This window comes from Caretta caretta, chromosome 2, assembly GCF_965140235.1.
Source record: "Caretta caretta isolate rCarCar2 chromosome 2, rCarCar1.hap1, whole genome shotgun sequence".
Lineage (NCBI taxonomy): Eukaryota > Metazoa > Chordata > Testudines > Cheloniidae > Caretta > Caretta caretta.
The window spans coordinates 230,097,031-230,153,483 of NC_134207.1; the positions used below are offsets into that span (position 1 = coordinate 230,097,031).

Below are 56,453 nucleotides of genomic sequence, written 5' to 3' on the forward strand. Positions count from 1 at the left end.
AGAATTGCTCTTTAGCCTCTTCAGTTCTAGTGTGGGGTTTATACACCCATCCCAGTCACTATTGTGCATGTGAAGATGGACCCAGCACTACAACTTTCATTTCAATTTTAAGGCACTTCAGTGGTTGTCTTCCAAGATAAATCTGGTCATCGCTCATGCTATTCTATTTAGAATAGATCTATTTAGACAGATGGGTCTTGCACTGTGCCCTAAAAGTGGCAAGATTCATGCTCATCCTGGTCTATGGTGATGTAATGCACTCCACAACTGAGCTCCCGCTATTGAAAATGCTTTGTCTTGACCTGCAAGAGCTTCAGCTTGGATCCCCCTGGATCAGTTGCAATTTCCCAGTCAAATACAGGTAACATGGCAGAGGGAGGAGGAAGAAAAAGTTGAACAGATAGTTTGGACCTCAACCATTACAGATAAGGACTAGAAGTTTAAAAATACCAAGGCATAGGGAAGCAGCCAGAATAGAGTGCACTGCTGTGATGTGTTCTCATTAGTCGCCCTTTTCTAGCAGGCAGGCCACCGCAGTGGGTTAAACAAGATGTAGCTTAATAGTCAGACCTGGTAGAATTCATTACCATCATTCAGCCTCCAGGCTGGATAACTGTAGCTAGTTCTACATCAGCGGAAGGGCTGCAGTGTCCTAGCTCGCCACTGTAGCATATACATATACTGTTACTTTATTGTGCAGGCCTTAAGCACTGATGCACCTTGGTCCCTCCTTCACTTTGCCTGTCTAGGCTCCTGTGGGTTGCAATGCTTTGGTCTAATTTCAGTTGTTGAGCTTAGTGTGTGGGTGCCGGGTGGTGCTGGTGACTCATGATATACAGGAAGTCAGACTAGATAATCAAGTGGTCCCTTCTGGCCTTAAACTCTATGTTGCTATCCAGGTGTAGCAATAAACCCAGCAAGACCCCTGAGACTGTATGCTACTTTGACAAGTAGGAGACTACAGCCCTCAATAGAAGAGGATATTCCTAGTTCTTCAAAATGTCCTTCTCCTACTAGCATAATCTCAGTTCTACCCAGATTTAGTATGTGCTAGCTCTTTTTCAGCCATAGTCTGATTTCCCACAGGCACCGGGACAGCTGGGAAATATTTTCTGCATTTGCTGAGAAAGAGATGTAAAGCAGAATGTCATCAGCATACTGACGGTACTGCAGCCTGTATGGCATTTCACAATCACTCCAACTGGTCCAACATATGTTGACGTAAAGAACTGCTGAGACTGAGCAGCAAAGGAACTCCACAGGTTAAAGCTCTCCAGGAAGTGAAGCAGCTGGGATCTGTTCAGAAGAAATGGGTAGAGCAATTTTTTGGGTTGGTGGCTGAACCAAAAAATATTGTTAAAAGATCACTTTGGAGTGGAATGAAATGTTTTGTTTGGATGAGGGTGTGACATGATCCAAGGTACAATCTGGACTGTTAAACAGCTGTTTCCCCTTAATTCTCTAGCCTGGGGTGTCTTTTACACTTCTGTGCTGTCAGAACATCCACTCCTGGCCTGTTCACACAGCCTTCAGCGTGCAAATTTGCTCCTAGCTAAATACATGAGAACTCTGATCAGTCATTCATGAATTACGTACAAGATGACACCTGAAAATTCTTAGTCCCAGCCTTGTCTCCACAGAAATGTGCATCTTGTAGTGACAGTGCTGTTCTGAGCAGTACAAGCCCGTGGAAAGTCCATCATTTCATCAAAGGAAAATGATAACGCACCAGCCTTGTTATCCCAAATGGAGTTTCCCACACACTCTAATCCAAACACATTGGTTAAGATAAGATAAAATAGTTCTGTAGTTAATAAACTCAAGTGATTACAAGTGATGAGGAAGAAAAGAAAAGCTAATGCCTAACTTAACAAGCTAAGTAAATTTAAAAGCAAAAGGTTTTAATCTCACCATATGCTGCAGTAAATTTCACAGGCTGGGTCTCCTTTCAGGCTGGGACCCCTCCTCCTTAATTCAGTTTTTTGAGAGTTGATGTCATAAGCAGAGATGAAGGAGGAGAGAGATGAAAGAGGTGAATTGGAGGCCACTGTACCTCATTCTTATACCACCATCCCCTCTTTGAGGATTACTCTTCCCCCTCCTCCCCCGAGGTGCAGGCAACAAGTAGTCTCTTGTGGATGTGAGGGTTGAACCATCCCTGTGATGAAGTGTAAAATTCTCATTCACACCTTCCTGTTGCTGAAGAATGGCTGATTAAATGATAGCCCACTTGAATTTCTTGATACCTGTCTGGAGGTGCCAGTATGTCTTTGTCGCTGAAAAAAACTGTTTTGGGCCTGCCTTTCTAAGGCTCTATCTACACTGTACTTTCGTCATTAAAATTTTTGTCCCTCCGGGGTGTGAAAAAACACCCCATTTAACAACAAATATTTTAACAACAAAAAGCACCAGTGTGGACAGCGCTTCGGAGGCAGGAGATGCTCTCCCAGCAATGAAGCTACTGCCTCTCATTGGGGGTGGTTTTATTTTGTCATCAGTAGAGCTCTCTCCTGGTGACAAAGAGCATCCACACTGCTTACCTTACAATGGTGCGGCTCTTGCAGCACAGCTGCACCACTGTGGGTGCGCAGTGTAGACATAGCCTAACTCTGGAACATGTTACAGCAATGATATACAGTAGAATTCTATAACTTTACATATAAGTTGATACACATATTTTACAAGGACAATAATGTTCAGCAGATTATGACATTTCAAATGATACCTCACAAGGCATACTTTGTACAAAACGTATCATAGTCTTGTAAAGGTGGTGAACATAATAGTATAGACTATCAGAGATTTGTTTAAAACATTTTTTAAGAAAACAAGAAATGGAAATAAAATTCAAAACAGAAAGTTATTTCAAGTCAAAACACCAAATTATCTCATTTTAAAAGTGTTCAAGCAAAACATTTTGACTTTCTGAAATTCTTTTGGAGGTGGGAGAAAAAATTGGTGAATTCAATGTGACTTTGTGAAAAGTTTCAGTCAACCCAAATCTGCATTTTTCAATGAAAAATGTTTCATCTGAAAAATTTCACCCATATCTAAAAATGAGCAAAGCCAGATGAATATGACTGCTCATTCCAGCAAGACCACATAGGCAGCCTCCATAACACCTGAAGACTGACATGTCAAGTCAATAATAAATCCAGTTGATCCATGTGCATTAGTGTCGACTTCTAACCACTGCCTCTGTGAATAAGTTATCCAACAAGTGCAGCTCTTGCTGTTTCCATTCCATATCCTGATCTGAAGCCTGGCTGGATGATGTCAGATTCTTTGGAAAATGGTGAGCCACTCTCGCTATTAAAAAAGAAAAAAAAATCACTTTGCCCAAAAAGGGGAAAATTGATGATGGGGCATAATTTAAAAAGAAGAAGCATCTTTGATAGGCAGCATTGCCTACTGGATAGACATTGGAATGGGACTCAGGAGACCTGGTTTCTAGTCTTGGCTCTGCTGGTGACCTGCTGGATGATTCTGGGCCAGTCACTTCAGGCCAGATTTTCAAAGGTAATTAGCCACCTAAAGGAGCAAATAGATGCTATGGTGGGGCAAGTGCCCCATCTCCCTGTGAGGGTGGGCAAAGGCAGGCCAGAGAGGCTGCGCAAAGTGGCAGCCAATCAGGGAGGGCCTGTTAGAGAACCAATTAGGGATGCGCAAGAGGTGGCCAATCAGGTCCGGGCTCAGCCCTGTATAAAGGCTGCCCATGAGAGGAGCAGTCAGTCTCTCCCAGACTTCCAGCAGGGAAGGGCAGTCTCCTGACCAGGACAGGACAGGACAGGACAGACTCAGGGGAGCATAGGAGAACTCCAGCCTGTTACCTGCCAGGCTGCAGGCCCTGACCAGAAGGGCCTAGAGAGTGTAAAGGGGTCAGAGGGGAAATGACCTAGGGAGAGCAGACAGACGAGGGGAGAGAAGGAGGGCAGGGAGGCTGTTGCTGGAGGGTTCTTGGGTCGGGACCCAGAGTAGTGCATGGGCCTGGGTCCCCCCCCCTTATCTTGCACCTGGCCGTGGGAAGTGGCCATAACGGACTGCACCAGAGCCCTGAGGGAAGGGGTTAGACTTTGGGGTGTGGTTGGCCCTGCGGCAGGGGCAAACCAGGAGACTGCTGTTAAATCTGCCCCTCCCGCCCCCGGAAGGGGATGAGCATGGACTAAGGGGCACTGCTGGAGGGCAGTGTCCTGAAGAGGATGCCGTTGAGCAGGGAGCAACGCGGGTTCAGACACCAACAGAGGGTGAGAGACGGATGGGACACCACTGGCGGAGGGCACTCCACATGGACTGAGCTAATACCCGGAGTCACCAGCGGGAGGTGCCTCGGTGGTGAGTCCCAACACTACCACAGATGCCCAGAGGGATTTTCCAAAGCATTTATGCAGAATATCTGCCTATCTGCATCATTAGGCACCCAAATATCTCAGAAAATCTGGGCCTTAACCTCTCTGTGCCTGTTTTCCCTGCCACTTTTTTTGTCTCATCTATTTAAACTGTAAGCTCTGCAGGGCAGGGATTGTCTCCCATCTTTGTACATCACTCAAAGTCTTGCTTGTGATTGGGTGTTTCTAGGCGCTACTATAACAACAACCATGTGTATTTACATAGTACCTTTTGAATAAAGGATCTCATCACCCAATTGCTCAGACATCAATTAGTTGTTGTTGTTTTTTCCAGAACACACCAGTGCGGCCAGAATCATCTTTATTTTACACCTGATAAAAATGAGCCGCCCCCTTCTCCCCCTGTTAATGGCCTGATGGCCAAAAGTGACGAGCTCCCATGACATTTCACTATTCAAAACAATTCTGGTTGTGGAAATCGTGCAGAAGCTATGGTGGAGAAGGTGCCAGTGGTGTTAGACAAAGATAGTTGTAGGGTTCTATAGGTCTTTCATCATGGTGGTCCCACATCTGGTCAGTTATTGCCACCAAGGGGCTCTCAAAACCCATTGGATCCAAAAGTCTCCAAATCCCATTCACCCCATTACAAGAAAGCACTAATAAGTAAACGTTTGTGTTATCTAATTGATGGGGTTTGCACTGTTTCCCCTTGTACCTTTGCAGTAAGGCGCTTTCTAGTTACTGATCACTTCTTAAACCCCTTTATGAAAGCAGATTGATCGGGTGTTGTATTTGTAGCATACACAGGCAGAACAAATGATTTCTCTCCTACCATCTGAACAGCTGGGGAGTGGCAGCTGGGGTTCAATTTCCTTTAAACTGCAAGCCACGCACTTGAGAGGACTAAGGAGCAGGAATCAGGAAGGGTGGGGATTGCAGAGAAAGATGCTGCAGGTAAGGTCAGTCAATCGATTTTATTGAAACTAGACCCAGGTGCCTGTTTCGTTATAGTGTACATTTTTTCAGTCCCCTTTGGATAGCTATTACATCATTGGTAGCTGATGATAAACTAAGTTTAAGTGTCACCTAAATCAACTAAAAATGCAGCTTCTCAAGCCTCCTGGTTTAAGTTTCAGAGATGTAAGCTTAATGTTTTGCAATTTGGGGATGTTAGGAATGGGGTCAGAAATATTGGATCTTCCCCTATGAATTATGGAAGCTACTTTGTTCAAACTTTTGAATTCTAACTTAATTCATCAATGCCTGTAGCAAGCAAATGTAAAGGAGCAGAATCAGGCCAACAAATAAGTCTCAGTACAATACAATTAAAATATACGCACATCCTGAGGTGCTTAGTCAAAAGACCAGTTTTGAAGTGATTATCTTCCTACTACTCAGAGAGGTGAATCAAGCTTATAGAAAGGTAATCTTGAAGACAGTACTATTATATTACTTAGTTTGTATTATGGGCCAAATCCTGCTCACTCAATAGTCGGTAGCTTCAGGTATTTTACTGCAAGGTTCCATTAGTCTCAAAAACATGTCAGTGCAATTACACATGAAGCACCATGGCAAAACACATTTTCAAAGCATAAGCCTGCTGTAAATGTAAAAGAGCTCTGAATAAACCTTTTCCTCTGTGGTGAAACAGCTGTCAGCTTGACGGGGTGCTATGATTCAGTTTCCTGATTGCTTAAGTTCCAGTAAAGTAAAAGAACTGCACTTCATTAAAATCTATTTCTTAGTACGGACCACTGCCAGCACTACAAGCTGTCTCTGCAATTAAGAAAATGTAAAATGATCCCCTGCAGAAAGGAGTACAGTAGCAGTGAGGGGAATGCAGTCAAGTCAAATCCTAGGCCAGCACATAATTTTCTTCTTACAGTTTCCCAGAAAGGTCTTGGCAGGAGACACAAGCAGACATGTTTCAAAGTAGCAGCCGTGTTAGTCTGTATTTGCAAAAAGAAAAGGAGGACTTGTGGCACCTTAGAGACTAACAAATTTATTTGAGCATAAGCTTTCGTGAGCTACAGCTCACTTCATTGGATGCATTCAGTGGAAAATACAGCAGAGAGATTTATATACAAGCAGACATGAAGCACAATAAATTGGTGAAGGTTTGTATCTTGGATCTAAATCTATAGTATGCTGAAATGCACTTTACCAAAGTGTACTTGACAAAAATAGATTCCACATAAATATCAATCTATTATCTTCCAAAAAGGAATACCTCATAATTAGGATTGATTCTTCTAGGCTTTGAACCCATTCACTGCACAGAGACTGACCTGTTCCCATTTCATTCTATGGTTTTTTTTACTAAATATTCATTGACCCCACTTATGCTGCCAGACTCTGAAATTCAATTCCACGCTATGTTTCCCTATTAGATATTTCTTATTATACATTCAGATCTGCCTAAGGCAGCCATTAAACCACTCTTCAATTCACTGCTTATATCTTGACTGTGGATCATATCTTCCTTCAACTTAAATTAATTCTCTGTTCTAGTATTATGACATGGAAAGATAATGTACAATTAATGCACTTTTTAAAAATGATAATTGCTATTTATGCCAACAACTATAATTTACTCTGTGCGTTCTCTCTTTGAGGCAAAAAAGAATGTTTGCTTTAGCTATATAGTACAGTATATTACTGTGTTCTACCACCACTTAATTTTAGGGTCTATATTCTGTACATGGTATTAAGTTTCTTGAGTACAGAGTGTAACATTCTGCATGCCCTGTAGGAAGGGGTTGCCAAATATCAAATGGAGGAAAAATAAAAGCTTCAGCAAAACCTTAATCCTGTTTATCCTGAAATATTAATACAACAACATGTAAAAGTAAAAATCTACAAACCTCTTCTAGTGTTCAAGATCCAAAGACCTTTTTAAATTTATTACTTTGCAACTATTATGGAAAGACATTCACATGGCATACATTTTATATACACATAAAGGGCCAGCTCTTCACCTGGTTTAAATTGGCTGCTTCACATATAGGAGATAATGACCCAGCTCTAGTGTATCACTTTAAAAGTGTCCAAAAATGTAGGAGCCATAGGATTCCACCCTCTTGGATTCATTCAAAGATAAGAAATAAACATTTATACTTAGGAAATATTTTTTGTTGCAGTCTGGGAGACTCAGGGTGACCCAAAGGGAGGTGACAGAGTGTGGTGGTTAGGGATTTCCTTCTCAGGGGGAGGGAGGCATCCATCTGCCATCCTGACATGATGTCCTGGGAGCTGTGCTGCCTGCCTGGATGGAGCCTGCATCTCAGAACTCATGGAAACGTTGCCAAAGCTGTCCCGTCCCTCTGGGTACTACCCTGTGCTGCTTATCCACATGGGCACTAATTAGGGTGAACAAGTGTCCAGTTTGGGACCAGAATACCCGGTCAAAAAGGGATCCTGGCAGCTCCAGTCAGCACTGCTGACTAGGCCATTGACTGTCCGGTTGGCAGCACCAGCCACTGTGCCACGCGGCTCCCAGGTCAGGAAGCAGCTGGCATGTCCGGCTCCTCGCCTTAGGGGTGGCCAGGGCAGGGGGGTCTGCGTGCTGCCCCACCCGCCGCCTGCAGGCGCAGCTCCCTTTGGCTGGGTCAGGGCAGGGGAGGAACTAATGCAACTCGTGTTCAGCAAGTGGTCACGTGTGGTACGCCTCTCCCGCTGCTGCTGGCCCTCTTCCCCTCGCGCTTTTCATGTGGCTGGGCTCCAGCTGCGGTGCATGCCACGCAGTGAACCGCGGTCTGGCTCTCCATTGCTGGCATCCAGGAGTTTGGGATATGTGTATCCCTGTCTCTGAGTGCTGGGAATGGGGCTGCACCATTCCCCATCCCCCTCACTGCATCCCCCCGCACCTTCATCCCAACCCCCCGCACCTTCATCCCCCCGTCACTGCATCCCTCCCTGTCCCAGCCCTCCAGCACTCCCATCCCCATCACTGCATCTCTCCTCATCCCAACCCCCGACACCTTCATCCCAACCTCCCGAACCTTCATCCCCCCGTCACTGCATCCCTCCCTGCCCCAACACCCCTGCAGTCCTACCTCCCTCACTGCATCCCAACCCTGTACCCCTTACAGAGCTCTTCCACCCATCCTCTCCACCTTTCAGAGCCACCACCCCATGTGCCTCACCCCTCACAGCTCTGCACCCCATTCACCTCCATACCCTGCTGCACTCCCATTATGTCCCTATCCGCCCTGTGCCCCCCACATCCTCATGCACCTGTAGCCTTCTGCCTCTCCCTGCATCTCCACATAGCTCCCACACCCCCTCATCCTTAACTTCCCCCTCTCAGCCCCACCCTGCTCTCATCCTTGGCCTCTTTCCCTCCCCATCCTCTCTCCTCCAGCCCCCGCCCCACCTTTTCCCTTCCAGCCCACCTTCCTCCCTTCCCGTGTGTCTTTGTGTGGGGAGGTGCGTGTATTGTTGCATGTGTATGTATACCTGTATGAATAAAATTTGCAGCCTAACTCTTTGACTTTTATTCCTTTTGCTGGCTTGTGCACAAAAAGTTGATGACATAAAATATGTGTGTATTCATTTCATAATAAGATTTTAAAAGAGAAGGGAACTCTAAAAGAAATGTAATAGTTCTTTAAAAGTGAATGTTGTTGACCAGTAATTGCAGAAGAGCCAATGTATCATACATTTCTCCCCACCTTTGTCTAGCTACATTAAAAACTCTTTGTTACTGACTCTCTCTTTTTATGTGTATGTCCAGCACCTACTACCCTGGAGCCCTGATCTTAGTTAGGGTCTTTAGGCACTAAACAACAATTAAAATAATAAATAATGTGGAAGTATATATGTTAGTGCATGCTAGATGTGTACTCATGAATACACATGTGTATCTGCATGTAGGTGTGGGAGTCAGTTTCTACAGATGTATTTATATAGGTATCCGGACAGGTGTGCATTTCTGTGGATTTCTATTTGGGCTTCAGGAGTGGGCCTTTAATGGACCCATGGCAGCTGTGATAATGTGTGGTCCTAATTCCACACATAAAATTACAATATAAGCATTTATGAAATAAAAATATATTTATTAGTCTATCATTTCCACAATTTACCACCACTGACAAATGTGAACTGTAGTCCACTTTCTCATAGATGGAACAGAATTGTTGCACCGATGTTGCATTATACAAAACATTTCTATGGATGATGTGATATGAACAAATCAGGTTTTGTACTTGTCAAGAGCAATATCTGACAAGTTATTAAGAAAGTAGAGCTAAGGGTGGAGCAGATTCTTAGTTTCCCTTTTGGATTACCTATTATCCCCCGAGAAAATAAAATAGATCCCCAATTTCTGTTTTACAAGTTATATTCTTACTAGCTGTCTTCCTCACCTGCATTTTAAGCTGAAATTCACTTTGACTTATCCACCCTTTTATCATTCATCCATTTTGGAGAGCAACACCAGCGTGTAGGAGTACCTGGCATTGGTGAAACAAATACTGGAATACTGTATCTGTTTCTGGTGTCTACATTTTAAATGGGATGTTGAAAAATTGGAGAGGGTGTAGAAGAGAGTCACTGAGATAATTAGAAGACTAGAGAAAATGCTTTACCATGAGAGGCTGAAAGAGCTTAATATGTTTAGTTATCAAAAAGAAGACTGAGAGGTGACTTGATTACAGTGTAGAAGTGGCTTTATGGGGAAATAATATCAGCTACTATAAGGCTCCTTAATTTGGCAGAGAAAGGCATAAAAAAAGTCTGGAAGTTGAAGTCAGAAAAAATTCAAATTAGAAATAAGGCACACATTTTTATCAGTGAGAGTGATTAACAATTGGAACAAATTACCATGGGAAGTGGTGGGTTCTCCATCTCATAAGGTCTTTAAATCAAGACTAGATGCACTTCTGGAAGATATGCTTTAGTCAAACATAAGCTATTTAACAAGCTATTGGACTCAATACATGCATGATGGGGCGAAATTTAATGGCCTACGATATACAGGAGGTTAGACTAGAATTAGTGCCTTTTGGTCTTAGTCTATAAATTAATGTTATTGCTGGGATTGAAATGGAGCAGAGAGAGGACTATTGCTCTGATCCCGCATGTGAATAACTTTACACATGTGAGTAGTCCCATTCAACTCAGTGGAACTACATACATGTGTAAAGATACTCATGTTAATTTGTTAGCAGGATTGGGGATGGAGGGAGGGGGGATGGAGTAAATGGGGCGGGGCCTTGGGAAGGGGTGGGGCCAAGCAAAGTGACAGAGCAAGGGTGATCGGTTTTCTGGAATTAGAAAGTTGACAACCCTAGCACTAGTGGTAGTGCGAGGTATGTTCCTGAGCAGATCAGCAGTGACAACAGGGCTCTGGGAGCCAGGGTGAAGGAGTCAGGGGTAAGGTTGATGTTCTCATCCATCCTCCCGGCTGAGAGTAAAGGCCCAGGCAGGGATACAGATATCCTGGAGATGAATGCATGGCTGCATAGACGGGTTTGGGGAGAGGGCTTTGGCTTCCTTGACCATGGGGTGTTGTTCCAGGAAGGACTGCTGGGAAGAGACTGGGTTCACTTGACGTAGAAGGGAAAAAGCAACACTGGATACTGACTTGCCAACCTAGCGAGGAGGGCTTTAAACTAGGTAAAAAGGGGGCAGGTGACAAAGGCCCACAGGTAGCTTAAAAAAAAGGCAACCTTAAGAGAGGACTAGATGTTGTGGGGTGGACAGAATGGAAAATTACACTAAGATCACAGAAACCATGTTAGGGAATTGTAGTGGGGTGGATTGGCCGCCCACAGACCTGGAGGGGGAGGAGCCCTTCATTGAACCCTGGTGGGCAGAGCCACGCCATGCTCAACCCTCCCACCTGAAGTTAGTGGGCGGGACCGGAAGTATAAAAGGCAGGCCAGAGAACTCAGTTGGGAGGCAGCTGCTGGAGGAGCAAGGAGCCCCCTGTGAGCTCCCAAGCTGGGAGGCTGCTGTAGACCCTGAGGGAGTCAAGGACTGGCCAGGACCATTTACAGACCTGAGCACAGAGCAGCTGCAAGCATGACAGAGGCCTTCTTTCCCGACCACCCTCTACAGAGCCAGGTACACCCTGAGGGGGGAGTTGGGAAGTGGCCCAGGGGTAGCCGACCCTGGTCTGGCTGCAACGCTGACAGCGAGTGAGTCAGCGTGTTGCGGTCAGGATCCCCGCTGACCCAGTGGTAGACCGCTCTGTGGGTGGCAGTCTCCCCCTCTCTTAGGCACGAAGCCTGCGCTTGTCGCCCTCTGCCAGAGCTAGGAGGCCCGACTGTTTGCTGCTCAGCCTGAGTGCAGGCCTGAGCCAGAGACTCTTTGCTGCCCTGCCCCAATGAGGGGCTGGGGCTCCGTAACTGTGTTTGTTGTTTGGCCCTGATCATGTCTCCCATTGCCCTGCTGATTCCCCACATTTTTTAATACTCTGAAGTTCAACAACAAACCTACTTGTAAGGATGGCAAATAAATACCCTCAGCCTGACTGACGTCCCTGTTCCCAGGATTTCTGAACTAGGCAAGTCTGGAAGGGGATAGCCATAGAGTGTAGTAGTAGTGTGTCAGTTACCACACTAGATGTAGCCAAGAGGCTTGTGACAGGGCCACAGTTATTTTCCCACTGGTTACCTTTCTCCAGTATGTACCTCTAAATTACCCTGGGACCTCAAGTACTCAAAGCTATCAGGAGCCTAAGTAGTAATGATGGAAGGCACCCACAGCATTTTATGGTATCTTGGTTATTGATTCCATTGCAGGCCAAGGAATGTTTAGGGTCAAATCTGTGGCACCTACAGCAAATCCTAGAGACCCCGGACTGGAAGAACGGGTTAAATAGAGTTTCTAATAAATATAGAAAACTGTAAGATCTGTAACAGGTGTACACTGAGAGAGACAATTAGGAGCGCTTCATACTCAGCTCCTATCAAGATGCTGTCTACAGTATTTTCACTCTCAAACCACAGGAAATGAAATACTGGTCTCATTGTGATGGTAACTGCCGCCACAGCAATGCACACACCAAACATCATCTTCCACTGCAAATCTTCCTTTTTCAGGAGAGCCTTAAGAAATAATTACAATGTGGTGCATGGGACAACTGAGAGAAGTTTTGTTTAGGTCTATTTTTATTTTTGGGGGGGTGGGGGCGGGCAATCCCATTTATAAACAATCCATTCTGAGACTGTGCGCAATGAGTTGGGAGTAATAAAAACATTCAGGACTTTTAAAGTAAACTGGATATTAATTGCTAGTGGGTTTGGTGCTGCAAATAATGGAGTCAAATCCTTCTTCTGTGTAAATCAGTGGAACTATATTTATTTACATAAGTTGAAGAGCTGGCCTGTAGAATTAGTTAGTTCTTAAGCATTAATAGAATGTCCAGCACTGTGCAAGAAATAAAGGAAGATACTGTCTGTCTCAAGAAGCTTGTAGACTAAATAGGTAACAATTCCAAATAAAGGACACTGAGCTACTCTGGTAATTTTGGACCAGACAGTGACACCCTTACTTTCCCTATGTAACAACTTATTTCAATAGTCCCATTGACTATTTGGTGTAAAGTAGTTAATGTGAGAGAGAGCTTCAGAATCTTATCTTTGGTGTTTTGTTTTGTTTTTTTCTGTCATGGTTACAGAGGCTAGCTGCCTCTCTGTCCCCCACCTGGTCTCTCTAAGTGCATCCCCCCAGGTGTCAGGCCTCATGCCTTTACCTCTTCTGGGGTGAAATTCTATAATTCAGCCACTTTTGGACCAGGCCCTGGACTACAGTACCCAATATATCAAGCACAGTTACCAAGCTGGTCTGAGTTCAGATACCTGAGGTTCTACATTCTTGCCTATCTTACCTAAAGTCGTACTATCTCCAAAGTTCCTTTGTTCTTCTGCATTCCTGGGTTTTGGCTCTTCTAGACAAAACTAATTTTGTAGGTTAGCTGGGAGGAGGTAAAGCCTTCAAAGTTAACGATTTGGGCATTACCCCTTAACCATCAAAGACTTGCTGAGAAGTGGCTTACCTCAAGTCATTTTTTCCTTACAACCTATTAAACTAAACCAATATAGTAATACTGCAAACATCCCAATAACATACAGTATTCATAAGTTATTACACAACAGCTCCATACCAATCACAGGAGTGTTCTATGGACACCAGATAGCACTTGTGAATTATCCATCCTGACAGTTCCCCTTTAACTGGTCACTTCTAAGCACAGCTAATCAAAAAATGGAATTTCCATCCCACAAGAAATTCTTATATTTAAACTCTTATTTTCATTCATTAGACAAAACATTAAAATATCAGATTTCTCATGGAATAAAACAAAATTTCAATACTTTTACACCCAGGAGCAGTGAACCATTTCCTTTTGAGTCAGTTCAACATTAAACAGCATCTCCTAACTGTGGCCTCTGAACTACAGTTCCCGTGAGGCAATGCAGCACAACAGAGTTACAAATTTAATGTTGAACTGACTCAAAACAAAATATCTGGGATCAGTTCAATACACCAAAATATTTCAATTCAGGAGGAACCACATATTTCATTATAGTTTTCCTGACAGAAACTGTCACTGAAACTGAACAGGATCCTTTTGTGAGTTCTCAAAATCATAAGACTGGCATTTCTTTCACAATTCCTGTACGAGACTTCACCAGAAATAGATTCACTGTGTTTTTTTTAAGCTTGCTCATTAGTCTTTGTACCCGTTTTTTCACTTTTCCTTTTACATAGGATTTTGTTCCACTGCAGGAGAGAGAGTTAGAACACGCAGACTATGATTTAAATACTGAAATCATAAGGGAAGAAGAGAGGAGCAAATTAGCTGCCAAAACTATTTGCAGAGTGCACCAAAAATCCTGAACAGATGGATTCATACTACTTTAAGTGTTCATACTCCCCAAAATGCACACCCAGCAATCTAAGGAATAGAGACTTATTAAGCTGCTACTGAAGACTCAGAACCAAACTATACAGAAGATCATGTTCACTGGTAACTTGTACAAAAATAGGGCACAGACACACTATGCAGTTACAAGCATGTGGGGCTGCCAATGGTGAAAAACCGTAGAAACATAAAATGACAGCATATCTTCAATATAACATGTCTCCTGAATAGCAAGGGCTGAACTATGGCTTTCGCACAAGTCCTGAGAAAGGGACTCCATATAACACATCAGCAGCAGATCCTTTCCCACTGCTCTAGGGGAGGTTAGGAATTTGAGAGCTTGGCTACACTTGCGAGATAGAGCACATTAAAGGAGCCCCAGGCGCCCTAGCTCACTACCCATCCACGCTGGCCAGGTACGTAGAGCACTCTGACTCTGCGGCTAGAACGCTCCTGGTACTCCATCTCAGCAAGTGGAATAACATTTGGTGCGTCCCCGCTGGAGTGCCACGGCACCAGTGTGGACGCCTTGGTCTGTTAATGTGCTCTGATCGGCCTCCAGAATGTGTCCCACGATGCCTGTTCTAGCCACTCTGGTCATCACTTTGAACTCTACTGCCCTGCCCTCAGGTGACCAACCATCAGACTCGCCCTTTATATTCTCTGCGAATTTTGAAAATCCCCTTCCCTCAGCCAGGCGTGGAGTCCTCTCAGCAAATCTTTCCAGGTTACCATGCCTCCACGCGCCAGGCGATTCCCAGTATGGAGCAATGGCGAGGTGCTGGACCTCATGAGTGTTTGTAAGGAGGAAGCTGTCCAGTCCCAGCTGCGCTCCAGCCATAGGAATTACATAGGAATTTGGGCAGATATCAAGGGACATGATGGAAAGGGGCCATGACTGGGACGCACTGCAGTGCAGAATTAAAGTGAGATAGCTGCGGAATGCCTACTGCAAAGCCCGCAAGGCAAACAGCTGTTCCGGTGCTGCCCCTGCGATCTGCCATTTCTAAAAAGAGCTGGACGTGATACTTGGGGGCAACCCCACCTCCATTCCGAGGACCACCATGGACACTTCAGAGCCCAGTGCAACAAGGCGGGAGGAAGAGGAGGAGCAGCAAAGCAGGAGCAAGGGTGCTGAGGTGGAGGAAGACACCACAGAATCCCTAGATGCATACAGCCAGGAGCTGTTCTCAAGCCAGGAGGAAGGTAGCCAGTCACGGCGGCCGATGCTTCGGGAAGGACAAACACTAGAGGAGGTTCCCGGTAAGCGGCTTTTATTTTGGGAAGGAAGTTATTCGGTGCGGGCTCTTGGGGTGAGGAGGGTAAGGGCTGCATGCATGCCTAGATGCGGAGTAGGGCGTTGATGTGCTCTCTCACATCGTGGTAATCAGCCTCCGTGATCTCTTCAAAGGTCTCATCCAGAACTTGGGCAATGCGCTTGAGCAGGTTTCTTAGGAGAGCCACTCTGGTCCTTGTCTCAGTAAGGCTAACTTGTCTGTGCCACTGTGCGTTGAGGGGAGGGGGGACCATTGCTGCACACAGGCAAGCTGCATATAGAAGACCCTCCCTTGCTTCCCAGGTCACCCTCAGCAGCGAGATATCTTCCAGGACGAACTCCTGTGGAAAATGTGGGGACAGTGTTCAGTATAGGGGCCCCCTGCAGCTGTTGGTTCTCCCCAAGGCACAGAAACCCAGAGGACAGTACACCTGTGAAACAATCAGTCATGGTTGACCCTGTGCTTACTCACCATTTTGGGGCTCCCGTGGGTTATGTGCGCTCGCTTTGGAACAGGCAAATTATGCTATTGTGTAGACTGTGCTTCCCTTAAGTACGGCAGAATCATTTCTCTGTCTGGTGTGAACAATGCTGCCTCTGTTAAGTGTTGCATTTTGCTTTTACAGATGCAATCTTGAGATCTCAGCCTTCCGTGTTATCACCTGCCGAAAGACTCGGAAGAATCAGAAAGAGGCCACGTAGAAGCAAGGAAGACATTGCATGAAGTAATACAGCATTCAAGTAATGAAAATCAAAAAGTGCAGGAATGGCAGGACAGTGAAAGGAGAATCAGCCAGCAGAATGAGAGTGCCGGCACAAAAGTGCGGTGCTCCGGCAGCAAAGCACGGATTGGCTGGTAAGCATAATAGAGCACCAAGCGCACTCTATCCAGGTGCTTGTAGCCATGCAGGTGGAGTACTACCGTGCCTGCCCCCCCCCCGCCCCGCAGCCCGTGTCCCAAAACTCTTTCCCTTGTGCCCCCATGTCACCTCCAAACCACTTTCTCCAACATCCGGGTTCTTACCGCCACTGGCTGCCTCCAACACCTGCAGCTTCACCATCCAGCCCTGAAAACTGTGACCATTACCCACTGCATTCAACCCCCATCACCATGCAGGATAGCCATCCTGAAGTGCAGCACTCATTGCACAGCACTCCAGACAGGAAGGCTCAGTATGATAACAGAACATACGTAAATCTGTGATTGTACCGTTCCCCACCCCACCCCACCCCACCCCCTTGTCCTTTCTGTTTCCCAAGGAGTTGTGTTTCTTTTCAATAAATGGATTTTTTGGCTTTGAAAACATGCTTTATTATTGCATAAAGTAAGAGATACCTTAGCCCAGGAAAGAAACGGGCACTGCAAGTCAGCATAGCAAACACAGATTCCTACTAACATTGGAATCACTGCACTTCACTCCCGTGCAAGGCACCAGACATTACTGGTGGCTTTCAGCCTCAAATTGCTCCCTCAAGGCATCCCTAATCCTTGAAGCCCTGCACTAGGCCCCTCTAATAGCCCTGCTCTCTGGCTGTTCAAATTCAGCCTCCAGGTGTTGAACCGCCGAGTTCCATGCCTGAGTGAATCGTTCACCGTTCTCTCCACAAGTGTTATGGAGGGTACAGCACACGGATATAACCGCAGGGATACTGTCATCAGCCAGGTCCAGCTTCCCATACAGAGAGCGCCAGCGGCCCTTTAAATGGCTAAAAGCACACTCCACAGTCATTCTGCACTGGCTCAGCCTGTTGTTGAACCGCTCCTTGCTGCTGTTAAGGCTCCCTGTGTAGGGTTTCATGCGCCACAGCATTAAAGGATAAGCGGAGTCTCCAAGGATCACAATGGGCATTTCGACTTCCCCTACAGTGATCTTCTGGTCTGGGGAAAAAAGTCCCGGCTTGAGGCTTCCTGAACAGGCCAGTGTTCCAAAAGATGTGTGCGTCATGCACCTTAACGCAGGCTGGCCCGGAAATGTCAGTGAAACGCTCACAGTTATCCACAAGCGCCTGGAGAAACATAGAGAAATACCCCTTCTGATTAACATACTTGGAGGCTAGGCTACTCCTTTTTGCCAGAATTGGAATATGCATGCCATCTGTCGCCCCCTCTGCAGTTAGGGAAACTCATTTGTGCAAAGCTATCCACAATATGATGCACGTTACCCAGAGTCCTGGTTCTTCTGAGCAGGATGCGATTAATGGTCCTGCAAACTTGCATCAACATGATTCCAACGGTCGACTTTCCCACTCCAAACTGGTTAGGGACCAATCGGTAGCTGTCTGGAATTGCCAGCATCCAGATTGCAATAGCCACCTGCTTCTCTACTGTCAGGGCAGCTCTCAATTTCGTATCCTTGTGCCACAGGGTGGGGGCGAGCTCATCACACAGTTCCATGAAAGTGGCTTTTCTCATCCAAAAGTGTTGCAGCCACTGCTTGTCATCCCACACTTGCATGACGATGTGATCCCACCACTCAGTGCTTGTTTCCTAAGCCCAAAAGCGGCATTCCACGGTGGTGAGCATGTCAGGGAATGCCACAAGCAAACTCGTGTCATATGCATTACTCGAGTCGATATCATCGGAGCCCTCACTGTCACTTTGGATCATAAGGAATAACTCGACTGCCAAATGTGATGTGCTGGCGAGACTTGTCAGCATACTCCTCAGCAGTTTGGGCTCCATTCCCGCAGACCGAAAGGGAAGACAGAGCGCGCAGTACAAAAAATGTTGAAAGATGGCGCCAAATGTGGACGGAAGCACAGGGATTGCTGGGATGCGAACTGATACATCACGGGGCCCAGAATGCCCCGCACCCTGCGCCCCCTTCCCACAAGCCACAGCACCAGAATGGGAAGAGGTGCTCTGTGGGATAGCTGCCCATAATGCACCGCTCCCAATGCTGCTGCAAGTGCCACAAATGTGGCCACACCAGTGCGTTTGCAGCTGTCAGTGTGGACAGACTGCCGCGCTTTCCCTACTGCGCTCTCTGAAGGCAGGTTTAACTCAAAGCGCTTTACATCTGCAAGTGTAGCCATGCCCTGAGTCAGTTCTACTCACCCTGCACAGTGATACAGCTGTGTGCACTGGTAAGTTAGAGGTGGGGGATGGGGTCCATAGAGCTAAAGCTTCAGCCACTCCCACCCACCTGCACAGGAAGAAAAGTAGAAGCCTGATGGAGGATGAGCTCCACCTCTTGAGACTACCTATAAAGAGAGTGGTTGGTGAGAGGAGTAAGGGGGTGTGCAGTAACTCCCACGCTTATGAGAGTTAGGCCACAATCTGGCCCTATAATGGAAAGAATACTGCACAAACAATAGGAAAGTGGTTGAGTCACCTCAGACTTAGATTATATTGACCAGCTCAGGCATTGTAAGAGGACATCAGTAGTGTAAAGAAAAAAAGTAATCATTTATAAGTATCTTGTTGCTTGTTCAACATTCCATTAAAAGGCTGCAGAGATCAGAAAGAAGCAAGATAAAAAGAGAAACATGCTGAAATATGGAATACATGTCTGAAGAGTAATCTCTCCTCAGCTCAGATGAAAGCTATAGTCACCACATCATCCTAGCAAACATCTGCAGCTAAGAATCATAGCTAACGACCAAGAAAATGGAATAAAAACATGACACCAACTCAGGCAATTGCTAGCATCACAAGTGCCAAAAGCAACCATTCAGGAATTATAGACTCTGAAGATAACATACTAATTATCCTATAAGTAACTGCGTATAAGCAAAAATCTTCACCAAAAAAGAGAGAAGATGTATTATCCAACATTAACCAGTGAAGGAAATCAAAATCATTAGAAGGTAATTTTTTTAATAATGCCCTCATAATTAAAAAAATAAGTTATTTATTTTCCACTTCCTACTCCTAGGAAAATGCAGGTTTTTGATTCTAAAAATTTCTCAGCTGTATCAGCTTAAAAAGATGATCACCTAGTAAATCAGTTTTATTTTTTTCTGCACTGAGTTGCCCATGTCGGAACAATACATTTCTCATGATAGGTAACTATTTTCCATTATTTGTTTTGATCAAAACTTGAGCCATCAGCCTCAGAATCAATAAATCCCAAAACACAGGAGCAGTCAGAGGCAACCCTTCCACATCTCCACTACTTATCACTCCACAAAGCTTGCAGGTAGTGAGGATTCATGGATCTTGAACACAGGTGTATAGGCAGCCACCCATCCAAGGGGCTTTTAGTAGCTCATGGGCTGACTGGCTACTGGAATCCTTGCTCAGGAGCACCTAGCCAATTGATGCAACTGCATGATTTAAACCAGAAGGAGGCACAGAAAGTTGTCTATGCAACTGGATGAATTCCTGTCTGGCTTCCTCACTAGACTCTGCCTTTTTGTCTGACTTGTGAACCCTGCTTTCTTGACCTGGTCCTGTCTTGTTCCTGATCCCTGCCCTTGATCTCTGGCTCCAACCCTTGGCTCAACTTTTGACTTTGGCTCCAGTTCCAACCCTTGGCTCAACTTCTGATTCTGGCTCCGATTCTTGGCTCAGATTACTGTCTCCTGACATCAACACCTGCTCTGACCACTATATCTGAAATAGGCAGGCCGGGGCTCTGAACCACTCTTTCTTGCCACCTGTAAAAGAGTTAAAGATTATTCCTTTTTTTTTTTTCTTGAAGTTCTGGGACTCTAGCAAGTGTGAGAGCTATTTAAGTGTGTGCCTTTCTGAAGATCGAGTACCAGGACATTTCTTACTCTACAACTGTTCCTTATTGTTTCCAGTACTGTATGTTATTTAAGTGCATCATAACACACTTACATTTGTCACATCTGATTTACTTTATTCCTGTGGCTTAGTCTTGCTTAAAGATTATGAAAACATTAATGAGAATCTTTGCATCATTTTGAGCAAATGTTACCTACTCAATCTTCATATTCTGCATGCATTTTATATGCAGCATTGTGAATGGGCTCCCCCTTCAACTCCTGTAAACCCTGATTGGTAACCCCTCTTTATGAATTAAGCGGCATGCACAGCCCAACAGGATACCTCCACCCAGGGGTGAAAGTAAGGCAGTACGGGCTGGTATGGTGTACTGGTAAAAAGTGGCCACCTGTACCAGCCCATATCACTGACTTTAAAGGACCTTGCTTAAAGCTGTGCCATGGCAGTGCTTTAACATCGCTGCTCCTTTTGCGCCCCCCTGTCAGCATCCTTGCTGGGTCCCTCCTGGCAGGGCCACCGACGGGGCGACGGGGGGGGGGGGGCAAAAGGAGTAGCTACCCCGGGGCCTGCGATTTTAAAGGGCCCAGGCTGGAGCCCTGGCCGGCGCGAGCTGGCTGGCTGGGGGACACTGACCCCCCCCCCCAGCTCCGCCCCTTCTGCCCAAGGTCCCGCCCCTTCTGGGGGCAGGGGAAGCTCCCCAGTACCAGTAAGAGACACATTTTACTTTCACCCCTGCCTCCACGCAGTGTATCTATTGCTGTTTATGCTCCAGGGTCAACACAACATAGCAGCAGTTATGTGGCTCCCCCTTCTTACACCCAGGCTCAGCCTGTTCTTCTGCTTGCTTTCTTCTTAGCACTATCCAGCCGGTGACCTAGTTACCGCATCAAACTTTCTACAGGTATACGGGATCCCTTCCAACGCCAAACCACCTAAGTCCTTCCTACTTTAACTACATGCTGTGCCCTGGGTGTTCTAAGTGACCAGGGTGCTGGCTTCCACAAGTACTTCAGGACATTTCACCTGCGTCATCTTGTTAGAGACAGAACCCTCTGGAAAGTTTGCCTGGCATGAAGCAGAGTATTGAGCAGTGACAGGTGAAACACATTCTGAGATGCGATTATCATTAAAGATCTCCTTCTGGCAAGACTTCTAGATCAGCAGTTCTCAAACTGTGGGTCGGGACCCCAAAGTGGGTCGAGAGCCCATTTTAATGGGGTCACCAAGTTTGTCTTAGACATGCTGGGGCCCCGGGCCAAAGCCTGAGCCCCACCACCTGGGGATGAAGCTCACGCTCAAGGGCTTACATGCGCATGTTCAGGTTACAGGCCCCCTGCCTGGGGCTGAAGCCCTTGGGCCTGGGCTTTGGTCCCCCTCACCCAGGGCAGCAGAGCTCAGGCTTCGGTCTCCTCTCCTGGGGTCATGTAGTAATTTTTGTTGTCAGAAGGGGGGGGGGGGAGGGATCACCTCTCAATGGCATCACCTCTCAGTGAATGGAAATTGAAGCAATGTGTGTAAACCAGGGATGGGCAAACTTTTTGGCCCAAGGGCCACAACTGGGTGGGGAAATTGCTTGCAGGGCCTAAATGTAGGGCTGGGGCAGGGGGTTGGGGTGCGGGGTGTGGGAGGGGGTGCAGTGTGCAGGAAGGGGCTCAGGGCAAGGGGTTGGAGTGGAGGAGGGGGTGCACAGTGTGGGAGGGGGCTCAGGGCAGTGGTGCAGGGAGGGGTGTGGAGTGCGGGAGGGGGCTCAGAGCAGGGGGTTGGGGTACAGGAGGGGTGCAGAGTGTGGGAGGGGGTTGGGGTTCAGGCAGGGGGCTAAGGGCAAGGAGTTGGGGTGCAGGGTGTGGCAGAGGGTTGGGGTGCGGGCAGGGGGCTCAGGGCAAGGAGTTGAGGTGTGGGGTGCAGGAGGGGTTTGGACTACGGCACGGCGCTGCTTACCTGGAGTGGATCCGGGGTGGCAGCAGCACACACCAGGGCCAGGGCAGGCTCCCTGCCTGCCTGCCTGCACTGGCCCCAGCCCCACGCCACTCCAGGAAGCGACCGGCACCACGTCCCTGCGGCCCCTGGGGAAGAGGGGGCAGAGAGCGCCGTGCGCTGCACTTGCCTGTGGGTACCTTCCCCGAAGGTCCCATTGGCTGCGGTTCCGTTCCCAGCCAATGGGAGCTTTGGGGGAGGTACCTACAGGCAAGGGCAGTGCGCGGAGCCCGAAGATTTGCAGAATTATGGTAATTATGGTAGAAATGTATCACGTCACATATACATTTGCATGGTGATTTTTTGTTATTCAGTCATGTCCCCAAGTACATTCTATTTGGGAAGAATAGCTGTTGAGAAACAAGTCCAAAGTGTTGATCTGCTCGACGGAAGGCCACAGACACGTACGTTTGTCTACACTGGTAAAAAAGGTTTCAGAGTAACAGCCGTGTTAGTCTGTATTCGCAAAAAGAAAAGGAGTACTTGTGGCACCTTAGAGACTAACCAATTTATTTGAGGATAAGCTTTCGTGAGCTACCGTGCATCCGATGACGTGAGCTCTAGCTCACGAAAGCTTAGGCTCAAATAAATTGGTTAGTCTCTAAGGTGCCACAAGTACTCTTTTTTTCTTTTTACTGGTAAAAAAAGGGGTATTTTTTTCTGAGCAAAACTGACATGCACAAATGTTTTACGCTAATTCACAATTTTATAAAATGTTTTGATTACATTGGAACCCACGTATGTTCTGAGAGTCAGGTCAGACCATTTTGAATTATATCACACTTAATAATTACTGTCTGCAATGTTATGGATTAATGTTGCTTAAGCAAGCATTGACAGGAGAGAATGGAAGGTCGTTCAAAAGCCTGGAAGAGCTCAAATAATAGGAAGTTCTAGGATCTGGAGTATGATGGTTCCAACTTGCTTTAGCAATCTATTTGTTTCTATCTTTACCCTGAATCTGGCCATGTCTATGTGTACAGCGCACCGATATAGCTGCGTTCCTGAAGCGCATCTGGTGAAGATGCTCTATACTAATGGGAGACCTCTCTCCCGTCGGCATAAAAAACCCCACCTCCACAAGTAGCATAAGCGATGGCAGCAGAAGCTTTCCCGCCAACATAGTGCTGTGCACATGAGCGCTTATGTCACTGTAATTTCTGTCGCTTAGGAGGGTGGAATATTCACACTCCTGTGTGACATATGTTCTGCCGACCCAGGCTGTAGTGTAGACGTAGCCTAGGTTTAAGATGATTTATTTTCTGTGTCCTACACCAGGGGTGGGCAAACCTTTTGGCCCAAGGACCACATCGGGGTGCAAAACTGTATGGAGGGCAGGGTAAGGAAGGCTGTGGCTCCCCAAACAGCCCGGCCTCCAGCCCCCTATCCCCCCCTCCCACTTCCTGCCCCCCCTCAGAACTTCTGACCCATCCAGCTCCCCCTGCTCCTTGTTCCCTGACCACCCCCTTCTGGGACCCCTCTTCCCTAACCGCCCCCCCCCAGGACCCCACCCCCTATCTAACCCCCCCACTCCCTGTCCCCTGACTGCCCCCCCAACACCTATCCACACTCCCACCCCCTGACAGGCCCCCCCAGGACTCCCCCGCCTATCCAACCCCCCCTGCTCCCTGTCCCCTGACTTCCCCAACCCCTATCCACACCCCTGTCCCCTGGCAGGCCCCCCAGGACTCCCACACCTATCCAACCACTCCCTGCTCCCTGACCGCCCTGCCCTCAGAACCTTCGCCCCATCCAACCGCACCCTGCTCCCTGTCCCCTAACTGCCCCCCCGGGACACCCTGCCCCTTATCCAACTCCCCCACCCCCTTACCATGCAGCTTAGTGCAGCAGGAGCTCGCAGCCCCGCCACCCAAACCGAGCCAGCTATGCTGCCCACGCAGCAGCGTGGCTGTGGGGGAGGGGAGACAGCAGGGGCGGGGCCAGGGACTAGCCTCTCTGGCCAGGAGCTCAAGGGCCGGGCAAGATGGTCCCGCAGGCCGGGCAAGATGGTCCCGCAGGCCAGATGTGGCCGATGGGCCGTAGTTTGCCCACCTGTGTCCTACACAGTAAGAGGAAATACTGCCATTAAAAAAAAACCTCATGTTAATCCAACTGCAAAGAAATATTTGTGCTTTTTAAATTCCAAATAGAGGCCAAATGATGTTACTGTATTTGCTTTCAGCGGGCTGCATGTCTCTCACTGCAGATGAATAGTGTGTGTTCTGAGCTCCACTGTCATGGCTCCTTTTTTGTGAATGAGTTTGATGCAAATTCTAATGGGCTTCCAAGGAATACCTTATGATATAATTTGTATTTTGCAGCCGTAAATGCTCAGACTCTTTCTTTCTTTCTTCCACCATTTGAAGGGCTACTCTACTATAGAATGCCATCACATGTAATAAATGAAGAGGCACAGACATTGGATTACACACCATGGATTCTCTTAAAATATAGAAGACAAGGTATTAGGAGTGTTAAATAGTATGCCCATCTGAATCTGTTCTTGCTTGTCATCTGCACTTTGTTCTATTGAATCTGGAATAACCCCTTAAAGGAAGGTAAAATGCCATTCATGGCATGAGCGTAGTTCACCAAGAGCCGACATGTGAAAATCAAAGATGTTCCCTGCCAGCAGCATTCCAAGTTGGGAACGTCAAAAGCAGCTGTGAGGTTTGATCTACCCTGCCTATTTTTAATGGGATGTGTCATTGTTAAAAATAAAAAATACATCTGCAGACATGTAAAGTGAGTTTCTGACACTGGTGATTCAGATTCACATTGGGTGAGAGTGGTATTATACTCAAGAGTGTACCTTTTTTGGCCCACTGTGTAATGAACACACAAAACAGGATGCTTGAATTTCTATGTCCCAGCTAACTGCCATTAAAATCAGTGGATGCTCTTCAATTAACTTTTATAGGAATTGGATTGTTCCTGCCCTCCTTTCAGCTCAAAAGTAAAATAATCCTGTCCTGTATCTTTCAGTAGAAAGAAAGGCCACCTGATCATCTTGCTGAATTAATCCCATTATATACTGGATTATCTGGGTATCAAAATTTTGTATCAAACCGAGACTCTTGGTTTACAACTTCTAGACCTGGGAATCAAAACAAATTATCATCTGATTCAAGTGAAATCTTCACTTACATGTTGTTCCATCCACAGAGCTGCAAGGTCAGTGGTATCCGTTCAGCTAAGGTATCAGCTCTTGTACGTATCTAGTATCAGTACATTTAAAATGTCCACTAATTAAAATTTGCAGCTGTCAATTTTAAATGAAAGAGAATAAGATTTTCATGACAATGTAATGTTGGTTCCATTAAATGTTTATGGCTGGAAAGGTTGGTGTTTGGGAGGCAGAGGAGGGATAAGGGCCCATTCCTTCAAGGTGCGGAATACCCTCAACTCTCATTTGAAGTCACTGGATGCTGAGGATGCTCAGCCCCTTACAAACAGTGCTTAACACCTCACAAGACTGGGCCCTATTTCAAGATCATTATCATAATATTTTGCCTACATACTGGTGATGGAGGAAAATATTGTATAATTCCATCAGTTCTGAGAAGTTTTACCTACTCCTCAAGAGAAAATAAATCAATATTGAGTAGCTGGATGTTTCTCTTTATATCTCAATCATTTAGGACCAAAATCTACTTTAAACAAAATATATTTTGGGGAGTGAAATGTGAAGAGTGGGTGGTGCCAAATTCTGTGCTGTAATATATTTTAGTTAAGATCTCAAGGTGAACTTGTGCAGTAATCCTGGTTATGGAAACATAATATTTGTATTTGCATACCAACCTCCTGTAACCCTCTGAAATGTACAGTTGCATGAACTGACCTCTTGTTAGGTCATCTATATGCTGCAAAATCAAAAATAGACATCCAAGTGTTACTATAGACAACACTTTATAATACAGGGCTCATAATTGTTTGTATAGTTTCTGTTCAATAGCTACAATATTAGCATGTTAGATAAAATCTAAAAGAAACACCTGCAGCTTTAGCTCCACAAATCTTTGCATATAAATACTATGAACTATTTTATTTTATTAAAAGGTCAATATTTTATGATTCACTTCATAAGTCCATCTGTATACATTATGAATATGATACACCAGTTGAGAATATGTAGGTAGGTAAATTTTAATAAATAAATGAGCAACTGCATTACATTTACATTTTGATGACTCTTTAAATACATTTTCTACATGAAAAGATTAGACAAATTAGACTGTGCTTACATTTGTACAAAGCAAGCAACTGGAAAGAAATAAAATATGAACAAGAATGAATTAAGAAGCAAGATGACTGTGAATAAGCCAGACCACATCATATTTTAGTTGATGTAACATGACAAATGGACTATGGTACATTTTGAGTGTTCCCAAAAGCTACCAGTCTAGGGTCTAATCCTGACAGGTGGTGAGTGCCCAAAATTCCCACTGCCTTTGTGGATGTCATGTGGAGTTACATGTGCTAAGCACTTCTTAGAATTATACCCAGTGCCATCTGGAATTGAGGGCTCTCAGCACCTTATAAGAGGTAATTAGTACCATCCAGGATCAAGCTTTTAAGGAGCCAGTGGGGCTATCTGTGAGGTCCCAGAGTTCACAGGATCAGGCTTTTAGAATCTGATAATACAAAGTGTTGATCACCCTCCGAGGTGCTAGACATCTTCCACTCCCATTGAAATCAATCGAAGCTTAAGGCCCTCAAGATCTCTCAGGAGGTATCAGCACCTTACAATGTCAGGCCCTTACACCCCTGCACCTGCATGCAGTTTACTACTAAGGCCCCCCCGATCTTGCAAGTATGTTTGAGAGAGCTCTCCTTGCCAAATTTTAACTTGCTGCTTTCAGGGCATTGGGCTTAGCACACACTAACAATACCACAATAAAGACATGAAAGAAACCACACTAACAACCACTTTGCAGAAATGTCAATTATTTACTTCCTTAAATTTAATTTTCAGTATAATAAAAATAGCTGAACACATTTTAAGAGGTCAAAGTACTGTATCCATACAAAAAAGTGGATATGTAGTGTGGACTTGACCTGTAAGCTGTTTCATAATAAATATCTATAAGCACATTTTAAAATACAAATTATAAAACAAATTTGAATTTATAAAAGGCTTGCAGCATTGTCTTTCAGAAAAATAGCTTCACTAATTCTCTAGGATTAACTGCAGTCAATTTGTCCATCTGAAATTCTCACTTTTACAAAACCCTCTTGTTCAGTCCAGCACACTTACTCTAAGTATTCCTCGTTAAAAATCCCCATGTATCAGTTCTTAACATTAGTTCCTCTTTTTTTCCCTAATAACAGTTGAGCTTGAGCTCAGTTCACCAAAACTGGCTTATGCACATGCCACGTTTAGGTTGTAGATTTGATCAGTTCACAATAAAAACAGAAAGTGTCACTCATCACTTAGGTCAACTACCATGAAGAATCTAAGTATCACAGGCAGAGCAGTGGCAATTCCTAGATTTAACGTTTACATATGTATGTCCTAGATAGAAAGAAGTACGTTCCCTTTGGTTACAGAAAAGCCTTCCACATGTTGCCCTGTGAAATGTGCATTGCAGCTTATTAATTAACATGAAGAGAACGAGGTAACTGGCCATATGTGATTAATGTTATTTAATGGGAATTAGCAGAAGCATGTTGCACAAGTTCTCTAAGGCTATTAATATTGAACTGTACTATACACAGCAGCATAGTACAGAAGTGTTGGCATATTATTGCTTTTACAGAGCCAGCTCCTGAGAGAAATTCATGCTCATGAAGCCTTAGGCAGGGTAGAGTGGAGCACAGAAGCCATGCAAGGTGATTCTGCTTCCCCTTTGTGCATGGAGATCTCCCAAACTGGTCTCCACAGTTCTCCATGGAGAGGGTAGGGATTGTGGTTTAGACTCAGTGTAGCCAACGCAGCCATGTTCTAAGATGCTGTATAGAGCAAGAGAGGGGAGAAATGAACTGTGCCAACTGTTCTTCACAATGGCCAGCATTGGCCATCTTGGGCAGTTAGGGCTGATGCCATTTCTCAGTCCCATGCCCTTTTCTATGGGTTTTGGTCTGATCTCAGGATTAAGCCTTAAGGCATTAAGGGCCAAGTTCTGAAATCAATGGGATTACTCATATGAATAAAGGCCGTCCCACAAATAAACATTACAGAATCAGGCCAGATATTAGCACCTTCAATAAAACACCAAAATAGCATGATGCAAGAGCTGTCATTCACATGAACAGCTTATTAGATACAATATAAAAATGTCAAAGAATTTAATGCTGGAATATATTCCTAACCTTTCATAATAAAGAGGTTCTCAATAAGTTAAAACATTTGTGAATACTGCAGTGAAGATTACAAAGATGGACAAATGTGCCAAATTCAGGTTGGAAACAGAGGGCACCCTAAGAAATTCACACTTGTTTTTAATGCCAATTGTATATAGCATGGAGTAAGTTAGTTCACTATTTCATTATGTTATAAATATGATGCTATGCACACAGACTGAAATACTGGCCTGACTGAAGTCAATGGGGGTTTCAATCTTTGACTTCAGTGGGGCCAGGATTTCACTCACAGTTCTTACTTGCTAACAGAAGATATCAATTTAAAATATATTAATTAGAGCGGAGTGAAAAATTCAGTGAAAGATTTAAAAGAGAGAGAGAGAGAGAGAGATTCAATGTAATTTTCACAGGGAGCTTGTCATCTCACTGGTCTGGCCTTCAGTAACACAGACCTAAAGAGTTATTTTCAGCATGAGGCTGCAGTTTATTGATGTGCAGTTTAACAAGATTCTACTTCAATTGTAAACCACCTTTACGTTTTTTCTTGTTCATGTATTACTATTCAGGACTAGTACATTGCTACTTTGTGCAAGCCAAAAACCAGAATGGTAATGAATGGTGTTGTATTAAGTCATGTTGCATGTATAAAAGGATATCAAAATGCTTACAGCAATTCTTTGCATCTTGTATGACAATATGTTCAACCCACACGCAATACAACCCCGCTCCTCCCCCGGACGAATAACACTGTATTGGAGCTCAGCCCTTCAACTCGTAATCAAAGGACAAACTCATTTGAGTTAGAGTTGCAGGATCAGGCCCTTGGAATAGTCAATTAATTTCAAATAGATCAATAGTCATAGTCTTAAGTAAGCTCAAACCCCCAGTAAAAGGATATTACACTTTGGCACTGAACACAACCCAATCACATTAATTAATTCAAATTCCATGAGAGCCTTCTGCCTGCTCATTGAGAAATAGGTGCTCAGAAGCTGCCCGGGTGTTTCATATGGAACAGAGTGCAAGTTGAATTAAGTTTATCAGAACAATTAATATTTGAAGCACTTTTTATGCAAAAGACACTTAACAAATAAAACTTTTAGTCTAAACATGTAGCATGTATAAGTATTTTGTGCCTCAAGACTGTAAATGTGATATATATTTTAATACATTAAATCATTTCAGCTGCATAAAAATGTATTTTAATAAGTTAACGTAGCACCTTGGATCAATACGCTGTTTTAAAATAGATCAAAAATATTCAGTTTTCAAATTGTCAGAAAAACCATTATTCCATCTCAAGCCTTCTATACACCAATAACTGAAAAGGAAGCTAGTTTACACGTAATGTTGAGATGTGTAAATATGGGAAGTCTAAGACATAAAATTGCAACTTAAGGATATAACAAAGACTTGTTAGTCACATCAGGAAACATTTCCAACTCTTTTTAAAAGTCACAGTATATAATCATTAGAAGTTAGAATCGAAACCACCTTTCAGGTTATCTAGACCCATCCACTGTCAAAGCAAGACTGTTTCCTACAATATGTTTTCTAGTATTCCAAAAAGTTGGGCTTTACATGTCCCAGGAAAAGGAGCTGCCATCATGGGCCTTGGAATATTATTCAGCAACTTAGTAGAGCTCATGGTCAGGATCTTTTTCCTAGTATTCATTTTATATTTTCCATTTATTAATTTCCCCTGACTCCTAATTACAACTCCTAGTACTTAATAATTCCTTTTCCTTCTCAATATTTTCCCCGTAACCACGCTGTACATATTTAATGTTTTAAAGTCAATCTTTCCTACCTCTTACTCATGTCCATTCATTATTTTTATTGCTGTTTTTTGAACTTTCTAGTTTGCCTAAAAATTTCTGCTTTTGAGGTACCCAGAACTTTACATGCTATTTCAGATGTGGACTCAGGCGAATCCCCTAACGAGGGACAATCACATCTCCCTGCTTCACGACATGAAACTTCAGCATATGCAACCCCAAATTGCACTGATCTTTTTTGCTACCACATCGTATTGCAAATGAACATTTAATCTGTGGTCCACTCTCACTTCAGGTCTCTTCCAACTTTATGGCTTTAAATTTCTGCCCATATTTCTAACCTCCATTATATAACTCATCTCTCCATGCTGGTGTTTATAACATCTTTAGCATTATCTGTGATTTTCATTAACATGTTCCTCTTCTAGATTATTAAAGATGTTAAATAGGACCAGATCCAAAACTGTTCCTTGATTACATTATAAAGAGGATGAAACAATTAACTGAAGGAGCAATTAAAAGTGCATAGCTGGCTGATTCAAAATACAATTACATGTCAAGACAGTATTTTAAAGTATTTTTAAATCTTCCATTTTTATCCCATTTGATTAATTGTAAGAAATAAAATACTTTGCCATAGCTGCAGTTTCCACATGTACTTCTGTATTTACTCCTCACCGCCACCCCTCATGTTCCCTAACTCTAGAATACAGAATAAACTGGTAATCAATTCACCAGGACAAAATAAACCTGGGCCACATCATCAGCTATAGCTAGGCATCAAGTAGTAGCAAACTGAAGTACACTACTCTAAATCTGCATGGAGAATCTAGAGTTCAACTCTTTTACAAGCTTATTCTATGATGCTAAGATATGATCCTGCAAGTAAAAGGCTTCAGCTCTTCCAGGCCTTGATCCTGAACCTGAATCTGCTAGCATGGACCACTTCCCCCATGCTGAGTCTCTGGCCTAATGAAGGGTCCAATTCTATTACACTTACTAATGCTTAATTGGACTCTAAAAGTTTCAAAAGGGTAATTGTGAAGGAAGATACTACTTAATGTGAGTAAGGGCTGCAGAATCAGACCCTAAGTAATTATAACCCTAGCTTTAGTTTAGTTTACTTTTAATGGCGTGTTCTCATAAGGTTCAAGAGACACTAAACTCTCAGTTCTGAATATTGACAAAGATTAATATTTTCAAAATAATAAGAAAGGACAAAATTTAAGCCACCTGTCCTATGAAAAAAATCTAATTTATGAAGTATCTATTTTTCAGAATACTGTACTAACTTCCAATATTGCTCATCAACTCTGTTTTTTTTCTTAATGACCACTAGAAGTTTTGTAATAGAAAGCAATTTGGCAAGCTATTCAATCTCCTGCCTCTATTTGTTAATTTATATAAAAAAATTGGGAAGAAAATAGTTTGTCTGAGGAAACAACCAATCAATGAAATAAAAGAATCAAAAGTGAAGCCAAGGATGAAATGCAAAGTCTGAAGACATACTGAATTTACAAAACAATACAATCCATGTTATTTCATGCACAGCCATTTATTCTTGTTCCATGATTTAAAACTTGGACTCATAAGGATCACATGAAGTGTTTTGTTTCCATTTCTTATTGTTCTGTAAAAAGCACCGTGGTTACAAGAGTTGGATTAATCGTCCTTTTCTACAATCACTTCTCCATGAAGCACCTTTCTTCTCTGCCACAGCATATGAAAGTAGAGTTGTGGAAACACTTGATCAAAGAATAAATGAACAAATTAGAGGAAAAAAGGAAAAATACATTTCTAACTGTACACTATTCAGCTGAGGAAAAATTATGGTGATGGAGCAAGTAACACTGGGTTGCTTACAATGGCAAACTATGACTTAAACACTGATGGATCAGTTCACACCACCAAAATCCATGTAGGGATCTGTGCATGCATGTAGGGGTCAATGACTTCTCAGCAACCTCCATGGCTCTGTGGACTCTTCCATGTGGCCCAGGATCTATGCTGAGGGAGGTTTGAATGGGTCAGGACTGGGAGGAGGATGCCAACTTATCTCCCTCTAGTCCTACAGGAAATTGTTGTAATATCCTACCCACTTCACCTCCCCCCATCTCCCACAGGGCTTTCTGGGGTGCTCATCAATGTGGTGTCTGATAAATTCATTAATACCTGTGAAGTTATCTTTACAACACCCCGTCAGGCAAAGTGGTATTATTATCCCCACTTCACAGATGGGAACAAAGAGACTCACCACAGAGAGGTTAAGGCCAAAAGTGTCCACTAATTTTGGGTACCCAATTTGAGATGCCTAGGGCCTGAACATTCTTTTTAGAGCACTTTACAAGTTCAGCTAGTGGCTGAAAGCCCAAGCTATCACATGGGTGGAATCTGTAAAGTTGTGCATGTAAAAACGCTGAAAATGTCTGAGACCATAAAAATTGGATGACACAATGAATCCCAATAATGACTGAACCTGGAGATATTCTGAACAAAAAGAACTAACAGCCAAGCTTGTGGCTGTTTCCATGATTCCACTGACTCAACAGACATTCTAGGCTTCAAAGTGACACACAGACAGAGTGACAGTGTTGAAATCTTATTATATAGATGCACAGCTTTAACTGAATTCAGTTACAGCTATATGTGCTCAACACCTATGCATATCAGGCCATAGGTGACTCAGGTAGGGCACCCAGGAAATGAGGAACACATAATTCCATTTTACTGACTTGCCCAGCATCACATAAGAACTCTGTGACGTAGGCAGGGATAGAATCCAATTCTCTAGGGCAGCATTCAACTGCTTTAAGCACAAGACCATTCCTTCTCTTCCTGCAATCCCCTGCCTCCTTCACTGCACACCTTCCAACTTCTGCAACAAATGAGGCAGGGTCATAGAGATAACCATCTTGTTCACTACATACCCCTGATTCATACCCAGAACACAGTCCATCCTGTGCACTGAATAAAACGGGGGTTCTGTGGGAAAAAAGTCATATGTAATTAAAAACTATGGGTACAATTTTCAAAATAATCTAAATGATTTAGGACCCTTAGTCCCATTTTCAAAAGGGACATAGGTACTTAGGAGTCTAAGTCCCCCTGACTTTCAAGGAGACTTAGGAGCCTAAGTCACTCAGGGATTTTTGAAATTTTTACCCTGTATCATAATACATATGCACCAAGGTGCCTGACTTTGCCATCTTAATGTTATTTTAATCGTAGAACTGTAGAGTTAAAGGGAGATCAAGAGGTCATCTAGTCCAGCCCCCATACTGAGGCAGGATTAAGATGATGTTTCTTTGGGTGTTCCTAGATGTAGTTTCTTTGGGTGTAACTTCCTAATTTTAAACAAAGTAAACTGAAAAAACAGAAATTCCTTCGTGCGGCACCATACTGACCCCTTCATGGGTCATCAGCAGGCTTGAAATCTTAAGCTTCACAGCACAGACCTCAGCCACTTAAGCTAATGCCGCAACAAACAGCAGTAGCAAGCTGTTATCACTGTGGGCCAGACACTAAAAAGGGATGAGACACATAGGACTGTAGCAATTACCACTGTGACTCAGACCCACTGTCTATCTTGTCCAGTGGCCAATACCAGATGCTTCATAGACAGTTGTAAAAAATCACACACTATGTGGATGTGGGATAAAGTGTCATTCACATTAGATCTCATCCTGACCTTTAATAGTTAAACACTGACTTAACCCTTGAAACATAAGGTTTATTTTTGGTAGGTTTCAGAGTAGCAGCCATGTTAGTCTGTATCCGCAAAAAGAAAAGGAGGACTTGTGGCACCTTAGAGACTAACAAATTTATTTGAGCATAAACTTTCATGAGCTTGATGATGATGAAGTGAGCTGTAGCTCACGAACGCTTATGCTCAAATAAATTTGTTAGTCTCTAAGGTGCCACAAGTCCTCCTTTTCTTTTTGAAGATTTATTTTTTGTTATAATGAATTATAAAATTTATAAAAGTTCATAATGTCTGTTATAATTAATTATAACTCTGGATAGTCTCTTTATCCATATTAATACGTAATCCCTTTTTGAATCTTGCTAAATTGTTGGCCTCAACAACAAAGAGTTGAGGGGGCAAAGAGTTCCACAGTTTAATTACACATTGTGTGAAAGAGTATTATCAGTTTTGAATTTCCCACCTTTTGATTTCACTGAATGTTCCCTTGATCTTCTGTTATGGGCCAGGGAGAAGACAAACTCCCAGTCTCCCTTCTCTATACCATTTGTTATTTTAGATATTTTTATCATGTCCCCTCTTATCTGTCTCCTTACTAAGGTAAACAATCCAAGTCTTCAATCGAAATCTCTCTTCATATGAGTTTGCCTCTCACCCTGTGACTACATAGCTTCCTAATAGTCTCTTGTGTGGAACCTTGTCAAAGGCCTTTTGGAACTTGAAATACGTTATGTCAACCACTGCTCCTTTATTCACTAGTTTACTGACACATTCAAAGAATTCTAAGAGATTAGTGAGACATGATTTCATTTTACAGAATGCATACTGATTAGAGCCTATCAATCATGATATTCCAGGTGCTTTGTTATTATCAGTTCAACCAATTTGTCAGGTACAGTTGTAGGGCTTACTGATCTAAAATTCACAGTTTGCCAGTGGGTTTCCAATATATTTTCAGAACAGTAGAGAAACACTGAGAACCAGGAAGCTAAGGGTCTAGTTCAAATTGTGTAAGGCACTGTGTTCTAGTGGTCACAGATCCTTCTCCCCTGTCATCCTCAACATCCCTCCTTCTGCCCTATCCCCTTGCATAATCCTTCCCAACCTGTCCCCATCTGTCTCTGTCCTCCCTGCATCTGTCCTATTCTGCTCCTATCCAAGCCTCCACTCCCAGCTTGCCTTTGTCTCTTCTCTATTCAACTCTGCCCACCCCCAGCCTGTCCCTGTCTCACCTGTTTCTATCCCCCCTGGTCTGTAGACCCCAGCATGCCTCTATCCCTCCCCAGTCTGCCACACCTGTGCCCATGCTGCTCCTCATTTCTCTGCATTTGAGTGAGACAACTTCTCAGTTCTGTCTTGGTGCCAGCATAGGGAGTACTGAGAATACAGGAGAGACAGTCTCTCTGCTGTCAGTTCATGTGTCTAATTCAATAGCGGCTCCCAGGAGGGAGCAATTGCAGGAAAAATCCTGCTTCCCCTGGTCTGAAGCATGCTCAGTGAACTCTCTGGGGGTGCAGCATGTTCAATGTTGTTGGAACAAAGTTCTGTAGGAGTGGAGCGCAGCATGCTCAGTGCAGATGGAATTTTTAGAGAATTTTGCTGCTAGCCTCTAACAAACCTTTACCGAGTATGTGCAAACCATGATTTTCAGAGGCTAATTTTAGATGGATTTTCATGAAGATTGCAAAATGCTCATCCCTGACACCAACAGGGGTCCAAATTTCAAGTTCTTTCTCCAAACAGTGGAGGGGCTTGAGCTTCTCAACAAAATGGTAGTAGGATTCTTTTAACATAAACAACAAATCTTATTTTTCCCTAATCTTGTTCTAGGAAATGGCTAAACCATTTTCACTGAAGCTTTCCAAATATATTCAGCCTGAGGCAGACACTCAGCATGTAAAATTTCTGCCTAAGCAGTTCAAGTGTGGCAAAATTTTAACTAACTAGGTCCTATAAAGTATTAGGCAAAGGTAACTACAGGCATTACTGCAAGCTCTGCCTATAATTCAGGGATTCTCAAACTTCACTGCACTGCAACCCCCTACTGACAACAAAAATTACTACATGACCCCAGGAAGGGGGATTGAAGCCTGAGTCCACCGGAGCCCTGCCGCCCAGGGCTGAAGCCGAAGTCAAAGCCCCACTCCCCAGAGCTGAAGCCTTTGGACTTTGACCCTAGGCGGCAGGGCTCGGGCTTTGGCCCCAGCAAGTCTAACCACCAGCCCTAGCGACCCCATTAAAATGGGATCCTGACCCACAGTTTGAGAACGGCTGCATAATTTATTATTGTGTTGTTGGTATTATTAAAGTATAATAGTACTTACATGGTATATATGAGGCCATGACAATAATAAGGAAGTAGTAGTAGTCAAAAGAGACATTATACTTGTTGGGAAGTCTCAGTGAAAAGATGCCTGTCTTCTTCACATAAGGTAATGCAGCATAAATCGTTAGAAGTTCACCAGCAACTCCAGCAGGATACAAGATGATAAAAAAGTTGTATCTGAAGAAAAATAAATCTAAGAATTATTTTCTTGAAAGATAAATTCATGTTGTAACATTTCTTGTTTTGATGATTAGTGGCACAGCAATGAACTACAGTAGTTTCCTGCAAGAGAAAACCAAGGGCCAGACCCTGAGCTGGTATAAATGAGCACAACTTCACTGACTTTAATAGAGTTATGTTGATTTATACTAGATGAGGATCTGGCCCTAATCCCTTACATTTAGTTTGCAGTAATATCAAAATGTTTTAATGTTTTTCCAATGTTAAAGATAAAGATTCGAAGTTTGGAAAACTGTTGTATCGTCTAGTAATCTTGTTTTGGTTGATTTAGAGCCTGATCCTGGTGCCATTGATTGGTCTGGGAGCAGGCCTGGACCAATAATAAGTAGGAATACATATCTTCATCACAGCCCATGCACACTGGTCCAAGTGCATCCCTTCCCCATTGTAATTCTATTGAAGTTAATGGAATCTTAAGATACCTAGGAAGCTTGTTCCTCCCATTGTCATATGGGGAAGCTAACAATGGACTGCATCTGCCACTTACATGAATGGGAATTACTGATGCAAAAGCATCTGTGTGTGAGACCAGATATCTCAATGAACCCATTTTAGAACAAATAGACCAACTTTCAAATAAATGATAAAGCAAAGGCACTGAAAGAAGCCAACTACTTTGAATACCATATGCTACATACATGGTGGAAAAGTAAGAAACTGAAATCAGCAATGTTTTGAAAAATTCTCATGCAAGGTAAGACATACAGATGCAATCATTCACAAAGAACTGTTCTCTTGAGTTCAGGCTGGAGAAAGCAATGACAGCTGCCTCACAGGGTCTGAAATAAATGTATAATATGCATTCTATGACCAAACCAGATGAGTTTTAAAATGGCAGCAACTGAATATGAAACTCCCTAGTAATCGATGGGCTTAGCAAGCTCGTACATCAAACAGAACAGATTAGGTGAGACGTAACAAGAAACTGATGGCATAACTCCAAATACACCTTGGCCATATGCAGAACAGAAACAAACCAAAAATGGGGTATTCTGAATTAAAATGTAGGTGTATTTATTCTATTTAATAGGGAAAGACAAAGCTTTTATCATTCAAAATAAAAAGCTAGTGATCCCAAAGCATTAAACAGAAGTTTACTATGGTTTGCACATGTGTATTGATATATAGCTATATATACAAAAAAGGACAAAACTCATCAAAGCAGGGGAAGAGGTGGGTGGGTCGGGGGGAAGAGAAGAGAAGACACAACTCAGATAAGCCAATGGATTTGTGCCCATTTGTGCTAGCTATAAATTTCCCCTGATTCCTGATGTCAGCCCTTGGTAAGATATGTGACAGAAGAACTCATTTTCAAATGTTTGTTTTCCAGTATATTTCACACACATATAAGGCTCTTTTGTCAGAATGACTATTTTTCCTACTGCCTTATTATATTTTGAATGGAAAAAACCCTCTAACTTGGAAGCATTGGGAGTATCTGATAGGTTGATATTTTTCAAATGTGTTTTTAAATTTAAAGCCTAAATGTATATTCAATTAAAGACAGGGGATCTTTAACTGTTTATTTTTTTAAGTCTGCCATTTAGTCTTAAACATGCCAAAACCTACCACATACTGTACAAGCAGAAAGACAATGTATTATAAGAATGGATATAAATATCAGCCATATCAAAGAAGTGCATTAGAAGCATCAGAACTGTGTTGTCTACAAAACAAAAATAAAGCAAAATAAATAAACAAAAATATATTTTTGGATAAATATGGACAAATCATCTATAATGAATTTTTAAAAAGACTTATCTGCTTCATAAAAAGCAAAGTCTGTTCTGGATATATATTTATTGTTCATTCAATAATTACAGAGGATGCAATTCATCCAGTTAAGCTTCATGGTAAATACCCAGCCTAAACACAATCAGTAATGTATTTCACATTCAGTAACATACTCAAGTATTGACATCTCAAGTCAAGGTTACGTCTATAAAAAAGATGCCCTTGTTGTTTGGACTAAGCTACTTAAAATATTAACGAAGGCTTTGTAAAACCTCTAATTAAATCATAAATTCAATACAGAATAAGGGACAAAGCCTATAAGGTGATGAGAGCCCAAAGCTCCCAGCAACTTCACAGGACTGAGTGGCCATTCTGGCCCCCGTCCTGCAAAGACTTATGTATGTGCTCAGCTTTATGAACTTGGAATAGTCCCATCACAGTTAGCACTCACAGTGTCTATGGGTAAGTCCTTGTAGAATCTGGGCCTACATTTGTAAACACCTAGATTTCTGGCAACAAAAGGTTTTGTTTTTCTTTATTGCATAGTGTAAGAGGATACATGGTATGATCATTTTTAAAAAAAAGATAATTTAGTACATTTTAAATTGTATTCAAAATGCAACTTACATTTCTAAAAGTTAAAAGGTAATCCTGCAAGCATAAAACAAAAGGATGACTAGTAAATGAAAATAACTATCAAACAAAGAAATTAAAAAACAAATCACATCCAAATATCTGAGCTAAAATATTCTTTACATTTTAAACCAAATGGCAATATTCCTAAATACACAAGGCAACCAACCGCATTCTTCTGACACAAAGCCAAAGCTCACACATCTGTTCTCCTGTGTGTTAGCTCAGCATGCATGAAATTAGCATGCACAGAACTATGAGAAACTAAACTGCAAGACATCTCCACCTGGCCCATTTAATGAAGTATGGCAAATGGTTGAGCAGGTTGAATGTGTAGAAGGAATATCGTGTAATCTCTGTCACAGTCCAAACGACCAGAAAAAGAATAACGCTCTCCTCATTCTGGATCTGTGAAAGTATAAAGAACCAACATTTTCTTCACCCTTAAACTTCTTTTCTATGCAAGCGGCAATAGACTTCCACTTAAGACATTTGGAATAGAACTAAGAATTTGAGAAGAAGGAAAACTGGGGTATCAAAAATCAGCACCTGTAGTCACCATCATGTTAACTTTTCTATTACAGGTATTGACCAACATACTGAAATTTTGCTAACTGTGCAGTACAAAGTGACTGTAACCATTGTAAATACATCAAAACACTGAACTATTTCGTTGATTTAATTCCTTCTTTTGCTTACCCTGCATCTGCCCTTTCAATTTGCTCTATTTCTTCTGATTTTTGGTCTAATTGCTTGTGTTTATCCTCTCCCTTTCTTTTTCTCAAAATACTATGTATAATATTTCTCTTCCATTTTAGAGTGGACAAACATCACATCACACTACTCTTCGTCTTGTCTGTCTTCTTATGTTCACCTAGCCCATGTCTGTTGTTGCTTTCCCCACTCCTGCTTATTAATGTCTTCGCAATACACAAGATAATTCCATTTTGTTCAGTGTACTCCATGGGCTACAAAGTGAAACCTGACAGCAGAAGATCAGGTTGGCGTGCTCAGGAGTTTGCAGGACAGTTAGGCAGTTGGGAGAGGGTCGATCACTGAAGGAGGAGGAGTGAGAGGATCAAGAGCTGTAGGTGAATATACTCATCTGCAGTGTTTTAAAGATTCAAGTTCTGAGTAGTTAAACTGCCTCCTCAGTAGGTAGCATATCTACCTGCTGCTTCAAATATCAGATCCTTTGGGGAGGGGAATCCCCAACTGTGCAAAGATGATGGTAGGGGGTCTTTTACAAATAAAACCTTCTGAGAAGGAGAATTACACACAAGTGATTTAATTATTTTCTTTAAAAGGGGAGGAATTTGGTAATAGGCTTCTGTGCCTGAAGGCTGAAAACCTCCTGGGATTTCTAGAAAATAAAATACAGAGACATTTTTTGTTCCAAACACAGAAAAGAGAAACACTGTTTTTCAACAAAATGCAACCTAGTGACAAAGCTTTAATGCTTTTCAAAGATTCTGAACACTCACAGCTAGGAGATGCAGATGCTCAGCACCTCTGAAAATTAGGCCCAATATGTGTAAATTGGAAACAAGATTTAACTTTTATTTAAAAAAAATAAGAGGGTTAGGACAAATCTCAATAACAAAAGCAAAAAAACAAACAAACTGAAATACAAAGATATTCAAATATAGGTAAGGGAGAAGAAGAGAATTAGGCTACTCTCCACCTGAAGTAGATAAGAGGCTAACACAGACAGGCTAAACCTGTATTTGGGTCACAATGCTAAATGCAAGCAATAGTTCTTTGAATAAGTATGTAGAGAATTCCATGTGGTTGCCTCGCAAATCTCCTGGACAAGTAGTGAGGCTGGCTATCATCAATAACAGGCCTATAACTACATATCCCAGAGGTAGGCAAACTACGGTTCGCGGGCCACATCCAGCCCACGGGACCGTCCTGCCTGGCCCCTGAGCTCCCGGCCAGGTTAGCCTCCGGCCCTTCCCCCCCGACCCTCCTCCCATGCAGCTGTGCGGCTTGTGCCCACCCATCTCCCAGGCTTTCCAATAAGCCTGTCCTGCTGCTCTGAGCAGCATGGTAAAGGGGCGGGGGAATTGGATAAGGGGCAGGAAGTCCCGGGGGGTAGTCAGGCGGCGGTTGGATGGGGCGGAGGTTCGGGGGGCAGGGGGGCAAGGTCAGAAGACAGGGAGCAGTGGGGGTTGGATGGGGGGTGAGGTCCCGGGGGGGGCAGGGAGCAGGGGGGGCTGGATAGGGGGTGGGATCCTGTGGGGGCAGTTAGGGACTGGGGTCCCGGGAGGGGGCGATCAGGGGACAAGGAGTGGGGTGGGGGGTTGGATGGGTCAGGGTGCCTGTCAGGGGTCGGGGGTGTGGATAGGAGTCGGGGCAGTCAGGGGACAGGGAGGGTTGCATAGGGGGTGGGGTCCTGGGGGGGCGGTTAGGGGCGGAGGGTCCAAGGAGGGGGCGGTCAGGGACAAGGAGTGGGGTGGGGTGGGGGTGGGGTTGGATGGGTTGGAGGTTCTGAGGTGGGCGGGAAGTGGCGGATAGGGAGCGGGGGGCCAGGCTGTTTGCAGAAGCACAGCTTTCCCTACCCAGCCCTTGATACCATTTAGCAACCTCAACGTGGCCCTCGGGCCAAAAAGTTTGCCCAACCCTGACATATCGGATACCCTCACATGACCCTGAATGTTCAGGCATGCAAAGAAATAACAATGAGAAATGCATTCAGACAGACATTTAGACATGGGGATTTTTTGATGTAGTTTGACCTACTATATTGAAATCAAGTGAAACAAAGAGCTGGGTGGACAAGGTTTAGTCCATTCCACATAAAGGTAGAATGATGACAATCAGTGATATATGCCCTCGCCTCGATCTACTCGTCCAATGTAACCAACAAATGGTTCACTTCTTGAACATTTTTTCTTTTCTTCTAAAAGCAAAACAAGAAGCAGTTACCTTAAAAAAATTTTAAGATAAACCTACTCGGTATTACAAAAAAGGGAGGCAAAGGAAACAAAGTGTATAAGAGAGCTCTCTTCTGTGAACAGATAAAAAGGGAATTGACAATGGAGGCAGTTTCTGCCTGGCTGTTATATCTCATCAGCAGTTAGGCATGTGCCACCTGCTGGTGAGAAAGTTTAAAGGCTCAGCATCTTGAGTTAAGAAAGTTCTAACCCAAGTCACACACAGAAGCACAGACCCAAAAGTTGGGATCCATTACTCGATATTTACCTTTAGAGAACAGGAATTTCAAGCCTTGCAAAGAAAATAAAATTCAGACGAACTAAACTATAAGTCCTAGTCCATTCATTACAAGAATCATAAATTCCTTGCATCATTTTTCCTTGGGGTAACAAAACAGTAGAATCTACATTAAAATCTATAACCAACCACATAAATAACACTTTCAGGGGCAGTTTGGTAATTTTCATATGCTGGGAGGTTTTCTCTGTTTTTTTTTAATGATGGCCTATTACAGTGGCATGCTGTGAACCTATAATATTAATATAATATTAATTTAAAATTTTTGAGAAAGGATTTAATACAAACTACAAAGAAAACATCAATGTAAAATGTCACAACAGTGTTTATCCAGATACATTCAGTTTAAGAATGATTTCCATTTGTACATTCAACACATGCTAATTGAAGTTCTTTTTCAAAGTGGAATGGTTGACAGTATGGTACATTTGTTGATGAACAGAAGCTCTACCCCTTAATCTTGCTTAACAGACAGATCAAACCTGGCAGCAACCCAATATGTCTCAGTTGTCCCTCTCCAATGGCATTTACCAGCATCCTGTGTGTAAACAACTGTAAACTATAGCGGGGTGGGCAAACTACGGCCCAGGGGCCGCATCCAGCCCTTCAGACGTTTTAATCTGGTCCTCAAGCTCCTGCCAGGGAGCAGGGTCTGGGGCTTGCCCCGCTCCAGTGCTCCAGCAGGGAAGCGAGGTTGGGGGCTTGCCCCGCTCCGCGCGTGATGTGACTCCGTGCGGCTCCCAGAAGCAGCGGCATGTCCCCCCTCTGGCTCCTACATGTAGGGGCAGCCAGGGGACTCCGCATGCTGCCCCCGCAGTTCCAATTCACTGGGAACCACATAGGAAATGGAGCAGGGACATGCCTGCACTCCCGACCCCCTGCCCCAGCCCTGATCCCCCTCCTGCCTTCCGAACCCCTCAGTCCCAGCCCAGAGCACCCTCCTGCACCCCCAACCCCTCATCCCCACCCCAGAGCCTGCACCCCCAGCCGGAGCCCCCACACACACACCCGCACCCCAACCCCCTGCCCCAGCCCGGAGCCCCTTCCCACACCCTGAACTCTTCATTTCTGGCCCCACCCCAGAGCCCGCACCCCCAGCCCCTCCCGCACCCCAACCCCCAATTTTGTAAGCATTCATGGCCCCCCACACAATTTTCATACCCAGATGTGGCCCTTGGGCTAAAAAGTTTGCCCATCCATGAACTATAGGCTTGAACCTGTAAGTTCTCTACCTGTAGAACTTTGACTGAAGTTTGTAAGAGCCCCCTGTATGGAGCATTTGCCAGATCCTATTACTTGTTAAATAACACTTCCTGCTAAAATGAGCTTTTTATTAATAATCAGCCCTTCCTGTAAAGAGTAAAACAGAATTTGCTCATGCACCCACCTGTTTTATACTGTGTGTTATAAACCATACCATGAAGATTCTTGAACTCACTTGGACCCCAGTCACAAGCACAGAGGTGTGAACTATTCCTTAAAAAGAGAAATACATTATCTATGTCCCATAATTCCTGTTTGTAATCAGTTAAGTGAGAAATTAAAAGCAAAAGACTCACCAACTGCACAGTGGACTACCTGTCAATAAAAATAAGTATAAATTAAAAGTCACTGGTTTAAAATCATTTTACTGTTTGCAGTATAAACAAAGACATTGCTGCTGTTAACATAAATCTAAACTTACTCCTAGTCCTTTACTCCTTATTCAGACTACACTTTCATTGACTTTATCGGCAGCAAAAATTAAGATGTCAAGGCCAAATTCTGTGAGGTGCCAATTACCCTGAATTCCTATGCTGCACTCCTCACAGAATCAGGCCCTTGGTTTGTAATACCACTGAATCAAGACTGACTTGCTTACCGAAGGAACTTTTACATAAGGCTGATTTTCATATACATACACACACCTTGCTCTTCAGCTTCAAAACCAAACCTCAGTTTCACATGCAACATCTTATCCAGATCAGAATTCTTCTGGAAAATTTAAAGCAAGATACATACGGTGTTTCAGATATACAAGGATTTTAAAATTTTTGTTGTTCATTTTAGAAGATTTTTATTAATTCTTTTTCAAATTAAATCCTTGACTAGTGTTGATGGGTTCAGGTAGAATTATTTAGAAGTGTAAAGGTATTATTATAATATAAAAACCAAAACACAGATGACCATACATGTTAAAAGAGGCACATGTATTATATACATACATCTGCTTGATGAATGTATTATATATCAATATCAGTCTGATGCATGCTTTGCCAAGTGCACTCAGCCTCCAGAGTGCTTTGCAAATGTGGAAAGTCATAGTTCAATGAAAGACTAGTAGCAAACCATATGGGGCATGTGGGTCCAGTCTGGAAGGAGCAAAAGAGAGAAAGCCATATGGGGGATAATGAATCGAGTATGGAGAATGAGAAGGAAGCAATCATCTGTGGAGGAGGGCAGGGTGTCTGCAAAGGAATAGGCTCCATAAGGAATGGAGTCCCTGTTTGGCTTGCAAGATCTGTCTCTGAGCAATTCTTAAGCATTTTTGAAATGCAAAAAAATCATAAGCAAATAATTTAGTAGCCTAGAGTTAATGTTACAATAGATATCCATTCCCTTCAACCAACCTCCTCTCTCCCCCAGAAAAACACCTTAAAAATAAATGAAGTTAGAAAGACTGGAAATTCTGAGATATTCTTTCATCCTTAACTCCATGTTAATGAAGTTTTGTTTTTTTCTGCTGAGGGTAAATATTTTCCAATCAAGCAATGTGTAGCATTTAAAAATTTACCTCAAGCACAGCAAATGTCTGGAAAAATTTAAGTGTCTTTTGAATAGTTTTGTATAAGCCTTTGTATGTTCCTTTCTGCATGTAAAACCGAGCCATGGCAATAGCCAATACCAGCCACCTAGAAAAGAAAGAGAATGGATAATTTTCAAATGAGAATTCTAAGAACACCCAGGTATCTAAATTATTCATTACATTACTTTCATCTCAAATATTTGACGGAGAATTTTGATTTTCTACTGATGTTGTTTAAAAAGAGATTGACAATATAATTTAAAATATAGCAAAATCCATTAACTATTTAGCTCCTGTACCCTACTTTGTGAAAAAGTATAGAGAGAATGTCTTGCTGCTCTTTGCAAAGAGCCCTCTTTGTTACATAGCTAAGGTGTTCTCTTTTCCATGGTATGGACCATATCTTTATTATTCAGAGAGTATTAATTCACATATTTTAGCTGTTTTTAACATGACTTAGCAGTTAAAAAAAAAATGCCAACTTCAGGTGCCAGCCACTCTCAATATACCAGCAGTTGTCCCCTCTGCACAACTTGGTGTAATGGTTCTAGTATAGACTACAGTTCTTTTTCCAATATAATTTCAAATCCCAAATTGCTTATCATAGTTTCATAGCATTAGGATATTGAAAAATGTACATGAAATTTAAAAAAATATTTGAATATATGTATTTTGTTTTCTTAAAACATATTGAAAAGTAAACACCGTGGCCAACATTTCCAACCTTGGTCTCAATCCTGCAAGGAGCTCTGTGTGAGGGGACCTCTGAGAGTGGGGTTCTACCCACACAAAGCTCTTTGAAGGACTAGCACATAGGGACTTAAGGCCAAGACTGGAAAAAGCAACTAGTGATTCTGAGTGCCTCAGTTTGTGGGTGTCCATTTTGAGACACCAATAAAGGGGTCCAATTTTCAGAAAGTGTTGTATACCCATCCTCAGAAAATCAGGCCAATTTAAAGTGTCTAAAGTTGGGCACTCAAAAATCCAGGCATCCAGAATCACTAGTCACTTTTGAAAATTTTGGCCAAAGTGGATAGTTCTGGAACTGACATGTTGGTAATCGTGTACTGATATTAAGTGTGGATTTTTTTTTAAATATGCATTCTGCTGTTATTCAAATGAAAGAAAGCAAAAATAACAGTTAGTCAAATTAAAGCTTTCTTCATTGAGATCAAACAAATCTGAGCTAAAATAAATTTTATAATCACCTAAGGCAGGGGTTGGCAACCTTTGGCGTGCAGCCCATCAGGGTAATCTGCTGGCGGGCCACGAGACGTTTTGTTTACGTTGACTGTCCACAGACATGGCCCCCTGCAGCTCCCATTGGCCACGGTTCGCTGTTCCCGGCCAATGGGAGCTGCGGGAAGCCTGCCGGGAATAGGGGCTGCAGTCCCTAAATATTGCTTACATTAAGTTTTGTGGCCACTTAGCAGGGGACTCAGTAGTGGCACAGAGCTAGCCCTTTTAGGAGACCTGCCTACCTGTGAGAGGCTCCTGTAAAGAAAAGCCAAGTCAGACACACCTGGAAGGAATTTTAAATCTCTAGGTGGCTAGCTGGTAGCTAATTACCTAATGAGCTTGACAAAGGGTTACCAGAGATTAGCTGAGGTGGATCCTTGAGACAGGAAGCTTTTGAGGGCAGAAGAATTCACCAGAGCAAGGGACCTGGAAGGTCTGCTCAGAGGGGTAGGGAATTCCAAATAGTGGCAGAAGGGCCAGCCTGTCAGAACTGTGTGCTTCCTAGAGAAGGGCTACTACTGACAGATCTCTGCACACCCTCCCTTGGCTCTAGGGAAGAATTCTTCCCAGTGAGTGTCAAGAGTGTCTGGAGAAGGGACCTGAATTGAGAGAAAACCCTGTTGGAGGAGAGTGGTAGACTCAGGTAGGAATTAATAAACCGAGACTGACTGTGTCTCCCAGATAAGATGCTGGGGTGAGGGTTGCTGGTATTTTTATTGGGTCTTTGGTTAATAAATTAGACCCTTCAGAAGGCCACGTAAAGCCTCAGTGACCTTATTGATGACATTAGGGGAAAGTGAGTCTGGGAGCACCTACAGCTCCACACTTGGCCAGAAGGGGACACTACTGGATAGGTACACCCTGTGACAATAGCCCTCTCACCTCCAAGCCTTTCTTTCAATATGTGAAACTCACATGCAACTGGGCTCCACCATACACTGCAAATGTGGATTCTCTCATCATGCCTATTCTACACCTGTTCCCCTGTGTGTAGTGTAACTACCAAGGTTCCATAATGCTGCGGCACAGGGTGAATTCCAATTCCTGTCCTAAGAATGAAACACAAGTGCCAGTTAAGCAACACCCACAGATATTATTTCAGCTTCTTATGGCTAGTGTAAAAATCTGAGTAAATTTTTGTAGAGTATAAAATTAGAGTGGATTCCAGCTACTGCTGAAATCAGTGGATTATTTTAACTTCAGCAATACATGTTGCCTTCACAATAAGGCTTTCCTGGGTTCTAAATGTTTTGTATTTTAGAGTAAAGTGTGTGTCAAAGGAGAATTATAATGGATTTTTATATGGTTGGCAATATGGCAGGTGACAGCAGTACCTTTACATAAGAGGTACCCTGAGAAGCCATATTATATCTGACCAAAAAGGCAGTAAGTATAAACCAAAAAGGTTCCCTGAATCTCATTTTGCAACAAAAAGGGAACATGAAATGTCTTCTCTGACTTAACAAAAAACAAAAGTTGGTAGGTCTCTTGCTTAGAGAGGTTATTCTTTAAAAAAGTACTTCCACAGACCATTTTATTGGGTCTTCAGCTTGCAACTTTTTTTTTTATTGTGTCCCAAATGGGCCTTTGTATTGCATACAGAAAAATGGCAACTTTCACTGAACATCAGACAAGCATTCAGTGTGAAACAGAAAATACCCTACACGATAAATTCCCCCGAGGGAGGCTTTCGGAGGCCCAAAGGACAGTTACGGGCCTAACTTCCATTGACTTTCAATGGGATTTGGACACTTACCTGCCATTTTTGCTTTTGAACATCACCTACGCATTTACCAGTATGTTTGTCTTTCTTTTTTCCTATCCCACACAAGAAACAAAGGGCCCACTTTTACAACTGCTGGTGGCTCTCAACTACCAGAGACTTTGACGGGATATGTGGGGCTTCAGCACTTGCAGGGATCACAACTAAAATAGATGGCAAAGAGTCCTGTGGCATCTTTTTGACTAACAGACATATTGGAGCATAAGCTTTTGTGGGGGATTACCCACTTCGTCAGTTGTATGTGTATTCACCCATGAAAGCTTATGCTCCAATACATCTGTTAGTCTATAAGGTGCCACAGGACTCTTTGCCGCTTTTACAGCTCCAGACTAACACAGCTACCCTTCTGATACTTAATTAAAATAAAGGTTTCTACCTTAAAAGTCTGTGGCAGGAGCCCAGTGCTCATGAGCAAATGAACAACAAAGCAAGGGGTGGACTGTTAAGAAATACAATGAGGAAACACAGCAATTCCAAACTAGCAAAGATTATGAACAACGAATAAAAACACTAATTAAAGCTGACACAAACATACCTTCATAAAGCCCCCATGCCTGACTTCAACAATTCCCTTTGTAAAATGTTCCAATGTCGAATTAAGTATTGAAGTATTGAACTAAGTATTGAAATTTGTGGGAGTTTGACAATTTTCAAAAAGAAAAGGAGGACTTGTGGCACCTTAGAGACTAACAATTTTATTTGAGCATAAGTCTTCTTGAGCTACAGCTCACTTCATTTATTCAGTGGATGCATCCGATGAAGTGAGCTGTAGCTCATGAAAGTTTATGCTCAAATAAATTGGTTAGTCTCTAAGGTGCCACAAGTACTCCTTTTCTTTTGCAGATACAGACTAACACGGCTGCTACTCTGAAACCTGACAATTTTCAGTCATTCGACAGAAAATTAAGTCAGTTTAAGTATGTTATGAAAAATACTGCTATTAACATGATAAATCTTGAAAAGGAATGAAAATACATACATCAGCCACTTAAATATAAGCCAGAATTCCCTTAGCCTTAAAACTTAATACCAATACTAGAATCCATTGTAACACTGGGCATCAGTTTAAATGCACTCCTGGGCTTATTAACAGTTCGACCCCAATGCATTCAAATTGGAATGGCCCCTACCAGTAGTTGAATTGAGGACAAAAATTGAAATGACATACTAAGCCAAATTCAACGTTGGTAAGTGGGTACAAATGCACTGAGTTTTGTCTGCTTGTGTCAGGTCTGAATTTGGCCTGTAACCTCTGTTTTCAATACTGAGAGACTGATCTGTAGAGCAGCAGGTTGGGAGACCAAGATGGAGCTAGAAGAAGGAAACTAATGTCTTAAAATACTGTTTCAATATCAGTTAACTATTTATCAGTGATGCTGCTTAGTCTGAAGCCAAGATGGTTTTTCAATATAATAGTAAAAAGAAAAGGAGTACTCGTGGCACCTTAGAGGCTAACCAATTTATTTGAGCATAAGCTTTCTTGAGCTACAGCTCACTTCATCGGATGCATCCGATGAAGTGAGCTGTAGCTCAAGAAAGCTTATGCTCAAATAAATTGGTTAGCCTCTAAGGTGCCACGAGTACTCCTTTTCTTTTTGCGAATACAGACTAACACGGCTGCTACTCAGAAATATAATAGTAGTAATCATTTCTTGCAGTTAATTCTTAACATGGCAGATGGAAGAAATTAATATACGTTGCCTGTCTCCGGAGTGCTCTCCAAAGCAAGAATTTGAACCAAAGCTATTTAGAAACTTTGGGCAGGCAGTACCACCTGGTGCTGCTGGGAGCCAGTGGGTCTCAAACTACTCTGAAAACTTTATTAAACCATTGATCCCGCCCTCGGCGTGGGAGGAAAACGAGGAATCCTGCTGTAACAACGCGTTTACAGCCACTTCGCAACCCCCCAGAAGCCTTCACTGGCAGCTTGAGACCGCAAGTCTGCCAAGGCTCCTCGGACAGGGCGGTGCCCGAGCTGGCAGTCAGCCTCAGCCCTGCTCAGAGCGGGGCCCGCGGCGCAGGGGAGCCGCCTGCAGCCAGCAGCTCCCGCTCCACGCGGAGCCGGCTCAGCGCGCGGGGGCGGCCGCGGTGCCTTACGCCAAGGGGAGCCCCCAGCCCCGGCAGCGCCGCCCGGCATTCCTGGCTCGGGCTATACTTAACCTCCCCGCCGGGCTGCGAGATGACGCGCTCGCGGCCGCACCGTATTAGGAAATGCCAGGCGGGCGAGGGCTCGCCCTGCAGGCAGCCGCCTCTGCCGCCCTCTGCTAGAGCAGAGCCGCCCCCCCGCCCCCGGTCGCAAGGCCTCCGCCTCTCAGCCCGGCTCCCGCCGCAGCCCGCTCCCCCTCGCCCCGCCGCGTCTGTCCGGCCCGCAGCGCGCCCCGGCACGCACCCGGCGGTCATGGCGATGTTGTAGCCGATGAGCCAAGCTGTGGCCAAGGCGCCCAGGCGCCTCTTCCTGCCCTTCTCCTTCTCCTCCAGCGAGCCGCCGCCGCCGGCCCCGTCCTCCTCGCTGGACGCCATGGTTTGCCCGAGGCCAGGGGGGAGACGCGCGGCGGAGGAGGGGCGCAGGCAGGGGCTGGGCTGAAGCCGCGCTGACAGCTGGAGCTGACTCTCGCTCACCCCATCTGTCTTCACGGCGGGCTGCTGCTGCTGCTGCCCCCGGCCAGCGGCTCACATGGTGTCGCCGGCTCCTCCTTTCTCCTCCAGCGGCTCCTCAGGTCACACGGTGCCCCCCTCCCCCAGCCCAGCTGGCCGGCAGCGTGGAGAGAGGCTAACGCCCCGACCCTAACGCGATTGCTGCGCCGCGCGGTTCCCAGTCTGGCTTCCCTGACTTGAGATCAAACGTTTTTACACCCCGCCCCCCTAAGTTGCCTCCACAAAATACACTCCCATGGCTAACCGTGTAGGTGTAACATATCCTTGTGTGCAACATGAGCGATTGGTAGGATAGCCAGGTGGGTACTTTATGCTCACACAGGCTGTCCCCCTGCTACGGGTCCTTACTTTTACAGGGATCACCTCTGTTGGACGTGCGTCACCTTGGCTATGTCTACACTGCATCGCAAATCCTGGTCTGTGAGACAGGTGTTTCCAACCCTTTGCTTGAGCATCCATGCTGCATTGTAAACCTGGCTTTACAATTGCTGGATCTGGGACTCACAGCTGTCCTAACATGACCACACTGTGCTATGCAGACCTTATGACTCAGCTCAGCAGCTTGAACTGCACCCACATTGCTAAATAACAGGGCTTGGATCCAAGTCTCTGGGACTTGGGCCCTGACCCACGCCCAGCAGGGTCCTAGGAACCTGGGGTCCTGAGTGCTTGGTGACCAGATTCAGACTGATTTGTGTGTGGATGGAATGGGGGCTTGGGCTCAAACCTGAGTGAGAGCCCAGCCTTAGTTTACAGTGTAGACATACCCCCTACTTGTATGCAAAGTTGCCCCTGCATCAGTGGTGCTAGTACTGGGGGTGTTGCTGCACCCTCCGGCTTGAAGTAGTAATAACAAATGCCAAATACATGATTTCCATCATCAGCACTCCCACCATAAAAATTGTACCAGCACCCCTGCCCTGCGTATACATTATGACATTCCCCAGGGGGAGGGTCCTACGTGAATCAGACAGGTTGGATACTGCACCCTGATTCCCCAACAATACAGACCTGATAGGCTGTGGTTCCCAGCCAATGGGAGCTGCGGAGCCAGTGCTTGTGGTGGGAGCAGCGTGCAGAGCCCCCCTGGCCTTTGCGAACTGAGCGCTGTTGCCTACCCACCCCCACACCCAGCACCAGCGACTGTCTCAGGCTGAGCATCAGCGCCCAGCCTCCTCCCCCCACCCGGCACCAGCAGGGGTCCTGGGCCGCGCGCTGCTGCCCGGGGACCCCCAGCACCAGCAGGTGTCCTGGACTGCCCCCCCACAGAGCACCCATGGCCCCCTGTCCAAGTTTTAGTTAGGGGTATATAGTAAAAGTCATGGACAGGTTACGGGCCGTGATTTTTTGTTTACTGCCCGTGACCGGTCCATGACTTTAACTAAAAATACCTGTGACTAAAACATAGCCTTAATAATGATTATGCACCAGGCTGGTTGACCTAAGAAGAGATTCCCAAGCACTTCAACCAAAACACACTGGTTTAGATAAAATAATAAAACAAGTTTTATTAACTAGAGAAAGATTTTAAGGGATTACAAGTGGTAAGGCATAGAAGTCAGAATCGGTTACAAAAGAAATTAAAGGATAAACAGGCAAGCTAATTCCTAAACTTTACCAAGGCTAATAGGCTTAAAAGCAAAAGGGTTGTCTCACCATGAGCTGCAATACATTTCACAGGCTGCATCATTTTCCAGCCTGGGACCACTCCCCCTGCCCCTTTCTTCTTCTTATTAGCACAGAGATGGAAGGAGGAGATAGGTGAGGTGAAGGAAACTCTTATTCTTTTATACCCACCTCCTTTCTTTGAGGATTACCCTCTGCTACCGTGTAGACTAACAGTTCCCTGTGTACCTGAGATTTGAAATGTTCCTGCAATGCAATGTAAATTTCTTGTTTATACCTTCCATGCTGCTGGTGAATAAACAGTTAAGTAAGTGATGGCTTTTTAGCACCTTGCTGGCATGCTAGCGTGCCTTTGTCTCTGAGAAAATGGTTTGTGGGTGTTACCCAGAACTACAAATATTTCAGTAACAATCATACAGCAAAATCTCATAATTTTACATGCAGTGATGTTATACACATTTCAACAGAATAATAATATTCAGCAGATTGGGTTTTCAAAAGATACCTCCCAAGGTGTACTTTGTACAAACTATATTGTAACCTTACAAAAGTGGTGAACATGAGGTATTGAGTGACATATGAGGCAGAGGTCCTCAACCAGGGATCCATGGCCCCCAGGGGTCTGTGAGTCCTTTCAGGAGGGCCGTGGGGCACCGTGGCAGAAACACGAGTCCCCTGGCACCCTCCTGCAGGCCTGAAGCTGGGAGCCTTGGCGCTCCCTCCCGTCTCAAGCTGGGAGCGGTGCAGGGCTGAAGCCAGTGGGCCCCACCCCGCAGTCTGAAGCCAGGAGTGCACATGGGGCTGAAGTCGGCGCCTGCCGCCGCATCTGAAGCCATGAGCACGTGCAGGGCTGAAGCCAGGACCACCACCACCCCAGGTCTGAAGCTGGGAGCAGGTGTGGGGCTGAAGCACCCCATCCCCCCCGTCCCCTCCATCTGAAGCCAGGAGCAATGAGGGGCTGAAGCTGGCATTCTTCTGCCTGCCCAGACTGAAGCCAGGAGCAGTGTGGGCTGAAGCCAGCAGCCCCCCATCTCCAAAGCCAGGAGTGGTGCAGGGATGAAGCCGGGAGCCCTAGCACACTCCCCCCTCTGCTGAATCTGGGAGCTGCACAGGACTGAAGCCACAATGCCTGGTGCTCCCCGTGGGCAGAAGCCCTGCCAGCCCTTGTCCCCCGCCCCCCCTCCCCCCCGGGCCCTGGAGTTTTTATAGCATGTTGAGAGAGGCCTCAACAAGAAAAATGTTGAGAACCCCTGATATGGGGTATAGGGTGTCACATACATTTCCTAATATAGATACATCCTAGCTTGGGAGCCCTATTATTAATAAAATTTCCTTATACGGATGCAGGAATTGCCAGACTGGATCAGATCCATGGTCCATCTAGTCCAATACCTGTTGCCAAAAGCAGATGCTTGCAACAAACCCTACAGTGGACAGATTATCCAATATCTAATAGTTAGAGACTGGCATAAACCCAGAAGCATAAGAGATTTTATATCCATTCCAAAACATTGTAAATATTTGCTGTTGTTATTCTGGGTATTCTTGTTACCCATATAAGTGCGAATTCCCTCTTTTAATTTTGCTAAATTTTTGGCTTCAACTTCTTGGATTAATAAATTCTAACGGCAAAAGAGACCACTGTGATCATCTTTCTAGTCTGATTTCCTGCATAACACAGGCCATAGAATGCTCTAAAATAATTGCTGTTGCAATGAATTCCATGGTCTAATCAAGCATTGCGTGAGCAGTATTTCTTTTTATCATTTGAATTCCCTGCCTTTCAATTGAATTGAATGTCCCTTGGTTCTTGTCTCATGAGACAAGGAGAACAGAAATTCCTGATCCACTTTTATCACGCCTCTTTTTATTTATCTTGGGAGTTTTTCAAATGTGTCAAAGGGATTTGGGAGCACAAATCCCATTGACTTTCTAACGTAAACAATTCCAATTTTTTCCAGTCTCGTCATATGAGAGTTTTTCCATACCCCTACTCATTCTCTTTGCCTGTGTCAGAATCCTCTCAAATTCTACAATATCGTTGCAGAGATGGAGTGACTAGTACTGAACACAGTACTGCAATGATTTATATAATAGCATTATAACATTTTCCACATTATTCTCCCTCCTATTCCTGATGCATCATAAACTTTTCTTTAATTTTTTGAAGTTTTTGTTTTTTACAGCAGCTGCACATTGAGCTATCAATAATGATGCTCAGATCCTTTTTCTGAGTTGATAATTTGTTTAGAACTCATTAACGTGTATATTCAATATAGTGTTTTTCCTGAAGTGTGCCTTATCTTACATTTATCAACATTTAATTTCATCTGCCATCATGTTGCCCATTCACCTAACTTGGCTAGTTCCTTCTGACGTTCCTTATAATCCTTTCTGGACTTGACTTAATTAAATAATTTTGTGCTATCTGCAAATTTGCCACTTCTCTGCTCACCCACTTTTCTATATAGTTAATAAATATATTAAACAAAACCAGCTCTAGCACAGAACATTATGGAACCATTTTCTTGATTTTCTGCCATGATGAAAATTCACCATTTATACCTACATTACATTTTCAGGCTCTTAGCCAGTTTTTGATTCAAGGCAATATTTTGCATCTAGCCTCCTGACTACTTAGTTTATTTAATGGACTCTTGTAAGGGACTTGTCAACAACAGCCTTTTGAAAGTCTAAATAAATTATTGTGTGCTATCTTGTTGTAGCCATGTCAGTCCCAGGCTATTAGAGAGATGAGGTGGGTGAGGAAGTATCTTTTATTGGACCAACTTCTGTTTGTGAGAGAGAGAAGCTTTCAAGCTTACACAGATCTTCTTCAGGTCTGGGAAACGTACTGAAAGCGTCACAGCTAAACACAAGGTGGAACAGATTGTTTTAGGATAAGTAGTTAACCCATAGTTCAAGGACCATTTAAGGTGAAATGGCCCATTTACTCCCCTGCAGTCATAGGAGGGAAAGGAAAGCAGGAGGGAAAGGCAATTGGGGGCTTGTTAGTGGGTTATATATTGTAATAAGCCATAAATCCAGTGTCTCTATTCAGTCCATTACTTTTAGTGTTTAGCAGAGTAATGAATTGAAGCTCCCAGGCTTGTCTTTTGAAAGTGATGTGCAGGTTTTCTTTGAGGGTGAGGACCAGTAAGTCAGCTATAGCATGAGTTTTTGTGAGAAGTGTTCACCCACAGGTGATGTGGTGTTTCTGTCTTTTTATCATTTTTCTGTGTGAGTTCATTTGAGAGCATCGTGATTGTCTGGTTTCACCCGTATAGTTGCTAGGGCATTTAGTGCACTGGATGAGGTGGACCACATACTGTGATAAGCATGTGAAAAACTGTTCCACCTCGTATTTAGCTGTGGCATCCTCAGTATGTTTCCCAGACCCAAAGAAGAACTCTGTGTAAGCTCAAAAGCTTGTCTCTCTCACCAACAGAAGTTGGTCCTATAAAAGATATTACTTCACCCACCTTGTCTCTAAATAAATCATGTCAGTTTTCCTTTATCCTCTCCTTTATTTAGATATTCAAAAATGCTAATAGGCATGAATTTCCTTTGCAGGTGCTTCTGAGGTGTTCTATTATTCTATTTTTAACCAAAACTTATATTAATAAACCAGGTACAGATGTCAGACTTATTGATCTGTAATTCCTAGGATCACTCCTAGGACTTTTTTAAAAAATAGGTACAATATTTAGTATCCTCACATCAGCCAATATAGTAGCTGTTTTTAATGAGATTGCATATTTTTTTCTAGCAGCAAAGTCACTTCATCCTTAAGTTCCTTCAGAATTTAATAGCTCTTCTTCGGAAACCTGAGTGTCTGATAGTGCCTTTTGACTTGAAGAATCTCCAAATGATGTATAAGCTATATATAGGGATGGCTACACAAAGAATTTGCACAGACATAACTAAACTGGTTTGTACAAAAAGTAGTTAAATCAGTCCAACCCCCTTGTACAGATACTCTTAAATCAGTGTAGGCTAATATTGATTTAGCTTAATTTGGCTATCTAATTTCAGTTCCCAACCTGGGGTGGACAGGGCAAGGTGGTTTGTATCCTGTATGAACCCAACTGTAATTTTCACAGCCACTTCCAGTTTATGCAAGGTGTTCTTTCCCATGTTCACCCAGTTTCCAAACCATAGCTCTTGGTACGCTGCCATTAGAAAGAAGTAGGTTTCCTTCTTTTTTTATCCTTTGAATATTTGTGTACACTTGCATTGTTGCTGTCC

General features: G+C 43.8%; 1 protein-coding gene across 5 annotated transcripts; it reads right to left on the bottom strand.

Moving 5' to 3' along the window:
- Positions 1 to 26,284: 26,284 nt before the first annotated feature.
- On the bottom strand, positions 26,285 to 50,757 carry HACD1 (3-hydroxyacyl-CoA dehydratase 1). 5 transcript variants are annotated; one of them, XM_048838018.2, is made up of 7 exons: positions 50,544 to 50,757; positions 44,891 to 45,008; positions 43,677 to 43,695; positions 43,505 to 43,593; positions 39,167 to 39,288; positions 36,272 to 36,450; positions 26,285 to 31,989 (listed from the first exon to the last, which is right to left on the bottom strand). In XM_048838018.2, exons 1-7 carry the CDS (start codon positions 50,546 to 50,548, stop codon positions 31,907 to 31,909), a joined length of 615 nt encoding a protein of 204 aa, XP_048693975.1. In that variant the 5' UTR covers positions 50,549 to 50,757; the 3' UTR covers positions 26,285 to 31,906. The 5 variants fall into 5 exon arrangements, 3 of the variants coding, with proteins under 3 accessions (XP_048693975.1, XP_048693974.1, XP_048693973.1); XM_048838017.2 differs by having other exon boundaries at positions 43,505 to 43,587; positions 50,314 to 50,757; XM_048838016.2 differs by having other exon boundaries at positions 50,314 to 50,757.
- Positions 50,758 to 56,453: the final 5,696 nt, after the last annotated feature.

Excerpts from the sequence above, each read along its gene's own strand:
- HACD1 (XM_048838016.2), bottom strand. The coding sequence starts at position 50,444 with ATGGCGTCCAGCGAGGAGGACGGGGCCGGCGGCGGCGGCTCGCTGGAG. Across the intron at positions 45,009-50,313 it reads AACATCGCCATGACCGCCGG|GTGGCTGGTATTGGCTATTG; the intron begins GTGCGTGCCGGG and ends TTTCTTTTCTAG. Across the intron at positions 31,990-36,271 it reads CATGGCCTCATATATACCAT|TGTTTCCACAACTCTACTTT; the intron begins GTAAGTACTATT and ends TCTTTGATCAAG.